Raw genomic sequence first — 72,089 nt, forward strand, 5'->3', positions numbered from 1 at the left:
TAATTTTTATTAAATTCTCCATGATTAAGTCAACTCTCTGAAATTTTCTCGGATTTTTCAGCTCTCAATTCCTAAATGATACAAAGAACAGTTCAGTAATTATTTGATCAATAATGATCTAATTATAATTGTTAAGAGCTTTTCTTGTTTAAAATCCTTAAATTATAAATTGTTGTTTAAAAGGAATTATTAGAAATGATTTTAAAAGCCTAAAAGAGAAGATCTAATTTTAATTTGTTAAATCTCAATATAAAATGGGGCCAGATAAAATTTCATTAAATACTTTGCTTAATTCTATAATTCCTAGATTTTTCTAGGATTTATTTGAGCTAAGGAAGTATTTTTAATCAATGGAATTGCATTTCATGAATAATTTTAATTGAAAAAGGTTTTAAAAGTCTTCTTTTGGCTTTGGGCCGAAAGCCGGCCCAAAACCTCTCTCTTTCCTTTTCTTCCTCCCCGGCCAGTCGGCCCAAGTCGGCCCAGTCCGCGCCGCCGCTCTCTTCTCTCTCTCAGTCGCTGACAGGTGGGGCCCATCTGTCGGAGCCGTCTTCCTCGCGCCGCCGCCGCCGCCCGAAACCCTAGCCGAGCGCCGCCGCCGTCTCCTTCCAAAATTCGGTCGACCCTTTCCTTCTCCGGCCGAATTGATAGAGGGGAAACGATCCTCTCGATCTCCTCTTCCTTTTCTCTTTTGGAAGCATCGGCTAATTCGGTTTGGAAACTCGTGGATTCGAAGTCGAATCGGATCCATCTCTCTCCTCCGAACCCCGTTCTTTCCTTTCCGTCGCCGGCAGCCGTGGGCCTTCGCCGTCACCCTCCAACCCCTTTAAAAGGACCCCCGAGCTCTCCTCTACCCGCCGCCACCTTCGCCTTCGCCTCTCGTCGCCCGTAGCGCTCTAGCGCCGTGTGCCCTAGCGCCGCCGTCGCCGCCGTCGTTCCAGCCGTGCGCCGCCGCCGTTCCAGTCATCGTCGTCGCTCGGGGAGATCGCCGTCGTGGTCGCCAAGTCGCCGCCGTCCTCGTCCGCCTCTTCGTCGCCGCCGAAGACCGCCGGAGCACCGTCGCCGCCGTCGACCCGATCTCCGCCGCCGCTTCTTCCTCGTCGCCAGCGTCGTCCGTTGCTTCTCCGCCGCTTCTTTGGTTACCGGTGAGTTCGCCGCGTCGCCCTCTACCCGTTGGTGCCCTCCGTTCGCGTCGCCGCGCCGTCGTTCGCCGGCGAGCATGCGCGTCCGAGCCGCCGCCGCCGGTGGTGACGTCATCGCCGACGTCATCGTCCCCGTCTCCCGTGAGCCGGTCGTGGACCGTTCGATCTCGGCCGTCCGTTTTGGATAGGATCGATCTCGGCCGTCCGTTCCCGTGAACCGCTGCCGTGCACCCGGTCCACCGCAAACCCTAGCCGCTGACGCAATAATCCTCCTTTTCCTTTTCAAAAATAATTCATTATTGCGTCATAATTCAATTAAAATCCATATAAGTGTTTTAATCCGATTTAATCTTTAAAAATTCATAACTAATTCATCTTAGCTCAGTTTAATGTGGTTCAAGTTGCAAAAATTATATAAAATAAAGATCTACATATTAAAATTGTCCATAAATTGAATTAAATTTATTTAATTCTTTTTAAATGGGCTTTAATTAGATTTAATCTTGTAAAATTCATAATAAATTCATTTGAAGTCAGAATGAGGCCGTTCAAGTCTCATAATTCATCTAAAATTATGATCTACATGTTTGTTTACTTTTTATGTATTGTTTATTTGATTTTTATTAGTCTTTTTCTTCGTTTTGCGTGTTAGCTTGTCGTTTCCGTCGTTGCGAAGGTTCGCGAGTGCGTCGGAAGTATTCAAGAAGATTAATTGAAGACCGATTATTGCAAGGCAAGTCACACAGATCCTAAACACAATCCTTTGAGCATGTTGATCCTATATTTAAATTCTCTATTTATTTCAACTGTGCATTTATTTTCAAATGTCACTGGGTGGTGTGAATCTATTCCTTTGTTATGGCCTGTTTGCATTGATTACTTTAATCCTTGATACCTTGGGTTATTATAATTTGACTAGTTGAGCTTTATATATTGGTTCAGCTAGATATTAGATGTGATTGCTTAGCCATGCTTAGAAACATTAGCACACTATTGGGATAACATATGATTCATTATTATTTAATGATGGTTTAATGATGGTTCACGATGGTTAATCGTGATCGGTTAATTAATTACTTGCCAACTAAAACTTGATAATGGTGGGTTGTGAGCACATGGTTTTGAGAGTCGTGCTCATGACAATTAAGGACCGGTTCGCGAGCTACTATTGTGAAACATTAACCGTGCCAACCACAAGCCAGCGTGGGCAACGGCTTTACCTTTTGTATAACATGATTCATTGCGGAGCACCAGACTGAGAAGTGGCGGAGATAAGCCCACGGGGGTCACTGGGGAGTCCATGCCTTGTTTTATAAGGGGGTGATTATGATCCAGGAATGGTGCACTGTGGTGAGTTGTGTTATGCAGAGGGTATTGTCACAGCCTCTATTCGGGTACTTTCCAGTATCGCGACGCATGGTAGACATGATGTTGAGGCTGTGTCTTGTGGGTACAGTGGTACACCTCTGGCCAGAGTAAAACTATTCGAATAGCCGTGCCCGCGGTTATGGGCGAGTTGAGCAATGTTTTTCGTGATTAGTCCCACACCTCCCACAATAATTATGGATGTTATACCTGGTAATAATTTGCTTAGCTCCTGGTTTGGAGTTAGATCTGTACAGCCGGGTATGGTTGTTCAGGATGGTTGGGCCTGTGCAGCATGGGTGTGCTGTTCAGTGTTGATTAAAATTTCTGATTAACTACTCCACTGTTTTATTTCACTTAAATGTTTTGCTAAATGCTGCTTTTGCAAATGAGGCTATATTATGCCATCCTTTGGTATCCTTGTGCACTTGCATATTTGCTGTGTGGCTTGCTGAGTATGTCATATGCTCACCTTGCAATAATCAATCAACCTCAGTTGAAGAAAAAGGATCCAGAAGGAGAAGACGTTTGGCTTATACCCCAGTTGAGCTGCCTGTGGGAGTGGAGCCGGAGCTTCGCTAGAATTTATTTTCCGCTGCAATTTTCTTCCTGGTGAGGACTAAGTGCCTCATAAGTAAGTATTTATCGTTTTAGTTAATTTGATGAATCTGTATATTAAATTGTCAGTTTGTGCACCTCGGCTGATTCCTGGACGAGGATTTTATGCACAAATAAGTTCGGAAATTACTAGTGAATTTCCGGACGTGACAAGTTGGTATCGGAGCCATCTCGACTGTAGGATAAGTCAAATGGTCAAACTTTAAGGACGAATTTTTCCGACAAAAATGATTTGTGAAAATTTCTCCTTTCTTGCTTATCTAGAATTCTTTACAAATTGTTTCATTGTCTACTCCCGTCTCTCTTTCAACTTGAGTAGTTCTGAGACATTGAAACTTGAAGACGCCAATGTGGTCTACTTGTGGAGGTTAAGTCAAGTGGATCGATGAATAAGAAGGTGATGGTCGATCTGAAGTGCCCAGATGTCAAGATGGAATGAAGTTGGCATCCTACCTTAGAACCTATGCCGCCAAAGTGTCGTTGAAGAATAGTTAGTAGGATAGAACGTTTGTTGTTTGCTTTGTGTGTAGGTATGGTTGCATTCCCATCATTGGAGTAGTTCAGTGATGAGCATGTAATTATACTAGGTTGCTTGCTTAATCAACTTGAACAATATAATGGTCTACACACACCAGATCAGTGGTAACCTGGTTAAGGTCTTAACTTTAGTGTAACCTCTCTCCTTCTATCTTCTCTAATATGCAACAGATGGTGAACACTCGCGCTAGTGGAAGTGGAAACAATAACAATGAAGGGAACCCAACTCTTGCTCAAGTTCTGGCTCAACAGACTCAGTTAATGAACATGATGATACAGCAGATGCAGAACCAGCTCAACCAAGGAAACAACAATGCTCCACCGCCGCAGAATAAGCTAGCTGATTTTCTTCGTGTGAGGCCACCTACCTTTTCTAGCACTACCAACCCAGTGGAAGCAGGTGATTGGCTGCACGCTGTTGAGAAAAAGTTGGAACTGCTCCAGTGCACTGATCAGGAGAAAGTTGTTTTCGCTTCACATCAGTTGCAAGGATCTGCTTCAGAATGGTGGGATCATTTCCGGATGAACAGAGCAGAAGGACAACCAATCACTTGGGCGGAGTTCACGGAAGCATTCAAGAAGACACACATACCTGTAGGAGTTGTTGCTTTGAAGAAGCGTGAGTTCAGGGCATTGAAGCAAAAGGATCATACCGTGGCAGAGTATCTTCATGAGTTCAATCGTCTGGCACGTTATGCTCCGGAAGATGTGCGTACTGACGAGGAAAGGCAGGAGAAGTTCTTGGAAGGCTTAAAGGATGAACTGTCAGTTACGTTGATCTCCCGTGACTATGTTGATTTTCAGCAGCTGGTTGACAAAGCAATTCGACTTGAAGACAAGAAGAACAGGATGGATAACCGTAAAAGGAAAATGACTGTATTCCAGGAGGCACAAGGTAGTAGCCAGAGGCAGCGTATCAAGCCACTCCAAATTGGTGAATCTTCTTCCGTTGGTCAAGGACAATCGCAACAGTTGAATATCGGTGGTGAGATCAAATCAGAGACTAATGAAAGCAATGAAGTTAACATCGAGCAAGCTAATCAGCCGGTGCCAGTTCAGCAGGATCAGTCTCAAGAGAATAACAGTAGTGGAAGGGAGCAGCAGGTATGTTTCAACTGCTACAAGCCGGGCCACTTTGCAAGAGAGTGTCCGAAGCCGAAGCATCAGCAGCCGCAAGGTCAGGTCAACAACATTGTTGTCACAGGAGCCAATGCAGTGCCAGTTGCGTCTTCAAGAGTTGCGTCTTCAAGTGTTACAACTCAGCCACCAGTTTCAAGGCAGCAGTAGTTTTCTTTAAAGCCTTAGAATAATTATCGGAGTTATGGAATAAGATAGACTGCAGTTTACCTATTCCCTTTTTCTTTCTAGCCGTTCCGAATCTCGGGACGAGATTCTTTGTAGGGGGGTAGATCTGTCACATCCTGATTTTCGTTTCAGGATTTATAAATTATTTAATAAATTATTAATAGAATTTATATTAAATGATCTTTAATTTACAAGTGAAGTTAAATGTGGGAAATAAAATTTCCTTAATATAAAGCATGGATGGATTTAATTTTTATTAAATTCTCCATGATTAAGTCAACTCTCTGAAATTTTCTCGGATTTTTCAGCTCTCAATTCCTAAATGATACAAAGAACAGTTCAGTAATTATTTGATCAATAATGATCTAATTATAATTGTTAAGAGCTTTTCTTGTTTAAAATCCTTAAATTATAAATTGTTGTTTAAAAGGAATTATTAGAAATGATTTTAAAAGCCTAAAAGAGAAGATCTAATTTTAATTTGTTAAATCTCAATATAAAATGGGGCCAGATAAAATTTCATTAAATACTTTGCTTAATTCTATAATTCCTAGATTTTTCTGGGATTTATTTGAGCTAAGGAAGTATTTTTAATCAATGGAATTGCATTTCATGAATAATTTTAATTGAAAAAGGTTTTAAAAGTCTTCTTTTGGCTTTGGGCCGAAAGCCGGCCCAAAACCTCTCTCTTTCCTTTTCTTCCTCCCCGGCCAGTCGGCCCAAGTCGGCCCAGTCCGCGCCGCCGCTCTCTTCTCTCTCTCAGTCGCTGACAGGTAGGGCCCATCTGTCGGAGCCGTCTTCCTCGCGCCGCCGCCGCCGCCCGAAACCCTAGCCGAGCGCCGCCGCCGTCTCCTTCCAAAATTCGGTCGACCCTTTCCTTCTCCGGCCGAATTGATAGAGGGGAAACGATCCTCTCGATCTCCTCTTCCTTTTCTCTTTTGGAAGCATCGGCTAATTCGGTTTGGAAACTCGTGGATTCGAAGTCGAATCGGATCCATCTCTCTCCTCCGAACCCCGTTCTTTCCTTTCCGTCGCCGGCAGCCGTGGGCCTTCGCCGTCACCCTCCAACCCCTTTAAAAGGACCCCCGAGCTCTCCTCTACCCGCCGCCACCTTCGCCTTCGCCTCTCGTCGCCCGTAGCGCTCTAGCGCCGTGTGCCCTAGCACCGCCGTCGCCGCCGTCGCTCCAGCCGTGCGCCGCCGCCGTTCCAGTCATCGTCGTCGCTCGGGGAGATCGCCGTCGTGGTCGCCAAGTCGCCGCCGTCCTCGTCCGCCTCTTCGTCGCCGCCGAAGACCGCCGGAGCACCGTCGCCGCCGTCGACCCGATCTCCGCCGCCGCTTCTTCCTCGTCGCCAGCGTCGTCCGTTGCTTCTCCGCCGCTTCTTTGGTTACCGGTGAGTTCGCCGCGTCGCCCTCTACCCGTTGGTGCCCTCCGTTCGCGTCGCCGCGCCGTCGTTCGCCGGCGAGCATGCGCGTCCGAGCCGCCGCCGCCGGTGGTGACGTCATCGCCGACGTCATCGTCCCCATCTCCCGTGAGCCGGTCGTGGACCGTTCGATCTCGGCCGTCCGTTTTGGATAGGATCGATCTCGGCCGTCCGTTCCCGTGAACCGCTGCCGTGCACCCGGTCCACCGCAAACCCTAGCCGCTGACGCAATAATCCTCCTTTTCCTTTTCAAAAATAATTCATTATTGCGTCATAATTCAATTAAAATCCATATAAGTGTTTTAATCCGATTTAATCTTTAAAAATTCATAACTAATTCATCTTAGCTCAGTTTAATGTGGTTCAAGTTGCAAAAATTATATAAAATAAAGATCTACATATTAAAATTGTCCATAAATTGAATTAAATTTATTTAATTCTTTTTAAATGGGCTTTAATTAGATTTAATCTTGTAAAATTCATAATAAATTCATTTGAAGTCAGAATGAGGCCGTTCAAGTCTCATAATTCATCTAAAATTATGATCTACATGTTTGTTTACTTTTTATGTATTGTTTATTTGATTTTTATTAGTCTTTTTCTTCGTTTTGCGTGTTAGCTTGTCGTTTCCGTCGTTGCGAAGGTTCGCGAGTGCGTCGGAAGTATTCAAGAAGATTAATTGAAGACCGATTATTGCAAGGCAAGTCACACAGATCCTAAACACAATCCTTTGAGCATGTTGATCCTATATTTAAATTCTCTATTTATTTCAACTGTGCATTTATTTTCAAATGTCACTGGGTGGTGTGAATCTATTCCTTTGTTATGGCCTGTTTGCATTGATTACTTTAATCCTTGATACCTTGGGTTATTATAATTTGACTAGTTGAGCTTTATATATTGGTTCAGCTAGATATTAGATGTGATTGCTTAGCCATGCTTAGAAACATTAGCACACTATTGGGATAACATATGATTCATTATTATTTAATGATGGTTTAATGATGGTTCACGATGGTTAATCGTGATCGGTTAATTAATTACTTGCCAACTAAAACTTGATAATGGTGGGTTGTGAGCACATGGTTTTGAGAGTCGTGCTCATGACAATTAAGGACCGGTTCGCGAGCTACTATTGTGAAACATTAACCGTGCCAACCACAAGCCAGCGTGGGCAACGGCTTTACCTTTTGTATAACATGATTCATTGCGGAGCACCAGACTGAGAAGTGGCGGAGATAAGCCCACGGGGGTCACTGGGGAGTCCATGCCTTGTTTTATAAGGGGGTGATTATGATCCAGGAATGGTGCACTGTGGTGAGTTGTGTTATGCAGAGGGTATTGTCACAGCCTCTATTCGGGTACTTTCCAGTATCGCGACGCATGGTAGACATGATGTTGAGGCTGTGTCTTGTGGGTACAGTGGTACACCTCTGGCCAGAGTAAAACTATTCGAATAGCCGTGCCCGCGGTTATGGGCGAGTTGAGCAATGTTTTTCGTGATTAGTCCCACACCTCCCACAATAATTATGGATGTTATACCTGGTAATAATTTGCTTAGCTCCTGGTTTGGAGTTAGATCTGTACAGCCGGGTATGGTTGTTCAGGATGGTTGGGCCTGTGCAGCATGGGTGTGCTGTTCAGTGTTGATTAAAATTTCTGATTAACTACTCCACTGTTTTATTTCACTTAAATGTTTTGCTAAATGCTGCTTTTGCAAATGAGGCTATATTATGCCATCCTTTGGTATCCTTGTGCACTTGCATATTTGCTGTGTGGCTTGCTGAGTATGTCATATGCTCACCTTGCAATAATCAATCAACCTCAGTTGAAGAAAAAGGATCCAGAAGGAGAAGACGTTTGGCTTATACCCCAGTTGAGCTGCCTGTGGGAGTGGAGCCGGAGCTTCGCTAGAATTTATTTTCCGCTGCAATTTTCTTCCTGGTGAGGACTAAGTGCCTCATAAGTAAGTATTTATCGTTTTAGTTAATTTGATGAATCTGTATATTAAATTGTCAGTTTGTGTACCTCGGCTGATTCCTGGACGAGGATTTTATGCACAAATAAGTTCGGAAATTACTAGTGAATTTCCGGACGTGACAAGTTTTCTTTGCAACTGCTTGAATGAAAAGACGACGATATCGATGGATATTAGATCCAACGCTTGGCATAAGAATCCATGCGACGCGGTAAGGTCCCAAAGGTAGGGCGATATCGATGAGGAGTTCAGGAGCGGCGCATGGCGCACAAATCCATTTGGCGCAGTAGGGTTTCACGGGTCGAGATAGAATGGAGGATAATTGAACTTGTGTATGACAAATAAATTCGCCGAACAATTTTAGGGTTTTGAGCGAGTGGCCAAACTCGGTAATTTTGAGCAGAAGGGATAGGGAAGAAATGAATTCGGGGAGAGCCGAGTCGAATAGACGAGATGGCTCAGGTTCAACTCTAGTGTTCAATCGGTCTGAGGAAAAGAAGATGTTATGACAAATGAAAGGCTTTCGGAGATTCGATTAGCTTCACCGAAACGCTTAACAAATCAGTCGGAGAGGAAAGACGACAAGGAAGGATGTCGATTGGAGAACATCCTTTAGGTGGATCGGTTTAATCGCGGTATTCCAACGATTCAAGGAAATGATGGGGTATTGCAATTGTACATGAGAGTTGAGAGGACAGAGAAGGGATTTTACCCTGACGGGCGATTCTGGAAGAACTATTGAGTTCGAGTAATTCCAGACGCTAGAACAATCGGTTCGGGAGGATCCGATTGAGAAGGAGGATCGAACTATGGAATTTGATTCCGGAGGAAAGGTACGACAAGGATTTGAATTCACAAGGATGAATTAACCGAGATCCTTGGCATAAACAATTAAATGCACACAAATAACACAAATCCCATTGTGCAGGTCGGCTAGGCCTTTCAAGGAGGAAAACTAGACTTTTCCGTGAATTCTTTTGAAATAAACTCTTTTTAGATTTTAGTTCGTAAATAGAGTTTTGCTAGTAAATTCCTTCTAGTATTTATTTGTAAAATAATTGCCAAACACTTATAGTTTCAAAATAGGGTTTTCAGAAGTTAACTAATATTAGCCCGCATTTGTAAAAATAGTTTTCTCAGAGAAATATCTCTCAAAGTATGTTTTCTAAATATTTAGTATTTGTTTTTATTTATGAAACAAATACCCCAAATAGGTTTTACTTCATAGAATGGGTTTTCAGAAAGACAAATGGCATTTGCAAACATTTTCTAAATTAATATATTTCATAATCATGGTTCTTTTAGCAAATAATATTTGAATCAAAAATAGATTTTGTTTCTAGATTTCCGTCCTCGTGGTCCAAGCGTAACCCAAAAATGGGAGATAGAATCCAATTAAGACCAGCATGATGGATTTTGGAAAAGATTTTTGATTAACACGAAATTTTGATTTCGCAAATCAGGACAGAAATTTTCAGGGTGTTACATAGATCAACTGAATTCCTTATGATTAAGATAACCTTCCCATTTACTTTAGGATATATCGTATTTGCGTACTATATAATATAACCCAGGATATAAGGTACTTCCTCCGTTTCACAATGTAAGTCATTTTAGCATTTCTCACATTTACATTGATGCTAATGAATTTAGATATATCTCTAGATTCATTAGCATCAATATAAATGTGGAAAATGCTAAAATGACTTATATTGTGAAACGGAGGGAGTATGATTCATTCATAACCTGACAATTACTCCGTGTAATCTCCCTCTAAAATTTATTTTTGGGAATAATATAGGACTGTTTGGTGATGCTCTTAGCGATCTCGTGGCAAGTGTCCAAGTGACACCCATTTGCCGGTGGCGCGCCTTTGGGCCCATGGCCATGGCGCACATGCTTGGATGGGCCGGCCCGTCGCTCCACGCCTCGGATCACCACTGTCTTCGCCCGCGGCGGCGCACGCCGCCGCCGGAGCCCCTGCCCCCTCTCGGGCGGCGCGGCGGGGACCGGGGCTCACCGCGGCCATGCGCTGTTCTTGCTATCCCTCTCGTCAGTTTGTGCCCTCACCCTGATGATTTCCGTTTCACTAGCCTTGCACTTCTTGTCTTCTTCCACTCAACAGGTTGGCGCTAGGTTTTGCCGATTGGGGATGAACTCGTGACGAAATTGCAATGTGGGGCTCTCTCTCGGTAATGGATTGGAGGTAATAGTCTGGGGCTTTTTTTTTTCTCCATGGGTTGCTGGTAAATGTAATCTTTAAACTATCGGTGAGAGGCTATCCAACAAAGATAAACTAATGCATCCAAGGGTTCGGTTTGCTTGATCATCAGTTCCATTTTGTAACCATGCACTTTTTAAAATCTGTACTCCAATGCTAGCTCTGAACTTTTTTTTTTCTTTACAAAAATACCACGGAGCATGTTCTTTACTGGTGTACTGCTGCTGTCCATGTTTTGCTCATGGTGAGCTTTTGTAATTCTGCTACATGCTATTGGAAACATGGGAGATGAAATTTGTAGATACACAGGGCATATACGGGTTATCAGTGACTCCTTAACAAGGGCTGTATGGGCTATGAAATGCGCACTGTCTTCTTTTTTTCGGCATGAAGTTTCTAACTTCTTAGCAAATGGGAAAGAAGATGATGAACCAAAGGTAAAGAGGTGGGACAAGAGTCTTCATGGTGAGTGAAACTATATAAGGGAAAATTTACATATGGTGAGTTAAACTATACAAGGGAAAAATTATATGCTAGCGTAGGAATACCTCATCGGCTTGGTCATGCAGAAGAAAACAAATTTACAACAGTTTGGTGAGATTTTAATTGGGAACTACAAGTATTGGAGTGCAGATATCACCTAAGTATACCAAAGCAAAAATCCGTCCCAGTTGACGAGTGTCCGTTCTTGAAAGCCTTTCTCCTTACTCACTTCTGCCTTTGTCACCCTCCTGACCTTTTATTTAGTACACTGACCCCTTCGAAATTGTAAAAAGAACCCCTTTCTTCCTTAAGAACCCCTTTCTTCCTTTCAGAAACTATAATAATTGCAATATGTGTTGTGTAGAGTGTAGACCTATAACTAAAAATATAAGAGTAGTTTACACTACATCCCCCAAAAGCTCTACAACAAAGCTTTATGAGAAAGCGTTATTTCTGGGATATACTGTACCCAGGAAAATGATTTACTTTTGGCTACCATCAATATTTTTATCTTTTTTTATGCTTTCCTTTGTTCTAGTTTTGCATATAATATGCTTGCAAAGATTTCTTATCCCATACAACTATAAATGCCAATATAAAATAATACAATTATCTTTATGTTCTAAACAAGTAGTAACTATGATAAGCAATATGGCATGACAACATTTATGCTTAGCCTATCACCATTCCGTTCCCATTCGATTTTAGAAATTAATTAAAGTTGGCAGTGAAGTGGCATGACAGCTGGCATCTAGCAAGTCACCTCACATTCTCCTGCCTCGTATGCCCGTCCAGATGGATGGACAAGTGCCCGCAAGAATGCAAGCCTAAGGAGCGCATCCTGCCACGTGTTTCCTTCCCCGTATTTCCGCAGAAAAAACAGTTTCTTTTACACCCTATTTAAACTATTCTCTGGAGTCCAGACCTTGCATTCCCTGCTAATGGAGTGGTCTTAGAATTTCAAGAAAAAATAGGAACTAAGGGGATAGAAGCCTTTCCACTTCTCATCTCTGGCCATCTCTGTTGAAGTAAAGAGGTACCTTCTTGTTTCAATCTCTTATTTGGTTTGTGATGATACTTTTAGTTGGTGTTTGGTTCTTAGGAACTGATGGGGATGGGATAGATCTGTTTCAGGGAAAGGGGTTATCCCTGGACGAAAGGTCTATCCGCCACGCTACTCATTTGGGATCTTTTTTTTTTTGTTTCTGTGTGTTTAGCAGATCCATTTATTGTTTGATGTTCAATAATCTAGTTTCATAAATCGATTTGATATGCTCTGTACACAATTGCAAAATCGATTGAAGCGGGTATTTGGGACATAAACATTGCAGTTTCTTATGACAAGGCCTGATATAACGTCATCGATGACTAGGGTCAATACCTTCGTGCTTGAGCTACGCCAGCGCTGTTCCCCCTTAGTTGCTCCATGGATAGCCTTTTGAACCACATAGGAAGGATTTTAAGGATGGGGGTGTATAGATGTAGAACTAAGAACAAGGAAAACTGGTACAAACCTAAAATACTCAAGATCTATGATCTGATGACTAGGGTTTCCCATATGCCTTGTTCAGTTAATCCCTCCCACAAGGTGATTGAAGGGGATTTGTATCCCTCCCATAATGGGATTGAGGGGGATTTGTTCCACACCTATTGTGGTGTGGAATTATTCCCCCTCAATCCCCTCCAATCCCTCCCTCTTGGGGATTAACCGAATAAGATCTTAGTAAGTGGGGGAAGAGAGGTCACCATACCCTGGCAACAACCCCAGTTACTGTGGATAACCGCGGTAAACGTGAAAAACAGGAAAAAAAATACCAAAAAAAAATAATTTTTGTTTAAATATTTTTGAACTTGGTGGGGTTATTGGGCCCTTACCGTTACCGGACCCTGGCGGTCAGGGAAACCATGGGATCCGCTCTGTTATTGGTTGTTGCCCCTTGCTGGCTACGGTGCTCTGCGTTAGTTCCCTGTGAGACCTTTGATCTCGACACCAAGTCCTCATGGTCTCGTGCAGCAGAGTCATGCTGAATCGGTCGATAGATGCAGTCATGAAGAGAGTAGATAGAAAGAGAGCATGGGGGGAGGGGATTAGCTAGGCCATATACTGTTGAACACTAGGGGAATTGGAGTTCGCCCTAGGAGATTGATAAATTGGTCCATCCTTCCCGACTGCACAAGTGCATTACCTGATGGGAATTGGAGAATACGATTTGAGATGGATATATACTATACCTAGTCTTCTGTCGAAAATATTGGGGGTGCAGTACTACATAGCTCTGCCCCTGCTACCAAATATATTGACACTGACTTTTTGTGAAACCAATGATGATGGTGGAAATACTGCCGATGACTCCTAAACAGCATCAAACACTAAATCTCTCTTGTAGAACAAGGTGATGCGATTGTGTCTTGCAGGTAGGTAGGAGGAATATAGAATAATTGGCGAAGGATTGTAGTGGGTCTACCTAAGGATTTAATTCTGGAAAACCATCTGGTAGGATCCGAAAGAGGAACACCTAGACCTTCTTCTGAGCAAAGTTTTCCATGACCAACCCATTCTGTGGATTATGTGGCAATCGGTACCATCGTTGAAGTTGATGATGTTGCTAGCCATCACACATGCCAGTCTGAGATGCCCAGAGGGTTTGACCTAGACTTTGTCGAGAAATTGAATCTTCTCTCATACCATGCGAGTGAGCCTCAGTGGACAAAAGTTTGCTCTTTATCCTGTTGTTCAGGATCTCGCAAATAGCCCCAGTGATAAGGTCAGCTAGGCAGATTTCAGGGGGCCTATCTCCTGTTATGAAACCTGACTTTGAGGTGTAGAGAACCATAAAGAGCTATGTTATATATGATTTCTTAATAAATAAGTCAGTAGTGTAGTATCATCAATGTGATATCTAAGACAGCATTATATGTGCTTATGAATAAGTTACAGCATACTAAACTCTGAAAATTTCTGCTTGCACACTGCATTTACTTAGCTGGTCATGGTGCAATGGTGTTAAGTGATCATATCCATTACATTCAGTCATTGGCTTAATTGTATGAAATAGATCATTGATGAAAAGATCGCTAGTGTTTGTTTTTTAATTGTGCAAAAGTTTACATACAACTATCTGATGCAAATGTTTTTTTTTCTCACAAAAAGAAGAATTTCCACCGTTATGCATCCTAAATTCTCTAATATTTTTATCTTGCAATTAATTAGACATACTTCTCTAACATCCGTTTTTGATTTTCAGAAGTGATGAACGGCGAGCTTAAACTTATGGCTTCCTATGTGAGCAAGCTTAAGTTCATCTTGCAAAAAGATCAGCAGCAGGAGCCCCATACTGCGAACCTTCTAGTCCTACTTGGGAGTAGCAATCAGGACAAAAGAAATGGCCTCTCACAGGGAGAAAACAGAATGGACACTTGTACCAGAAAGAAGCCAAGAAGATACCAACTCCTCACCATGCAACAAAAAGAAACGCTTAATCGGTACGCAGTGCAGTTAGCAAAATCAGCCTGTTATGTACTGTCTCAAAATATAAGAGACGTGATTTAATATAATTAGTTTGTTTGCTGTTTCGTCCCAGTGCATTTCAATCATGTCCGAACCCTGATAGAAATGACTTGAAGAAGTTGGCCAAGGAACTAAACATGACTGAGACCCAAATCAAATATTGGTTCCAGAACTGCAGGACAAAGATGAAGGTATATTGTGTATAAACTTCTCTGTTTTCAAAATAAATTGCTCCCTGAGTAAATCATTTATCTTCTTGATGTAGAAATTCAAGAACAATGAGGAGCGCAAACTACTGCAGAAGGAGAATGAGGAGCTAAAGAAGGAGAATGCAGAGTTGAGAAATAGGATGAAGAACTCAACATGCCGCGCTTGTGACCTCCCTTTGTTCCATATAGATTGCCGTCATTGGGAGAATCCAATGCTCAACAAGGGTAATCATGGCGTTACAAGTAATCTCATTCCTCAGGCAGTGTCATCCTTGCTCCCCAGCTCAAGTGGTTTTGTAGCTTCAGGCTCCAATCTTAGTAGCAATGCTGTGCTCATGCCCGTATCTGCCATGCCATCATCAGTTTTGCAGCCTGCTCCAGCCGTCTCTGGTGCCAATTTTCCCATCTTGCACAATCTATCTGCCAATGCAAATGATGGCTATACGGAAAAAAACGTACTTCTTGATCTGGCGAACCGTGCAATGGAAGAGTTCTTTAGTCTAATGAAGGAGAATGAGTCTCTTCTTGTCAAAAAAAAGGAGAATGGGCCTCTCTGGCTCCCACACATGGATATTCTGGGAGTCGAATCACTTAACTACCAGGAATACCTTGCAAAATCCAGGACGATTGGACAAAAACCTGTTGACTTCAAAGTGGTCGTCACCAGGGACACTGCCATTGTCAATGGTAGCTGTGTTGACCTCGTCAAAAGCCTTTTGGATGCTGTATGTATGCAACTACTATGTGCTGCATATTTAATTAGTATCATGGTTTGCCTGCATATCTTAAACATGTTCTTTATGCAGAACCGCTGGAGAGAGTTGTTTCCAGGCATCGTGGCAAGTGCAAACACCACCAAGATCATCTCTACTGGGCCCTCTAACTTGCACGACGGGTTGCTTCAATTGGTGGGTTACATATCATAATCTCTTCTGATGTGGTTATCCATATACTCGACTGCTTGCATGTGGTGGATTGATGTGCAGAAAAATTTGCAGATGCGTGCAGAGCTCCAGGTAATGTCACCTGAAGTCCCAGTTTGCGATGTGACATTCTTGAGGCAGAGTGTGCAGTTTGGAAGTGGACTGTGGTGTGTGGTTGATGTGTCTATTGATACCATCCTTCCTGGAGAGAGTAAAACAGCTCAGTCCAGTGTGCAGACCAGCAGTACAGCTGCCAGACGCATGGAAGTCAGGCTGTTGCCATCAGGCTGTGTTATTGAAGAAATGGAGAATGGCTATTCCAAGGTGCTTTGCTTCCTCATTGACTCAATCACTGGTACAAGGTGTTAATTATTGTTGGTTTCCTCAGTCACTGATGTGATGTATAGAAATTTGTGTTTGACAACTATTGAGGATGTTTAATTCTCAGGAACATATGAAATGAGAATCAGTCACATAACATGACAAAATGTAGCAGTAGTTTTGAACACTAGTATAGATACTAACGTTTGTCAGAGAACCCACTCTATTATCCCAGCATGTAAAGCATGTAATAAAATGACTAATATACCCACCTGCATTTGTGCTAGCCATACCATTGCATTGCAAAAGGAAGAGGAAACAGGCACACTAACCAACAAGTTTTCAGTAGAAAACAGAACAAAACTACATTCAAGCATCACTTAAAAACAACACTGTAGATATACTGACAAAGATGGCTGTAGTTTCCTGTTTTAGGGGTGCCTTACTAGATATGGTCTTGTTCTTGTAGAATGAAGTCACTACTATCGGTCTCTGGCCCTTGTTGAACATTGTACGAACACACTATCATGTCAAAAAATCTCTAAACTAAAGTACATTCATTTTTTTATTTTATTATTATTCTTGACGGGAAGTGCATTGAACTCATATTTCAAACAACAGAATCAGCTAACCTTTTTAGCATCATTTTTCGTGGGCAGGTGACCTGGATGGTGCATGCAGCTTATGATGAGAGAGCAGTGCCAGTGCTTTATCATTCACTTCTCCGCTCTGCAAAAGCCCTTGGTGCGTGCCGCTGGGTAGCATCACTCCAGAGACACAGCCAGTTCCTTTCCGGCCTGCACAAATACATCTTTTGTCCTGACAGCACAAGTGAGTGACCGACTGGTGCTATTATATATGCAAAAGAATTAACTAATCTGCACATATTGATATTAACAGTCAGTTAACACTATGCCACATCATGTTTTTTATATAAAATTTTCGATAGTGACAGAAGTGGTGATGCGAAGAAAAGTCCTGTACCTGGTGAAGCAGATGACGAGCAGCTTCACAGGCCTATTTGCGTCGATGTCTAAGGCCACGCTGCAAGATGGTGATGATACTCACTTCGCGCATCAGATAGTTGGTGGTGCAACAGGTGAACCTGCCGGACTGCTGCTGAGCGCCACCACAACCATATGGCTCCCCGGCGTGAACCCGAGGCACGTGTATGACCACCTGCGTGATGAGCAGTGCCATGGTGAATGGCGCTGCCTCCTCGGTGAGCAGCTGCATCAGGGCAATGCCTTGCCGTATGGTGCCCCCCTGAATGGTGAGACCGTGCCAGAGTTCTATCGCATGGTGAACGGGCTGCATGAAGGGCATGCTATCTCCCTGATCAGCCCCAGAGTAAGCTCCTTACTAGTTATTGTTTCCCTGTAACTATTAAGTTGCATACTTCCAGTACAGTGCAGTTTTAGCTAGAAAGAAACTTCCATTGATTGTTACTCCCTATATCCTACAGTAATACAGTCTCGAGTGCCTTTCACCAAGGAATATGTTGCTGCCAAAACTTTTTTCATCTTTGATAATTCTTGTTCAGTGAATCATTGATCACATTAAAAGTCATTAAAGTATGCTTATATAAGGATATTATAGTTTGCTCAGACACACTTTGATGAGGACTAATATTCAACTTTAATCTAGAAGATAATATCAAGTTCCTGTGACCAAAGGATTAATAATTTATGTCACGCGTAGGTGCTGCATTCATCCAAAATCCAGTTGAGGTGCCAGCGCCCATAAAAATGTATTGTTGATATATCAGTAGGACAGCAATGTGATAATCTAGACCTCCTCTGGTTTTTTCTTGAAAAGTCACTTTTGAGTCTTGACCAGTAGGATGTTTTTCGGGAAGTTGGTTTAATATTTAGCGAATTCCTTTATAAGTTCTCATAAAGAATTAACTCTTATCTGCAAAACAATTACTTTATTAATACTCTGCATCGCATGTGGTCTTTAGTTTACTAAACCCCTATTTTACACATGCAGGAAATGGGTGGTAACATAAGCAACACTCTGCTCCTGCAAGAGGCAAGAACTGATCTTTCTGGCTCCCTCATAGTTTACGCCAGGACAGATGTGAACACCGTGCATTCCATCATGAACAGTGGCCTCAACCCTGCCACCGTCTTCCTCGTATCCTCTGGATGTGCCATTCTTCCTGATTGCCTGGAATCATTCCCTCTACACCCAGCTGCAACTGCAGATCAGGCCGGCACCTCCAGTGCCGCTATCGCTAGCAGGAGCGAAACCGGTGGGTCATTCGTCACCGTCACTTACCAGATGTTTTTCAGCAGCCAAGGTGGCGCAGCACCTGCCAGCTCATCAATTCATCAAGGCCGTGATGCGCTCAAGAAAGCCACCGACATTTTCAAGGTGGTCCTCGACACTCTCACCGTGGCATAGCGCAATACCCCAGGGGTAGCATTTGCATGCGAAAGTGAAATCCAGATCGAGTTAAATTTCAGTGTTTAAGACTATGTTGTTTCTGTTGTTCAGGGGATGGCTTTATCTCTGATAGACCCGTGGATCATGCTGTTTACCTTGTTTACCATTTTCAGACTATCGATTTGAAATGTTGATCAGACATTTATAATAATTGGAACTTTGAGACATCAATGTTTCTCTGGTTTCTGCTTTTTATTTTTATTTTTTTACTTTTTTGCAAAGGGAAGCCTTCAGTTTCTGCAATGGTACAATGAAAATGGTAAGTTTACGTCCAGGTTGTTTGATGATGATTGATTGATCTATTGGTGTTTCTTGTTATGTTCAGTAGTCAGACTGAGACGAGCGGCAACGCAATTTGAAAATATGAGAATTGTATCTATATGGAAGCAATCGTCATCCCACCACAATTGCTGGGGCTATCTAGTTGACAAATGAACGAAAATAATTTTTCAATCGATCAATTTTTTGTAGTCAGATCCCATATTGTTTCTGCAGAGTTTTCGGTTAGGCTGTGGTATGTATGTGGTTAATGTCTGTTTAGAAACTTATTTATGGCACATATATCTTCCAGATAGAGAGTTGCTATCTTGTTCTATTATTATTGTATACGTGAAGTTTCTTTGGACTTTTGGCCTCCCAATTCTTGCTGTTCCTTTGAGGCATAGAAAAAAAAAAGATAAAGTCCATCTTACTCCTCAAATTTAAAGCCTATTTTTCACTCCTAACTTTTGGAACCGGAATATAGCCTAAATCATAGTGATTTTCGCTATCATTAACTTCAATTATATAAGTGTTGTTGTTGTAGACCTTTGAGTAACTTTTGCATCGACAAAAACATGTATAGCGGACGGTCCATAACCACCTTCGATTAAATAGCAGACAATTAATATGAACTAATAGAGCAATTAAATTAGTAGTCTTGTTTTCAATTAAACTATGATTTTTTAATTTACAGTTATTCAACCTATAATCTTTACAATTATTGATTATAACTTCATGAAACAAATGTTAATAAAATTTATTATCTAAAAAACTAATTGTGCAATCGTATAAGCCCAATTTCATGTCCTCTTAGAACAAGTTTAATAGTAGAGCTAACTAATAGCTATAAGTTAATCTAAAAGTTAACATATATAATAGATTAGCTATAAAAGCAAGTTTAATAGTAGATATGTTACTCAATGTTAAAATCAATATTGATTCAAAGGAACCATAGGAATTTTGAAGGATTTTATTCTTGTAGGATTTTTTTTCCTATATACCCCTTTAAATTAAAGGAATGAATCATATTGAATACTATGAAATTTCTACAGAATAACTCATTACATACAAGTTTTCGAGGAAATTAAACATGAGGTAGAACCTCATGGAAAGTTATCTTTGAGTCTTTATTTCTTCTCAAATTCCTGTGTTTTTTCCTACGGTCTAATCAACCGGTCATTCCTTTAAGTTTTTATTTTTTTCCATTCCTACGATTTAAAGGAATAATGTATTGGTCTTGGAACATATGTAAAGCTAGCTTTTGCATGAGAGCTAACAGTCTAACACCTTTTTTTTTGTTTTCTCTTTTATCCACATAAGTTTTTATAGTTGGTTTATAGTTCACTATTATCTTTGTTCTGTGGTTATCTCTATTTTCTCTCTATATATAAATAATGCATTTGCTTAGAAGAACGTACTCCCTCCGTTTCACAATGTAAGACTTTCTAGCATTACCCACATACATATAGATGTTAATGAATCTAAACATATACACATGTCTAGATTCATTAACATCTAAATGAATGTGAGCAACGCTAGAAAGTCTTACATTGTGAAACGGAGGAAGTATATAGCTAGCTAGCTCCTGTATGAAAGGTAGCACTCACTATTTTTTTTCTCAACTCCAGGTAAGCATGCTATTGAACTTGCTCTTAGGTAAAAATCGACAACCATAAAAACCGCCTGGCTTTTCTCTGGTTTTTCGGGTCTTTTTTTTTTTTTTGCTAGAGCTACTAGGCTCTCCGTCCTCCGATCCTCCATCCATTTCTCCTCTCTCTCTCTCTCTATCCATTTCCTATCTACCGCCTCCGGGCGAGATTGCCTTCCCACGGGCACAACCTCCTCTCCAGTGCGGCGGGGGCCTCCACGGGGCGCGTAGGTCTGTGGGAGGAGGCGACATGGAGGCTGACTTCTCCTGCAAGTAGTGCCACCTACCTCCATCTCTGCTGCAATCGAGCTCAAGGTACTCAAGGTACTCCTCATTCTCCCCTCGTTTCCGCGGCAGTTCATCAGCCGCACTTGAGCATATTGGAAATGTATCCCAAATTGAATCCCCTTGGGATAGAAAAAGAAGAAACAAAAGGGAAAAGAGAGAGAAGTTTTTAATCGGTTTACCTGGTGTCAATTCATATTTGTTGTGTGTTGTTAATTGTTATGAATTAAAGTATCTGCGAGAATTGGAGTATTTTTTTTAGTTTGAATAAGTGGTGGACGTAGGATTTTATAAATGGGGGTACGATAAACTAATTTATTTATAAAACTGTTTGATGAAAACAAAACAACAAACACATGGAAAATAGGGAAACCTTATATTTTATTAATCATGATTCATTAACATGAATGTTTATAGATACATGGGGGCTCCCGTAGGAATTCGCCTTTTGCCTTCGTGAGGAATGCTTAATAAAAAGGTATGCTGACTGGAGATTGCTTGTAGTCCGTTGATTCCCAGCGCCTAGTAATGAGGCTACCGGTTAATTTCATCCATAGAACGAGCCTATGGAACACCTCCGATTAAGCTGTGCTTGTGATCGTCGTCTTCAGAATTATTTGCTCACCGAGGGTTGAGGTTGGTGCAAATTTAATGGTGAATATAGTGAATGTGGAACGGGTGGCTTTGTTTCGCCAAAACCTGGTCACGGTACACTACCATCACGTCGGCGTGAAGAGGGAATTTGGTGAAGCGGGGTGACCTTTGCCTCATCGGTGCCCAGTCATGAACCCTGCCTTCATCAAACATAGATTTTGTGGGTGCTTTTGCCTCGTTGGTGCTTAGCAACGGTGTCTCCGATTCCCATCCATTTTAGACGTGTTAATAGTATAGTGACCTAGCCTTGTTGGCTCTATAGTTTCGTCTAGCCTCGTCGGTCATAGACAGATGGAATGAGTGAATGGCTAGAGCGTTGTTAGCTTTTAGCCAACATGTCGTCCAGCCTTGGACGCAACGCCTTCGTAGTTGGTGTATGCATGAGTCAAGAACAGCTCCCGTGCATATGCATGGGTCAAAATATATTTTAATTATGAAAACAACGCTTAGATAGTCCGATCGTATGAGGGCCGGACATATCTAGTACCATTGTTATTGGTATCATAGTAATTGATAGACGATCCGATCTCTAATGAGGGCTAGACGCCTAATTTTAATCATAGAAAATATCAAATGGCACTTAGATGATCCGATCGCCAATGAGGGCCAGACCAGCCTAATACCATTGATTATATAAATGCAGTCTGATCATAGCCGTGTTTCGGCTCTCATCGATCTGACTTTAATCATGGTGACAGATTAAGAACACGTAGATGTCCAATCGCCAATGAGGGCCGAACATCGTGTTTAATCTAAAAGATTAATATTTATTCAATGTACCCACCGTCCAGCGCAAATATCCTGAACGGTGGCATGTTGTGGATAAATAAACCAACTTGACAAAGGACGCCGGCTGTGGTGTTTAATTTTATCCGCAATGGCGCAGGTTCTGCTATCACCGGCAGGCTTCGATCTTTTGATTTTCCTAATCCACCAACAATCAGAGAGATGAGACGAATGAAAATAATAGTTGGGTGCCTCCTGTGGCGTCTTCCACGTCTCCGGCTCGAGATGGGGTCTGCGCCTTTTATATAGAGGCAGAGGCGACGGCGGCCTCGCCTAATCACAGCGAATGTGTTAATCTACCGACCTGCTGCAGATAAAGAAAGTCATGTGCATTGCTGATTAGATGATCATGGGATTAATGATGCTTATGACAGGTGGGTCCCATGCATCACACGCGTTTGCCGATGTTTATCTCCTAGTTACAGATAATAACCATGTGCTTAACTTTAGCGACAAACAAAAACAACATACTGCATGCTAGCTAGTACTAGTTAATCTCTTCTCTTTTCAAGCGCATATCTCTTCAATTGTGCATTAAATTTAAATTCTATTTGAACCATTATTTTCTGTTTGAAATATACAACAAAACAAGTCCAATATTGATTATATTTGGACATCGTGTGATATTTGAATCTTCCGGGTCCACACGTCACAGAGACACGCCTCATATGTATTCAGTAAAATTGGGCTGCAAATAATATTCTCATATAAAATTAAATACCCAATAATTTATTATATTTTCTATGATTTTTAGAAAAAAAATTCATCAAACAAAAATAATAAATTATCTAATTATTATATAATATTATTTCTAAAGAAATGTAAAAGATCCGATACATCATAAAGAACCAGACTAGAAATAAACTAAATCTTATTTTTATATGTAGATGTCATTGTAATGCATAGGCATGTAACTGGTAAATAGTGAATTTCACAACTCACTTGAACAATATATATAGTGCATTATGATCATTGGATTCATTACAAGTGTTGATCACTAGTTCATCCAAAAAAAATTATATGACTATATCGTTTAATATTAATAACCTTTATAGCATTCTAGATTATATTTAGCAAAAATATATTTCTCTTAAAAAACCTAGTCATGTACCTTTTATAAATACAATATCATTAAATTTCCTCATGTAAAAACATAGATAATATATATTACGGAGCACACACACATGAGCTAGCTTGCTTAGTATTCATATGCAAGTAATAGTGTTGGCTGTAGCAATATTATAATAAAAAATAAATAAGAATGAGAAAACAAGAAGAAGATGGAACAACAGAAGAATATAAGGTTAAAGTTTTTAGTTTCACACCATTTACTACAATGAACAATTTTAATACTATTAGTATATTATCGATTAATGTGTGTATATATCATACCATGGATGTGAGCAACCACCCTCATGTGTTTGGGCTAGTGACTAACCTCCTCTTTTTCTTACTTCTTTCGAAGTTCTCTGAACGTATTTAGGTAAAAGATGTTTTGGTTTCAATAAAAAAGAAACAATTTAACTAGATTATTTTTTAGAGAGAATCCATCCTGTGCCGCTGACTTTGTCCTTGTTCTATAATATGCCACTGAGTTTTGTTAAGTTCTACAGTATGTCATTGTATTTTTCTTAAATTCTATAATATACTATCTGTAACGCCCCGATTTTCGTTCAGGATTAAAAATCAATTAATAATGCATTTTCTAGAAATTAAATAAAAGTTAAAGCAATTTAATCAAGTGAAATTATTGAGGGAATTAAAAATTTCCTTTAAAAATCATTGGCCGGAAATATTTTGTAATATTCTCCGTGCCCTAAAATACTCTCCGGATTTTTTCGCGAATTTTTGGAGCTCAAGAAGTAATTTTAAAATCACAAAGTTCATTTAACCAATTAAAATGAAAAGAAAACAAATAAAATCCCCTTCCCACCCTCTTGGGCTCGGCCCAAGCCTCCCCTTCCCCTTCCCGGCCCGGCCGCCCCCTCTCTCTCCCAGGCCGGCCGTCCCTTCCTCTCCCTCAGCCGCTCGGCCCTCTCCTCCCCTTCCCCGAAGTCCACTTTGCCTCCCCAGCCGGCCTCCCTCTCCCCTTTGGCCGATAGGTGGGACCCGTGGGCTCCACCTGTCATCCCCGACCTCAAGCCTGGCCGGCAACCGCCGCCATGGCCGCCCACTCCGCCGCCAAATACGCCTCGTCCCGCCCGCGCCTCTCATCCAAAACGTGTGGACATGGATCCCCTCCACCTCCTCCACCAAATCCCCACTCGTCCCGCAAAAATCGGCGCCGGTTAACCCTACTTCCTCCCCAACGTCGGTGTCCCACTCCGCCGCCGGTTGCCACCTCTCCCGGGCCGCCCCGTCGCCCCGAGCCCTATAAAAACCATCCACGTGCCATCCTTTCTCGTTTCCCCTCCTCACCCAGGCTCATCGCGCCTTCCCCCGCTCTCTCCACGCCGCCCCCATCTCCGCAGCTCTTCGGCGAGCTCCGGCCGCCTCTAGCCGCCACTCTTGCCGTCGCCGCGCTGTGCTGTCGCCACCACCGGCTTCGCCGCTCCATGCCGCACCCCGGCCTCCACCTCTCCTCCTCAAACCGCCGCCGAAACCCCGCCGCCACCTCTAACCCGAGTCGCCACCTCCTCCATCGCCTCCAGCCACGCGCCGCTGTCGCATGGCGCCGGTGCCACCTCTGGGTTCACCACACTGCCCCGCACGTCGTCCGCCGCTCCACTCCCCTAATCTGCCACCGAAACCCCGCCGCCACCACACCACCCGAACCACCACCATAGCAGCCACCTCCAGCCGCCTCTCGCCGCCGTCCTTATCCACCCCGTGCTGCGCTGTCGCCTTCCTCAGCACCGCAGCCATCGTGCGCAGCCCGGCCGCCCCTCTACATTCGCCAAAGGTCGCCGGAACTCCGCTTCCTCCGCCCAAGATCGAGGACGAGCCCGTCCGCCTCTTCCTGAGCGCCACCCGCCGCCGGTGACGTCGTTCCACCGTCTCCCGTGCCGCCGCCGGTTGCTTCCCTGGTGCCGTCTCACCGTCGCCGCCCTCGCGTGTAGAATCCGTCGTTTCGGAAGCCCGCGGTCGCGAGGAAAAGAGTTCAGAAGATTGTTTGAAGAAGCAAAGCAAGTCACACATTCCCCTTGAGCATGTTGATCCCAATTTACAAATGTTTTACCGTTTGCAAATAAATATGCATATTTTGTTAATTACATGGGATCAGGGTTTTCCTATCTGCTCGCTTGTACCATGTTTACTATATCTGTCCTTTGTCAACCTTGGGTGATAAATCGACTAGATCGTGTTACTTATGTGACCTAGCTAGAATTATTTGCTTAGCCATGCTTAATCATCACTAGCTCAGTTGATGGGATAATTGCAGTATTAGACCTTCTAGTATCTTGACGAGCTGCGTGCTCGAGACACCCGACCATGTTTCATTGGTCGTAACTATCCAACTAAAATACGACTGAATGGTGGGCTGTGGGTGCGTGGTTTTGCGAGTCGCACCCATGGCATTTAAGGACCGGTTCACGGGAAACCCTGGAAGACTTACCGCGCTTGCCACAAGCGGGAGTGGGTAACTACTTGATTTGAAGTATAGCTCGACCCTTTCCTAGGCACCGGTGGCGAGGGTGGGCGTGATGGAGTTGGGTCGGCCGGGGTATCCGGTTGTCCAGCTGACGGATTCACCGTGGCGCACGAGGGGACTGCCCACCTCCGGGGTAGGGGGTGGGGGTGAAACCTTAGCGTGGTGTGGATGGTTAGGGGAGGGTTATGCGGAGGGTCTTGTCACAATCACTCGACATGGTGACGTGTCTGCGCAGGCACGGTGACATGCCGGTGGATTGTGTTTTGTGGGTATAGTTGTGCACCTCTGGCCAGAGTAAAACTATTCGAATAGCCGTGCCCGCGGTTATGGGCGATCGACCGGATTCACCGTGATTAGTCTCACACTTAATAAATTGACCCAATGTACTGTAGTTCAGGAGGGTTGGTTGGGCCTGTTCAACGTGGTGTAGCGTTGATCAGTGGAGATTTAATATTACCTTAATTACTTAACTGTTTTACTGTTTTGCGCAATAAATGTTTTACAACCGCCTTTATGCAAATAGCCACAAACCTCCCTTTGTGTCCCCTTGCATGTCTGCATCGTTGGTGTGGCTTGCTGAGTACGATGGTTGTACTCAGCCTTGCTATTTCCCCCTTTTCATAAGTGTAGTGCTTCTGAGCTGAAGACGAAGTTAGAAGACCAAGGCTCAGACCCCAGTTGAGTTTTGCCTATGGAGTGGAGCTGAAGCCCTGCTAGGATCGCCTTTTTCCGCTGCTGCTATTTTCTTTTCGGTGTAAGGACTAGGTGCCTCTTCTGTAAGTATGTACGCTTTATTTACGTTTGGATTTGTTTATTACTTGTCGTTTTGTGTACCCTGGCTGGTCCTGGACAGGGATTTAATACACAAAATAGTCTAGAAATTTGGGCTAAATTTCTGGGCGTGACACTATCGCTGTCCATTTAGATCCCGTTAGTACTGTATAATTTTGTCCTAATGATTGAAATATCCCTAGGACAAAAATTTTCAAAATTTGGCTAAAAATTCTAAAATATCATATTATAAATTAGGCAGAGAAGTTGTCCATCTCAAACTCTTTAAGTTTTACAATCTGTATTATAAAATTGTACAATGCTAACGGAGGCTAACTAGACGACGATGTTATATTATAGAAGTTAAGCAAAATGCGATGCCATATTAGAACTTGACAAACCCAATGACATATTGCAGAGCAGGGACAAAATCAGTGACACAATGGATTGTCTCTGTTTTTTTATGGTTGTTCGGTTAACTACCTATCTACTGTGATGCGGCATTTTTAGAAAAAATTAAATCTTATACTATAAGTCCATATCTTACACATTAAATTGCATACTGAAAGTTCAAGTGCCATTAATTTGGTTTTGATGATTAATGGCAAATCCAATTACATGAGACTAATATTGTTATAAGCATTTCTTTGTCTACTAGTCTCATATGGATATGAAAGTGGAATATGTGAAAGGTGATTTCTGGACTTCATATGAGTTGAGAGAGAAACGTTCATTGATGGTGTACCTAAATCACAAGGATGAAATGCATGGAGATCAAGCTATATGTATCACTCTTTCTATCCATGCACATATTGATATATTCATATATAATATTTTCATGTGATTACATAAGCATGTGAGACTAATGTTTTGTTTGAGCCATATCTTGTTTAGTCTCTTTACATTGAGAACATGGAGATGATGAAGGTATGTTTTTATTTTATTGTCTATATTTGATAAATGCCTTCTATTCTTGTATAGGATAAGCTCTCAATGTTTAATATCTTATTATGCATACTTTTGCTTCACACAAATATTTTGTATTCATACATTTAGGGGGAGCAAATCCTATACTTTAGTTATGCATGTAATCGATCCAAGTTATTCACCTTCATTTAATTGGGATCTTTACATTTGAACATATATTTGAGTATATGACACTTGTGGTGTTGATTAATACTCATCATTTATTCATATCCTTTTATACATGCGATCGGTTGGTCAACATATGGAGGTTGACAACCGGATCATTGGGACTAATAATTTTATTGAGTTAAATGAAAGAAATAGGTCCCAAGGATTACAAAAGTGTTTATGCTCAAGTGGTATCATTACACCTAACAACACCAAGAATGACAGAGTGAAGATATTGAAGATGTGTGATACGAAGTGGCTATTATGGCAAAGACGGTGAAGGGCAAGCGATGCTCGGTCACGATGGACCATGCGGCGGTGAAGGACAAGCAAGGGGCTTGGCGCTAAAGAACCAAATCTGGTGGTGAAGGGCGAGCGACGGCTTTATCATGATGGACCGTGCGAGACCATTTGAAGCTACAAGTAACCGCATCAATCATTTGAAGAATATATGGTGAAACGGTATCGGCATTGGCGTCCCTCAAGACAATGAAAGAAAGATGAAAAAAAGACATTCCTAATGGTATAATTCTCTTCTTATTTACATTTGAGTTTAGGAATGCCGTATTATTAAGAGGGATGCAACGTCGAGGTGTTTGTGTATGTCTCGGTGCTCAAAGTGACCTATCATAGTGCTACCTTGAGAGAAACCCAAGCTTTAACCTATCCTTTGAGTGGTTTTAGACCTTGTTTTTGGTTGAGTTGGGTAGTCCTCTGGGTGAGCTTTCCATAGAGTCCAAGATCATCAAAAACCGACTCCTGAGCGAAAAGTTATAGTCGTTTTACTCTGTGTTTTTCGGAAAGTCCGAAAAATTATCGGAAAATTCGAAAATTTTCGGACATTCCGAAAATGGCTGCGAATATGATATTTGCTTCTGTAGATTTTCGGACTTGTCCGAAAATGCTTTTCGGAAACTCCGAAAATTACAGTCTTGGTCTCCAACGGCTAGTTTTTGAGGGGCTCGGGTATATAAACTCCTCCACTCCTCCTTTGAGTGGCTAGTGTTCTTAGGCAACATTAGACACATCCAAAGCCAAATAGCCATCCCCATTGCCTTACCTTTGTGGTGCCTCTTTGTGAGGGGGGTTTGAGAAGGGGAGAGAGTTGGATTGAGAGAGTGAGGAGTTGAGAGCTAGTGAGATTCACTCCATCCTTTGTGGTGCCTCTTTGTGAGAGGGATTTGAGAAGGGGAAAGGGTTGGATTGAGTGATTGAGAAGTTGAGAGCTAGTGAGCTTCACTCCATACTTTGAGCACTTGAGTTCATAGCAAGCAAATCTTCGATTGTGTTTGTTACTCTTGGGGACTAAGGTCTCCTAGACGTTTAGGCGTTGCCGGTGAGCACCCAAGGTTGTGGTGTGCTACGGAAAGTTTGTGAAGGCTTCGATTTCGCCTCCGCAAGGGAAGAAATCAAGAGTGAAACCGAGGAGTGCATTTGTGCAACCTCGTGAGGAAAGGGTTGAAATAGGCCCGGCCCTTGTGGCTCCTCAACGGAGACGTAGGATCCGTGGATCCGAACTTCGGGAAACAAATCATGCGTCTCCTCTCTTGGCTTGCCCATTTGTGCATTCTCTCATATTGTGCTTGAGCTTGTTTTTACCCGATCTACTTGCATGCTTAATTGATTTAGTTGGTGACCTTATATCTTGTTTAGATACCTTATTTGTCACCTTTTGATTCGTATACATTTTGTTTATTTGAGCTACAAGTTCATAACTAGTGTTTTATTCCATTATCCGCCGAATTTTTCGGTTGAGACCGGAACTTCCAATCTGATATCGGAAGTTCCTATTTGAACCGAAAGTTCTCATCATTCTAATATGCTATGAAGTTGTGATAATTTTTAGGAACGCCTATTCACCCCCCCTCTAGGCGACGTTAAGGTCTTTTCACATACACTTATAATATAATTTTCAAATTATAAAATGCCCTATTCTCATTTTATAGGAGAAATATGGAAAATGATTTATTATCTATTTAATTACGAAAATAATATTAGTCCAAATTAACATATATGTAGAAAATAAAAAACAATATGAAAGAATTACGGAAATACGTACTAATGTAGTCATCATGTATAATGCAATGAGAAAAGAAGACCATAGTCGAATGCTTTATTATTGAGCAAAAATGATGGTATTATTTTTATCATCTTTTAGCGGAATCTATCTAACCATAATTAATAAGCCCGTGTTAGTAGAAGTCTATGTCGTCATGCATCAACATATCATGAGACTATTAGTTGTAGCTAAGTACACCGGCCCAACCATACTTAGCATATCACAAGACTATCGGGTAATGGACAATTATCTTTAATTGTGCTAGAGAAAAAAAAGTACTCCCTTCGTTCCATAAAAAACCAATCTAGGACTGGATATGACACTTCCTAGTAAAACGAATCTAGACATGCATATGTTCAGATTTGTTGTACTAGAATGTGCCACACCAGTTCTAGATTCGTTTTTTTTTGGGACAAATGGAGTGAATTACAATCCATACTATATATTCTTGAAAATTTTTAAAAGTTTTCATATAATATTATCCTTTAACCATTATTTTCATTTACACAATAGCTAACTTTACATTCAATTTGGACCACCATATTCTATCCATATCCAAATCCGGTGACTCAGTAATCACTCTGCATATTAACTCTCTCTCTCTCTCCATTTTCTTTTTCCCTCCGATAGTTGGATAACCGATAGATCTAGCAAGAAGGAGCCTGGATATATAGCGCCTTCCCTCTTCGTCAGGTCAGCTCCTGCCTCCTAAAGTCCCTGCAAGCCCGACATCCCTGACCTCAACGGCAACCATAACAATAGTGCGCATCATGATAGGGAAGGACAAAAAGACATGTTTGTTACTAGAGGGTAAGTATGCGCATGTAAAGGCAAATGGAAGGAACGATGGTGGCTCATGGAGAAAGAGCGGTGATAGCGGTGCGTAGAGTGGCAGTTAGCGGTTGCTGGTGGTATGAGGAATTTGTTGTCGACACAATCACTTAATTTTTCCCTAAATATTGATTATACGTGGGTTACCAGTTATATAAAGAAATAGCACTAGCTAGTTTTAAAATACTACCTATGTCCCAAAATAAGTGCAACCGTGAAAATTCGTGTCGAACTTTTGAACGCCCATCTTTGAAAAGTTAATGAAAAAGTTAAAATAAATTAGTCAAATGTAAAATATTATTCATGTTTTATCATCTAATAAAAACAAAAATACTAATCATAAAAAAATTTCAAATAAGACAAAAGGTTAAACGTTAGATATGAACCGTGTAAAACTGCATTTATTTTGGGAGGAAGGAGTAGTAAATAAAAATAGGGACTGTCTATGTACAATCCGGTTGAAAAAAAATTTGTATCTCAGCGGCTTTTTTTTGGTACTACCGTACAAAGGGTCTCTGTATCGATGACGCTAGATGGCGTCATGCACAAAAATATTGTCTCTGTTTTTTGTCCTTTTTTTTTGTTGGGCCACAGCCCACATCATCTTATTTGTGATAACCCAGAAACCCTTGTAGCCCACAACCCACTGGTTCGTGTGCTCATATCCCACAACCCACCACATGATTGAAAAAAGCCCAATACTAGAATAAATCAATTATATCAGTGATACAGCCCACGACAGCCCATGGCCCACGGCTTTTATAACTATTAAGTTTAGAAACTTACATACAATACAAATCATTCATACAGACTGTTTTGTATGCATGGCATACATACAAATCATTCACGCATAAGTATAATCATAGGCTATTTGTTTTCTGGGATAAAAACACTGCTACATATGCTACAGTATAATCATAGAGCACACACATTTACAAAATCCATCAGGACACACACATGCAAAGAAAAGGGTGTACAGATAGGCATATGTACATGGTACACACATTCATAAATCCATCAGGGTGCACACATCAGGGCACACAAAAATGTACAATGTAGTGATGCATTGCAGAGAGCCCCATCAAGCATCAGCTAGCAAAAAAAAACTCATAAAAATCGTCCAACATATTCAGAGTGATAAAAATGGGCTTCATCTCTGATTTAGACGCCCTGCCAGCCTGCCTGTTGCATGGCTGCTGCAATGCACTGCTATGCATGCTTACCAAAGCTACCAAATAGAAATCTAAAAACAATGTGTAACTTCTGCACAGAGATGCAGTAGTGAAAAATTTATCACAAAAACAAATAGTGGTGTTTCTGGAGGAGTCAACAGCCTGTGAACCCAAAAAAAAGTTAAGATGACAGAACTATAATTATTGAAACTGAAAATAAATGACCAATAGAACTTTACATACAGAGGTTTACATACAGATAAGCCTATAGGAGCATATAGTATAGGAGCTATACAATAAAAAAAATACAAAGCTATAGTATAGGAGCATCAGAAGTTCAGACCACAAAAATATGCATCTTACAAGGATTATTTGATATATGAATTAGATACCAAGGCTTTTTTCTGTCATAGCATTAGATAAACATGCACCTTATAAGTATTATTTGACATAAGACTGTTTTTGACAAAAGCATGGACGTTAGAATTGAGAGATTTTTATGGCAAGCAAACAACGGAATTTTGAACGATTTCCAGTGGTTAGGCTATGACCTAAATAAGCGATAAACTGATTAATATGTACCAAAATTATAAAAATCTAACAAAGACAAAAAAAAACAAAAATATATACAAAAACAAAAATACATCATTTCTGAAACTATACTGATTTCTTACAAAGTAAAATTTTTGGACAAAAACAAACACAAAATCAAAAATACAAAAAAACAAAACTGAGAGAGTAAACACAACGCTGACACAACATAACTTCTTCAGACAAAACTAACAAAACTAAGTGATATTCACTAAAATTATGAGGTGATGCAGTCTTATTACTGACAAAATACAAATGTTAGCAACAGACAAAACATATGACTCGTCAGTAGTATTTTGCTTCAGTGTTGTAATCTAAAGCTCTAAAACTTTTCAGCTTAAAATACAACTCCTATAAAGAGAGAAAGAATGGAAATTCATGCTATTAAGCAGTAAAGTGAACCAGTTTTAATAGTTTTGTTGTCCAAAGTAAAAATTTTGGACAAAAACAAACACAAAATCACAAATGGGACACAAAACCTTCTTCTTCATCATCTTCTTCTTCTTCTTTTTGCAAAATTTAAAAACTGGCAAAAAAAAAGGAACAAAAACAAAACAGAATGAAGATCCATGGCATGTAGCTCACCAAATCCATGTTTAGTAGAAGACAAAACTACATAATTCAAATAACTAGTTATTTAGCAATCCCTATGGACAAAACTAGGTGCTTTCATCGCTAACAAAACTGCTAACTGTACTTGTAAAAGTACTTGGAATTACTTCTAAACAGTGACCTTTAGGAAACTAATTATTTGAAATTTGTATGCTTCCGTGGATATAGTAAAGCTTTAGTGCAAATATTGCTAGTAAATAGATGCTTGCTGACAAAAAAAAGTTAACATATAACCTCATTAAACAAAAATGAATCTGTTAAGATTGCAGTTAACAGAATAGTGAATGGAGAAAGAACTAACATAATTCAAAAATTGTTTTATATACATGATTCTAACTACTTAGTGTAGGATCAGTCAAAAATAAAATGGTTGCATCCCACCTTAACCATGCAACCATTGTCCAGAACATGCATTTATCCCCCCAAGAGATAAAAAATTAGCAGAGCATAAACTCATTACCAACAGAGGTAATGGGAGGGATGGGGGAGCTTACATATGCATATCTCCTCATCTTTCCCAACAAGATTGATCTTGTGTGCTGCTAACACAGAGATAGAGAAAATCAACTTGCCTTTAATGCGGCACACGGGGATAATACCTACTGCAAAAACAACAGCCAACCAAGCTCTTTTTTTTTAGAGGAAAACTAATTGTTTCCATTAACCCATATTCTCGACAGAATCGTCGACAACCAAATCCTCAACACCAGGTGGAGTGTTATCCCAGCTGAGAACAGTATTTTCTGGGCTATTACAACCAATTGATGCTAAAGCATCGGCCACCTTATTACATTCACGGGGACAAAAGCTAACTCGAAAAGAGAGAAAAGCCAACCAAGCTCTTCAGGAAAAAGGAAAATAATCATCAGCATTGAAAAGGAGGAGCATGAAGGATGTGAGTCAGCACAAATTGCTCACAACACAAGAGCAGAGCAGTAAACAGATGTAAAGTATGGATTTTTCCATCCATGAACACATGCAATGCAAATTGTCCAAAAATTATGCATCTTTAAGAGCACAAATCCTACATAGGTCTGAATCAACTTGTCTTTAATGCTGGTAGAAACACCCAGCAAGCACAATTTAGGGCAGCCTCATGTACTTATTTTCCTATCAGTGAAAAATACACAAAATTAAAGTATCTTAGAATCCTAAAAAATAAGCTGTCTTACAAATATTGGAAGCGCTATATATTATAACAATCTAACACTATCAAGCATGGTGTCCTCCTGAGGCTAAGCAATAGAATTTTTGCATGAGAACTTGTGATTTAAATTACACAAATGAATACATCATTAAAAAAAGTACATAGAATACATATTACTACCAAACAGGGTCAAAGACTGAAGGCACCAGATCATCGGCTGTGTAGCTAGCTGAGCACATCACAAAATTATTGGTGATTTTTTTACCAGAACCTGAAACAATGCCGAATCAAACAGAGCAAAAATTGAACATGGCATTTCAGTATAAGTAGCGCAGTGTTCAATAACATAGTACTTCAATTAAGAATTGACACAACAGTTTAGCGTTAGTTATATTATATCAATGAAAACTACCACTCATTTTTTACCACAAATCTGATTGATCCTGGCCACGAAAAAGCCAGCAAAGAGACATTGAGCTGTTGATGTACATGCCATGCAAATGTTTCATAATGGGATTTGGGTATATGTTGACGCACTTATAGATCTGGACAAACAAACCAGCAAAATGTTTTACACATATCAAGCATTTCATTCCCCCCTAAAAATAGTTTCTAAAACATATGTGAAACAATAATCAGTTCTGAGATATGACATTATACTGACTCACTGTGTGGATCGGTGTGCCTCCCTTGCTTGGTGGTTCAGATGTCACTAGCTTCATTCCTGGAACAGACAGGCAAGGATCGGATTAGCCACCTCGCCACCCGCCGCGAGAACGGCCTCGCGCTGCATCAACATCCCCCGCGAAGGTCTCCGTTGAAACCTCGTCGGCGACCACCACAACCTCCGCGACCGCCCTTTGAACAACCGCTCCCCCTTCACATCCATTGCAGCGGACTCCGCTTCTACCGGAGGAGACACCGAGACCATGGGCTCCGTCGGTTGGAGGAGACGTGCGCCGACGGCGCCTCGACCACGCTTCAGAGTTTCGGATTACAAAATCCGTACATCAGTGTCAATCTCAGTTGGTAAATCTTTCTACTATTCTATGTAATTAAATTGGAAACACTAATTTACAAATCTTGAATGGCAGGCCAGGGAATGTGTAGTGCCTGTGTTCCAGCGCTGCCCCTGCACGGGTGTGGATCAGAAGCTGCACATCCGTCCACTGCTCGTTAGCGCTGGAAGAGCACAGGGTCTTGCCGCCGGTCCGAACCTCCAAGAACAAGAACAGAGGCGTCGGTCCGAACCTGCTGTTGCCGCTGACCTGTAGCGGCTGGCGGCGCATGGCTGGATGGAGTCGTGGAGGCGCACAGGGGGGGCGCGGCCGCGGCGGCGAGCGGCGACGGCGAGAGGCGCAGCTCGGCGGGCCGGTGACGGCGTCGAGCCGGCTGGGAGGGCACGAGGACGCGGCGGCGAGCGGCGACGGCGGGAGGCGCAGCTCGGCGGGCCAGCGACGGCGTCGAGCTGGCTGGGCGGGGACGCGTTCGCGGCCAGGCACGCAGGGAGCGGCGAGGCGGAGGGCGGCGGCCACACGAAGTGACGAGGGGGGATTTGTAAAAAATGAGGTTAGCATCGGATGAGTGCGGGCGGTTAAGTGTAAAAGTAATTCACCTTTGTTCCTAGCCATCGGATGAGCCTGTCGTGTTGATTAAGAGTTTCCAAGGTTGCCAACCATGGTTTGCACCAGATGCGGTGCCTTTCTATAGGGGGACAAAATGGGTTCACACCAGATGGCCTGCATAACCAGCACGAATCTTGAAGGATCTGATAGCCATAAATTCGGCTGATGAAAACGAAAAAAAACAGCCGGCACAATTCCCATGTAAAAGGGATATTGAGATAAGGGCGGAGTAATCGAGTATCGCGTAAAAGAAGAAATCTCCCGTCTCGTTCTCGTTCTCCTCCGCTCCTTGCGCCGCCGCCAAGACGAGCGGAGGGCCGGGCGGCGATCTCCATCTGGCAAGCAGAGCAGCGGAGGGGAGGAGGGGATCCTGGTGCGTCCTCTTTCTGATCCATCTCTCTCTCTCTCTCTCTCTCTCTCTCCCACCCCACCGGGACCTGGAATTTGCTTGCGTTCGTGAATTTGATAGCCTTAAACCTCTCTTATTTCAAGTAATAACAGTTTGTTTGTTTACCTAAAAGTTCGGGGGTTCAACCGAACCCCCATGCCCCAAGTTGGATCCGCCCCTGGTTTGAATTGCTGAAACATAATTTCGAGCTAGTTAAACGAAGAGACAACATGCCTGGAAATGTAAAAAAAAAGTATGCTGATTTGAATTTGATTGTTGGAACTGCCCTATAGGAAACTGGTAAATTTTAGAACAAAAAACCTTGCTTATAGTAAAATCGTGAATGGATGATATGCAAAGACATGGTGAGAAATATTCACTCGCTCATACTACAACTACTTAAGAGGACCATATTTGCTCACTCTGGAATAGCTGCTGACCTGCTGTGACCATCATACACCCCCTCACCGCAATGCAGGTTCCATTTGAAGTAATCGGAGAATGGTATGTTGAGAATTAGATTAAAGCTTCCATTTTAAAATTGTAATTGTTTGGGCTGTCAGCTATTTGCCATTATTCACAAGTGATAATTGTGACCCTACAACGAAGAGGCTAACAGTAGGTTTTAGAATTTCAGTAATGTTATATCTCAAAAGCCAACTATTACATTTGCAGGGAAGGATATTAGTGATTTTCTACTGCTGTTTCGTCAGAAGGACAAGAACTGAAGAATTCAGTTAGCAACAGTATGGTGTTGCCTTCATCAAATACCAGGGCCACTTCTTCCATGGCTTACCCTGTTTCCCTGAGCAGCCTCCACCACCACCCCAACAACCACCATGCTTTTTTTCTTCCCTCGAAAACAAACCATGATAATACTCATAAACCTATTGAATCCTCTAGAATTTCTAGACGGTCTCTCATCTTCCTCCCTGTCCTCCCTTCTCTTCTATACGCTTCATCATCCCCTGCCTTAGATGACGCAAACATTCCATCCACCTCTGCCATTGATACCACCATCACAGATCGGATCTTCATGGACTTCAGTGTCTGCCCTAGCTACTTTCGCTCTGACCGCACTTTAGGAGCTGAGCTTGCTACATGTCCTGATTCTGAACCTCTTGGTCGTGTAATTTTTGGTTTGTATGGTCGACTCCTCCCCCTCACTACTGCCAACTTCAAAGCTGCTTGCACTTCTGCTGCATACCGGGGAACACTTGTCCACAAGCTCCTTCAGGGCCAGTTCTTCGTTGCTGGCCGCCAAGGTCCTCGGCGTGACAGGGGCGAGGTCCAACCTCCCACCGGACTTGTGAGGAATGCTGAGACTATTGACCCTAAAGCATTTGAACTAAAGCATGCAAGGCCTGGCACCCTCTCATTGTGCCTTGGACAGAACGATGACGATGATGACATCAAGCTCAATCCTAATTATCACAATGTTGAATTCTTGGTTACCACTGGACCAGGGCCCTGCCCAGAGCTTGATGGACAGAACATTGTCTTTGGAACTGTATTGGAAGGTTAGTTGCTTTCATTTTCTGAACTTTTACTAAATGGTTCTTGCACACTTTGTGTTAAATTCTGTCTTGCAAGAATTTCAATGTCTTTCCCTCGAACAAGTTGGGATTTGACCTGTGCGTAATCTACTAATGCAAGGTTGGCATGATTAAATTCATGCATAAATCTATTTTCTTTGGTTCAAACAGAGAAAAATAAAATGTATTTCAAACCGTTTCATTTTTTGTCAAGTATAATTATATGACATCTTCCATTCTCCTTTTGGTATAGTTATATACACTTGCTAAGGTAAACATGTTTTCATTGAAGTAATCAACATTAGTACATAACAGAGAAGAAAAAAAATGCAAATTTTGCAGCTTTGCATGAGTATTAACAAAATAACAAACAGTTGTGTCCGTATTCTGGCTAGGACTTCATCCATGCAGAACATAAAGTTAGATGTTTTATTATTACCAATTTCTGCAAGTAATATAAGCTTGTAAAGAAATTGTCATTTTATTTCTTCCTTTTTGTTGTCTCAACACCAAGGATGGTTATCACACTAAGATTAATTCTTTTTTTTTTCTTCTCTGCACTTCACCACAGTATAACTCATCATCAATTCCTGCCATGGTTTGTTCTAACAATGTGCCACATTGTCAATAAACAACACCAGAGAGTGTATCATCCTCATATAGTCAAATTTGGTGCATACTTCATTGTTTTTCCCTGTTCTGATTTATTAGATCTCTGGTGGTTATCAGAAGTAGATTGAACTAAACCAAGCAACTCATCAATGAGATTTATACTGCCACTGAACATGTCACCCCAAAAGAGAATCTACTTCTAGCTAATTTAAGACTGACATGTCTGCTTTGACAGTTTGATTTGTAATTTAATAAACTTTACAACAACAACCAGGGCAGTAGTTAACTACAAAGCAGTTCATATTTAAGTTTTATGCATCAAGAACTTAAAAGCACGGCCCTTCTATCCCCAAAAAAGCACATGCCCACGTTCTGCATCTGCATGCCCATGCGGCATGCTCTCATGCACATGCATGGGCAGACGCAACAAATGCATGCGCACATACAACTATATAACTTATATTCACATGACACTTGAGGCACACTAATGCTTGTCATTAGGACCCATTGCCACTTGAAGTGTAATAGTGTTACTCATTTGAACTGAACTAGCTACTTAGTCTCAGTTTCAGTATTTGATTATTACCAACAGTTTTTTCTTAAGCATCCATTTTTCTTCTTCTATAAGCAACTTTGATTGTCAAGTTCTGCATTCACATGCACACATAGGCGACTAAAACAGACTTTCAAGCACTGAGTTAAACAAGTGTATTAATTGGATATATTCCAGTGGAATTGACATGAAGCTTCAATTTTGTACGAGTTGCTTTCTGTTGTCTTAATGGAAACTAGTATTGCCACTGTATGATTAATGATGATATTGTTGATTCAGATTAACAGAAAGCGGCTAATTCGAAAGATTTTACATGATAATTTGTACATATGTAATTTGTAACTATTATATAGTTTTAATATATCGCAGTAGCAGTCTCTCCTGCTGTTTTCATCGTCAAAAAAAAAAAAAACTGTTTTCTCCGCAATTCCTTTTTTTAACTATTTGGTCTTGCAACTTGTGTTTTTATCAGATTATTTCTGCACGATTGGCAGTCCATTCAATTCAAGGTTGAAATTTTTTACAGAAGAGCTAATGTGTTAATAGTATAAATCAAGTGGATACTTCTAGCATAATAGAGAACTGTCTTGATTTCCTTGCCCAAAAAAAAAGAGGACCGAGTGGTTTTTAATCTATTTCTGATTAAGTCAGTGTATGAAAAAAAAAATCAGCTACCACTTATCTTTCTTTCATGAAGAACCCCCTTTTTCTTAACAAAGCATACTCTCCGTATAGCCATGGAAGTATATATTAATTACATAAAACAGAAAGACTGTATGACATTTTTTTTGTGAATATGTAAAGGTAGCCATTACTATCTTTTTATTAGCCTCATTTTTCTTGAGCAAATGAGAAAAAAGTATAAAATACAAAAAGTCAAATCATGTGGTGAACGATTATGTTCTCAATAGTGCTTTCATTAAAGTGTTTGGGACCATGTATTGTTGGGTAGCATTGCCATACTCCACTGATATGTGGTTGAGAATGGTGATGTGGATGCACATTTAAGGCCGATAGTTTGATGCTGCTTCTTTTTTTCTCCAAGTGGCAGATTTATCACATGTGGATAATAGATATTAGGTTCATCTGTTTGGAATGCATATGTACAGTGAAAGATGTACTATGGCACCGACATCTTATGAAATAATTTAGAGATCACATTGTCTTATGAACATATTGAATATGGTTAAAACTTGTGAATATCAGATTATCAGTTCAGTATAAATTAATTTACTTCTGGAGTTTATCTGTATTGAAATTTATTCCGTAAATTGTATCTGTTAACTGTAGTAGTGCTGCAGAAACTCTGCCTGAGGCAGTCCATATCTTTTCTCCTTTTACTACATTGTAGACTACCGTAGACCATATGATCCTGCCATTCTTAACATGCATGCAATTGAAGCAATTTGGCTATGATACTTACTAGATTGCCCAGTAAATATATGCTAATTTTAGGAAAATAGTTGTTATGCATTAACAGTCCCCCGACTAAATTAGTCTAATCTTTTCGTAATGTTTATTTAATTTATTGTGCAGGAATGAATGTTATAACCAGCATTGCAACTATTCCTACCTATAAACCAGCTGAAAGGATCCGCTTCTTCAATGATTTTGCCCAGTTGATTGGTGATGAAAGAGCTCAAACTGCTCGAGCGTTGTGGGATCGCCCGCTAAAAACTGTTTATATCAGTGATTGCGGAGAGCTAAAAGTGACCAAACCATCACTTTCCCCTCCAAGTCTGCCATAAAAAACCACAGAGGCAATTTTGTGTACCTACACTTATTCTTCTCCCTCCAATGTCAACTGTATATATGCCATCTAGTATTAACTGACATCTGCTGTGTTTCTGGCCCAAAATGTGTACGACGGGTCTCTGATTCATCGAAGTAAATATATTACAGTGCTGTGCAAAATTCTTGACCTGTCAGCTTTCATCTTGGATAACCGTTGAGACTATGATGCTAATGATTAGCTTCTCACAGAATTGACCTACCTGGGCAACATCTTTTGATGTTTTTTCATGTCAGACTGTTCACTGTTTTAGCATTGATGGACGAGAAACTTCTTTTCTCTATCCAAGAACTGTTGTTGTGTCGGGGGCATGTTCTGTCGGTACAGAGGATTAGCAACTATTTGGCCCAGCTTGGACATGGTTATTTGATCGCTAACCTAGCTTGTTTGGTTTATATATAGCATGTGGCTTCCATCAAGGCTGAAACTATCTAGCAGGACACTTGTCGGGTTCAATTTCTGTGCAGACACAAGAGGTTCAAAAGTCAAACTGAAATGCAATCGACTGTAAACATCTCGTGTTAGAGTTTAGAAGACTCGAGACTCTGTAGGGCCTCCCTCACCACGTTTTCAAAGCGATGATACCGTCTACCCGTTTGGCAAAGATGGACTATTCGGATCACGCTTTCCAAGCTTTTTAACGGGACAATGTCTCATAATATTTTTTATCAGCAATTTTAGAAAAGTTTTTGAAACAATTTTTAAACTTTTTGATGTTATTAAATTAACTTGTGTGTGACCTCGAATATCATAAACTTTGAATCATTCCTTATCCAGAAAAAGGGACAACGTGATACACTATAGATGCATAAAACGTTGGATGCATATGAGATTCACACATCGTGGTGTATGACTGCATAAAACATGGATACATATGAGATTCACACGTCGTGGTGTATCTCCTATATATCTACTACCTCCGTTTCGAAATGTTTGACGCCGTTGACTTTTTAGCACATGTTTAACCGTTCGTCTTATTCAAAAAATTTAAGTAGTTATTAATTCTTTTCCTATCATTTGATTCATTGTTAAATATATTTTTATGTAGGCATATAATTTTACATATTTCACAAAAAATTTTAAATAAGACGAACGGTCAAACATGTGCTAAAAAATCAACGGTGTCAAACATTTTAAAACGAAGGGAGTATATCTCTATGCTTACTTGAGAACTAAGTGTTGTACTCCTATATGCACAGGCTCCCAAGGATCAATATAATGTGTTCAATATCTAATCCTCTATTATTCAACAATATTGTTGGTTTGGCATGGCATCAACCCTTGAACACACCATCGAGCCCATACGTACCCATCGTGCGATCTTTATATCAAGCAGACACGTGGCCTTTCTTTTTAATTACATGGAAAACCCAAACACCCGCACCATAAGAATGTCCACTTTGTATGTGCTCAGCTGGGATAATTGATCGCTAAGGTTGAGGGGATCTGAAGGTGATTTTTTTCGAGGGTTAAGGTAATTTATTTCGCACTTATTAAGATGTAGAATTAATTCCCTCAATTCCCTCTCTCTTGGAGAGACTAACTGAACAAGGCTTGAAAAAAAATCCAAATATCCTACCAAGATGTATACACATAAAGTATATAAGGACACACTAGATTTTCAACCCTCCAAGTGTTATAGGTAACTATTGTTATCCCTAAAAGGCTGGACCCGTGTAATGATCACAGCGAAAAAGGCAGAAACACAATTGTTGCAATATTATTATTAGTCCTACATTACATATATCCCCCGTGAAGTTTGTGATCTTGCCATGATGATGGCATGGCATAGACGGCTCGTCCTTTGTGGGCTCGGAGCCCTTTTTCCCCTCGCTTGCCCCGTGGCTGGGGAGATCCATCCAATGCCTTCCACACGGCGAAAGAAATTAGGACCGTGTGACATGACTCCGTCTCGGTCGGTCGACGTGAATCAAGGGAGGAAAATTAATGGATGGATAGTGCATTACAGTGATTGATGATTGATGAGTGATCAATGGAGTGGAGTACATTCGTGTGGTATTTGGAATTGGATTAGTGAGTCAGCTGATCGGTTTGGGCTGCGCTAGGAGAGCCAGGCTGGGCCAGACCAGGCATGGTTAGGGCTAAGCTGGGCTCTGGATTTTTTATATTTTAATTTAGATCTTTTTGAAAACTTAATTTACAAATAGACACTTAAAAACTTATTCTAGCAATGGTCTCTTTTCGTGGCGCCAACATCATTGATTTTGTGGTCCAACATGATGGCGCAAATGATATTGGCGTTTGTCGGAGTACGGAACTCCTCTAGTGAGAAAGCTAAGTACTCCCTCTTTGTGAGTTCGGCCGGGCTGCCAATTCTAAGTTCGGGTTTTAATTACGCGAATAGAGTGAACACAATCGGATATACAAATTCGGCCCACACGGATGCGTAGCACTTTACTCCTGTGTGATGGACTATGCATGGATGGTGAGGTGAACTACAAAGTGATGTAGAAAGTTCTAAGTGAGAAGGAGAGGTTGCTTGCTCACTGAATGTTCAGCTAACCTAGCTTAGATGAAAGTGTGAACCTTTTCTCGGTGGCATGAATTCTCCTTATACGTGAAGGGGAGTCCACAATGCCATTGCATGCATGTAGGAGTGAGGTCTACTCTTCTGAATTTGATATGTTTAGTATTATTGTTGTACCTCCAAGCTAGTCGGCCAGATGTGATAGCCACATATACCGAATGACAAGTAGAGATGGGAGGTAAAAGTCTTCATTAAAACTGTCCCCGAGCCTACCTATTAGCCACTGTATCCAATAGAGGTGACCCCTAGGGAATGTTGCTGAAGATGAGCCACATCGCACGTCTCGTGTTCTCCAACGTGATGTGGGCATGCAAGGGGCTGCATGTGCGGCCACGTACAAGTTGTGGATGAGTTGTACATTAAGTTTGAACCACCCTATAATAAACGTAAAGTGGTGGTTAAAAGTAATCACCGGATCCGATCTGCTCTCCTTAAACCTTTAGGGCACTAATTAATCAGTGCTCAGGTCCCCAAGGGATTGAAAACTTGTGTTCGACTAGCCACCGTGCTTGGGTCACCTCGAATCCTCAGGGCACCCCCGCCATAGTTATTAAGACCGAACCATACCGACGGTTGGACCTGTAAAAACCAAAACCAGAGCCTATACCAGTCCGGTCTAGTTAAAAGACTGGATATGCAATCGAACCGATTGGAGCGTCCTGTTTTGAGGAAAAACTGCTATAAAACCAGGGAAAACTGTAGTTGAACCAGCCTTGTGGCAGCTATGCGCGAGAAGACATGCATGCAGGGGAGCAGGTAGGGGAAAACGAGACTAGGATGGGATTCGAACACAAGATCACATGTGAGAGAGGAAGCTGATCACGAACCACCAGGCTATCATGCACCTCGTGATGTCAAGGAATGAGTAATATATTTAATACCTATTGAACTAGGTTGGACCAATGGTTCAACCGGTTGAACCAGTGAACCATCGAACCAAGAGCCTTGTCGGCTCAATTACTAGTCCGGTCTCAATAACTATAACCCCTGCCCACTCGAGCGCGCTCATATTGCCAAAGATAGATTTTATTGTTGTTTTGGATGAGCTTCTCGAAGATGTTGATGAAGAAGGAGTTCATGGTGGGCATAGCTTTAGACAAGACACCGGTATCCGTCAGTGTCTGCTTTAGCACCTTGAAGATGATCTTGTAAGTCTCGACACTCTTCCTAACACCTTGAAGATATAGATCTTGTTGATCTTGATACTCTTATTGACACCTGGAAGATGTAGATTCAGTAGATCTCGACACTCCTTTTGAAACCTTGAAGAGGCAGACGTTGTAGGTCTCGGTGGGGTCCACCATGCCCCGACCATCCACGGGAAGGGGAACTTAGCTTTTCTAAATTCTTAGAAGCTGACTACCAACCCACAGCTTCTCAAAATCTTAAGCTTCGGAAACATACCCATAGGTTTTGCAAGGAAGCTAGGGGATGGCATCACTGTCATTGCGCCGTTATATTGGACCATGACGCTAATGATGTTGATGCCATAAAAATGATCCATTCTCATAATAAGTTATGATGGATCTATTTGTAAAATAAAATTTTAAAAAGATCAAAAGTGAAAAATCTAGAAGCTGGACTTTGGTTCAGAATGTTTTGAAGTAGGAGACAGTGGTTCGTGCTAGTTTAGGAGGGTTGTGGTAGGGCCGTAGGGTACTGAAATTAGGCGAGACTAGCAAAGCCATAACTGTTGTGTCCACTACAATGATATCAGACAACACTATTTAATTATTTTACTCTTTCTTTTCTTTTTTACGCTCTTGGAACTATTTAGCATATCCAGAAAACATGACAAGAAGAAACATGAAACTTCTGTTGTGGCCTAAATGATCTGACTAGTGACGTCTCATGCCTACCACTAGGTTGGGAAGTTCAGTAATTAAACTACCTATATACTCTCCCCGTTCTATAAAAACAAAAATAATATATACGTGATATGGCATATACTAGTACTATATGAATCTGAATAGCTTATTTAAATTTATAGTACTAGAATATATCATATCTTGTACAATATTTATTTTTATAGGATCGAGAAAGTAGACTCATATTACAAGTGGTACGGAGAAGAGAGCTTGGGCCACCAGGACGACGATATGATGCGGCTATTGCCACAAAAAGCCAACGCGGACAAGAAGCTTGAGCCAGAATGGCAAGCTAATCCGAGGAAAATGATGCTAAGCTGGTAATGATGAGGCGCAAGTAAGGATTCCAAAGATTTTTTTTTTGGCTGTCTATATATCATGTGACAGAAAATCCCACCTCCTATCATTCGAATTTTGGACCATTAGATATGCTTTAAGATTCGTGTAGCCCCTTAACCCTAACTCCTTCTCCTCCTCCCCCGGTTCCAGATCACGCCGCCACCCTCCTCCTCCTGTCCCACGTGCGATCCGCCGCCACCACCACCGCCACTGCCCCACCGCGCCGCCGCCCGCCTCGCCGGCTGGCCGGAAAAGGTCAACAGCGCCGGCGAGGCCCCCTCCCGGCGAGCCCCCTCCCCCTCCCCCTTCCCCCCTCACTTTCTCCTCATGGCGGCGACGACGAGGTGCCCCCGCCCCGCCGTCTTCCCCGTCTCCGGCGGCTCCCCGCCGCCGGATCCGCCACCACCGGCCGCCGCCTCCTAATCCCACGCTTGCTTTGCCCCTGCCGCCGACACAGGCCCACCGCCCTCCTTCATCCCTGCGGCTTCGGCGGCGCCGCCACCGCCTCACTGCCCGCCGGAGTCCACCACCCACCGCTGGTCCTCCGCCGCCCACGGCCATCCCTCTAAGCCCTGAGGAAACCCCCTCTTCCTCCTCCCCCAACCACCCTCCTACCCTCACCCCAACCCCAAACCCTAACCCGCCGGAGTTGAGGTGTCGCCAGCGCTGGAGAAGAAGGGGAGCCCACTGGAGTTGGAGGAGATAAGCCAATGCACGAATCTTGGCATGGATCCAATGGTCCAAAATCTGTAAGATTTCATCCCCAAATTTCATTCGAATGCCATATAGCAATCCCTTTTTTTTTTCCTACGTTACCGCAATATCGGATTTAATGGCTAAAATCTTGTAAATTCAAGTAAAATGTTGGAGCAAAATCTTGAAAATTCCAGACTCTCGTCTGTTGCATCACTCATGCTCCAACGAGCTAGCTTCCCGCTCCATTTTCAGTGAGCCCAATGACAATTTTTTGAGCAGGATTAGGGTGGGAAAGCAGAAAGGAGGGGGGCGGTGATGGTGGTTGATAATCGTGATAGATAGCAGGTAAGGACATATGCAATATGGAAATAAGGAGATGTCATAAGCTTCTTATGACTGACATATATACATTAATTGTGGAAAAAATCTTAGGCGATCCTATGCTATCAATCGGCTATAAGCTTACAACATGCCCTTAATGAATAAATAAGTCGCATCAATTCTCGTCTCGATGCGAGAAAGTACGCCTGGCCATCTCTCTGAGGGCGAGATATATATATGGACGATGATGAGGTTAGATGTAAAGGTAGCTAGGAATTGCATATTTTATTTAGCATGTGAGGTCCATACTTATACATCTCTCATCAACAAAACATTGTAGCTCTCGTAGAAAATTTCCATGGGCCCCAAGTTAAGGGAACCTATAAGCAACTTGGGTTGTATACACTGAGAATGCCCTAAGGAGTCGGTGAGGTGATGGTGGCTACCAACCACTACTGGAAAACTGATCTTTGCTCGGTCACCCCCAAAACACAATAGTCCCGGTTATAAAAATAACTGGGACTAAAGATCAGTTTAAAACCCCATAGCCATTCTACAATCTTTAGTCCCAGTTCATCCCCTGTCAGTCTCTTGTCAGAGGGGCGGGGATCTTTAGTCTCAGTTGATGTCACAAACCCAGACTAAAGCTCACCACTTTAGTCCCGGTTGGTATTACCAACCGGGACTAAAATCACACGTAGTATATAATCCCTATTCCCTATCCTCTCCCCCACAACCGGCCTCAATCTCCTCAACAACCGGCCTCTCATCTCCTCAGATCCATCTCCCTCTCCTCCTCCCCTTCCTCCTCCCATCCCGGCCCTCTCCTCCCCCCTCCTCCCTTCCCATCCCTCCCATCCCAGCCCTCTCCTTCCCCTCCTCCCTTCCCATCCGATGCCCAGCGAGGGCCGCCTCCTCCCCTCCTCCTTCCCGCACGTGTCAGGCGGGGCCGCACGCGGTAGGCGGCCGGCGGGGCCGCACGCAGGCCGCGCACGGGCCGAGTAGCGAGCGGCGGCAGGCGGCGCTACGGCATCCATTCTTTTTTTCTTTTTTTTTTACAATTGTGATTCACTGAGATGTATAATTTTGTTATTTGTTGTATAGATCTGAGATGTATAATATGTGATGTATTTGGTTTGTATGTAATTTTTTTAAGATTTGTGATGTATTTGATTTGTGTATACAAGTAACTTAAGATTTGTGATGCGAATGTTTTGGGATGTTACTTTGATTTGGGAATATGCATCTCACTCGATTTGGGAGAAAATACAGGGATTAAACTCTGGCTAAAAAATAATGAAAAAAAAGAGACATAATGGGACTGCCGCTACCCTCTCTTTAGTATCTTTAGTCCCGGTTGGTGTCACTAACCGGGACTAAAGATCGATCTTTAGTCCCGGTTATTTTACCCGGGACTAAAGATAGCGATCTTTAGTCCTGGATTCGTAGTCCCGGTTATCCGGTTGGATAACCGGGACTAAAGTGGGATTACGAACTGGGAGTACAAAGGGTTTCTCCATAAGTGAACACTAGGTTGATCGCGAGAGAGAGAGAGAGTAGTGACATAAGAAATAGGGTAGAGCAAAACGAGATGTGAGGAGGAGGAGGAGGAGGAGGGGAGGGGGGATTTAAGGGTTGTTCAGTTTGCTACTATTTTCTTCCACACCAAACTTTGGTATTACCAATTTTTAGCAAGATAGCAATCTAAACACATCCCAAATACTCTACCGCACCTTACCATACCAAATTTTGGTGATCTTTTAGAAACTTCTCCACACAACACTATACAATAGTAGTTGGCATGGTAACAAACCAAACAACACCCGCACACTTCTACCCTATCAAATTTTAGCATTATCAAACTTTGCCGAATTTTGATCTTACCAAAATTTGGAAGTGTTAATTTCGGCAACAAAGTGAACAAACCTTAGTGCCTACAACTGTCGAAAATGAGGGGAAGGCGTTGCATGTGAAATACTTCTTTCTTTTTTCTTTGCGATTACACGGCGGGTACGCACGCACACCACTATACACGTTACACCACACTCACACACTCACGAATACGTCCCCTAACACATGCTTGAAGAGACGAAAACTAGCGATATATATTTGATCTCACTAAATTCTTGTTGAAAACCCACTTGCGTATGCATAATATTTATGAGCGCTATGATTCGAACTCTGGTGGTTGTCCCACCACACCACTGATGCTTCTCTTGTATGTGTGAATACTTTGACACACTAGTAGACGCTTGTATAGTGTACGTAGTATTGGTAGGTTAGCCTAATATGAGAAGTTGTGTTGATGAGATTAGAGAACATATAAAGACACGTATTAGAAACTAGAAAGTAACATATCCAAACTAAGGTTCGCCTCGTTGTTTTATTGAGCTAGTTTGGCTTAGCTTGTTAAGCTTACACTGGTGGAGAAACCATCTTTGGTCGGTCGGCCGAAATCCACAATAGTCCCAATTCCACAAAAAACCGGGACTAAAAATGATCTTTAGTCCCGGTTGGTGGCTACAGTGGGCATATTTGATCTTTAGTCCTGGTTGGTAACACCAACCGGGACTAAAGATCATCTTTAGTCCCGGTTCTAGACCTGTCAGACCTTGTCAGGCCCCCTGGGATCTTTACTCCCGGTTGGTGTTATCAACCGGGACTAAAGATCTAGAAGATATTTAGTCCCGGTTGGTATTACCAACCGGGACTAAAATTCAACGCTTAATATATAATCCTTCTTCCCTATCCTCTCCTCCACAACCACCTCGCACTTATCCTCTCAGATCTCGATCTCCCTCTCCTCCCTCTCAGATCGATCTCCCTCTCCTCCTCCCCCTCCGCTTCCTCCCCTTCCTCCTCCCATCCCCGGCCCTCTCCTCCCCGTCCTCCCTTCCCATCCGCTCAGATCGATCTCCCTCTCCTCCTCCCCTCCTCCTCTCAGATCGATCTCTCTCCTCCTCCTCCTCCGCCTCCTCCCCTTCCCAACCCATCCCCGGCCCTCTCCTCCCCCTCCTCCCTTCCCACCCAGCAGGCGTCCGGCTGGGCCGCGCACGGGCCCAGTGGCGAGCGGCGGCAGGCGGCAGCCACTGCTGGCATCTTTTTTTTTTTACAATTTGTGATTCACTAAGATGTATAATTTTATGATTTGTGGCATGACCTGAGATGTATAATCTGTGATGTATTTGGTTTGTGTGTAATTTTTTTAAGATTTGTGATGTATTTGATTTGTGTGTATAAGTAACTTAAGATTTGTAATGTGAATGTTTTGGGATGTTACTTTGATTTGAGGTTTGATTTGGGATATGTATCCCACTTGATTTGGGAGAAAATACAGGGATTAAACTCTAGCTAAAAAACAATGAAAAAAAAAGAGACCTAATGGGACTGCCGCTACCCTCTCTTTAGTCCCGGTTGGTGTTACCAACCGGGACTAAAAATGGATCTTTAGCCCCGGTTATTTCAATCGGGACTAAAGATGGGCATCTTTAGTTCCAGATTCATAGACCCGGTTGAAAAACCGGGACTAAAGGGGGATTACCAACCGAGAGTATAAATGGTTTCTCTACCAGTGTTATTAGCGAGAAGTCTAGCTAGGCTTGACTCGCGAGCTGGCTCGTTAAGCTCATTAACATTTATTCCACCAGTGTAATTTTAAGTTTATCATTTTATCATATATGTGTGGAAACGAAGAATCCACTAAATAGTAAATACATATATATAGTTGGATATAATTAAATAATTAATTAAACACCAGTTGTGAAGCGCTGGGTATATGAAGATACGGTGATGTCTAGTACTCAGAGATTAAAGGGGTACTAGATAAGAGAGATGGGATAAAATCGCTCCCATACATCGTGGTGTTCTTTTCCGGATGGTTTTAGCCAAAGACCAGGTTGAGGCTTGACTCTTGTGAAGAGAGAAATGTTTGGGCCCATATGTTAGCTCCTATTGTGGCAAAGCAGAGAGATATTTTTTTTATTTTATTTTAATATACATGTAACTGAACATGGTACCAATGCTAATCTATACACCCTTCGTAAAAAAACTTAAATCTTGGCTATGAACATAAACACGTCATTTGATTACTTTTTTATGATGGGATACATTATAACTTCTTTCATCTGGTACTGACATAGATCCATATTTAATACGTGTGTATGTGATCTGCACACTATTGATGCTCTAACATGCTAAACAAGCAACTCGAAAGCTAGCTCGTTAAGCTTACAAACTATAAGACTAATTTGACTTGGCTTATTAAAACTAGAGTCTATTCGAGCCGAGCTCGCTACACAAGCCAATTTAAACTACTACTCCCTCCGTCCCAAAATATAAAAAGTTTTGAATGGATGAGACGTATTTTAATACTACGAATTTAGATAGACTATGTATTTAATTAAAACTCCTTATATTTTTTGGATTATAGGACGAAGGGGGTACGAGCTTAGAGCTCTTCTTCTCGCCCCTGGTGGTAAACCGACCACCACGGGATCGACGTCTCGCTACGCTGTGGCGCTGCGTGCGCCAGCGCCGGTGCAAAGCGTGCCATACCGTACCTGATCGCAACCAGTGAGGCCTGCAGGCTGGCAGCAACTGCAAAGCCTGGGGCGTTGCGGACGGAGCGCAGGGTTTCGTGGAAAACCGAGGCACCCATCCCTGTCAGTGTCTGTCGGGCAGCCAGCTCCAGGGAATAATGGTCGCAGCTTTGGTACTCTATGGCTATGCACCATCCACTGCACCGCATCCGCCAAATGCCGCCCGGGACCAGCTGCAGCTAGACAGCTAGTGCTGATGTATATACGCCTGTTGCAATGTACGATTACTACGAGAGGAATTAGGGAGTATTAGTGTACTACTGTGTGATCCTCTTGTTTTATTGTAGGTTGCACTTCTGCTTAGATATGGCACGGTTGGGTTGGGCGTTTTTCATTCCTGGCTAGCTTGGTCCCGTTGTGGGGAACCAATATAACTTGTCTTCTTTCCCTCGACTCGATCGGATGGCTTTTAAGCTATGGCAAGCTAGATGTGTCGTAGATTAGTTCGAAATTTTGATAAATTAACCATTTTCAAAAACTTATTTTGAAACTAGATCTTGTAAAAAAAACTTTAATAAAAACTGAACCATGACCTCAGCACGAATCTTAGTTCCTATACTTCAGCGCCAGTGGCGCAGCTAGAGGGGTTGCCATAGGGTGCCAACACCCCCCTATCCAAACACTACCACCACTACACCCCCATGTTTTTACTCTATATTAAGGTTAGCTAAGATAAGTATTTATCTAGTTTATTTTGTGTAGCTTGAAAGTATTATCAGTTTAGTTAGTTAGCAAGTCTAAAAATATTAGCAAGAAACATGATCTACAAAGTTAATTTGTGATTTCTCATCTTTTTCAAGTAAAATAGATGATACTTATTTGTGAGATTATTCAATAGTTTACATTAAAAGAATTTAGCAATAAAGACTAGTTTTAAACTTCTAATGATATTATTAAAGAGCTAAAATTCAAGTTTTTCTTAAAGGACTAGTTTACACATTGCTTGTTATTGACGGTGACTATTTGACCTCCTTTGCTATCAATATTAGTTATTCGGTATCATGGTTTATCTTCACCCCCACACCTCCCCCGCCCCGCCCCATGTGCTCACATGACACCTGAGCTGATCCCCTCGTAAACATGGTAGGTGCTTAGCACCAACCGCTTTGACGTTCACAAGGCTTGTTGGTGCTGAAACTGGGGACTTAGCATTGCGTGCGACCAACCTTCTTCTTCCTCTCCTCTCCTTCTGTGTCTATGTGCGACAACGCCCCCCCCCCCCTCTCCTTTTCCCCAGATCTCCTCAAATCCACCCCAAATTGAAGGGATTTCAGGGATTTGTTGGGAGATTGATTTGCAAAGTAAACTCCTTCCAAGACCCATCTTTCTCCATGTATTTTGGTTGTTTTGGTTGAAATCTAAATTGGGGAATCAATGTGGGTTGGGATGAAGTGTGGTAGTTCCGTATTGATGTTGCTCAGGATGATTCATGTTGATTTTTGTGTGGGAATGGGTAGGGTTACAACTTATAATTATGAAATTTGATTTTGTGTGTGTGTGTGTATGTGCGATGTAATTTATAGTAGTTTGAATGTGTTAAGTTGTATTTCAATGTTGGAATTATCAGTAGTTGATTCATGTATATTTTTTTTACTTTTGAAAACATTAGGACTACTAGTCATCCACCCATGCGTTGCACGGGCTATTGTTATTGGTACAATAAATACTAAAATTGTAATCATATGTTAAAGTCATTGGTTATTTATGAAATTATTAAGCTTAATGTTTCTAATTTAGTTTTCTGAAAGCAAATTGATAAAACAGTAAACTTATAGTTCGAGATCGATGGTACATTTTTTATTAATTAATTTTGAATTTTAAAATTATTAAATTTTATAAAAACTAAAACTAAATAACCCTTGGTAATCCAATTCAATGTTTTATATAACTATGGTCATTAGATATGTACGGGTTGCATATAGATATTTTTATATGCCAAGAGAGCAGGTCTTTTACAATTATATATTATTTGTTACAAATATAATCGTTGTAGACAATAAGACTAAATTATTAATTTGTAGGAACTGTTGTTCTAAATAATATAATTTGAACACATGCAAAATTTGTATCAGTAACTACCGAAATGTAGACCTACCTCAATGATAAAAAGATGAATCTTTGTAAATATGATTTCATACAGTCTGTAGATATGAATCTCTTCATCTATAAATTAATGCCAAAAAAAAGATTATGGTGAAAACTATTCAAATTTTTAAATACTTTATTTAGTAGTTCAATAGTAAACTAAAAAGGTACAATTCTGAACTAACGATCAAATTTTTCGTGTTCTGAAAACCAACTTTTGCAACAATCAATATAGAACGTTCAAAAAATGCTATACATCATTCCAACTTCATGCACCTATCTTTATTTAGATGCATTATTAGAGGTTGTGTAATTCACCTTAATTCAATGTCTAATTTAAGTGTTGAAGGATAAAGACTAATACAAACGATAGTTATTCTAAACGGATGGCTAAAATATAGTTTGTTTGAACCCATAGTAGAAAATTAAATAAATAAAGAAAAAGTTATTGCTACATTTCAATTGCCTGAAATTAGAGGAGAGAGTCAATGCCACAGGACAAAATGAGAGTGTGCCCCAAGTGCAAGAACAAAGAGGAGAAGATATACACACACACATATATTACGATGGGGTAATATAGGTAGCTATAAAAACTATCCTAACCTAATCAAAATTTAAAAACAAAAAACACTCAGTGCACTATAAAAAGATTCGGTATAGTAAATTGGCCTCCACGTTCCAATTTAATTTTGATTTGCATGGATCGATCTATCTTTGTGATGTTAGCGTATTTGTGCATAATATTAGTTTGTAAACATAGCATGGATTTTCCCCCAAAAAAGCACAGACTAAGCTAATATTGGGTTGGATCAAACCTTGGTTAAGTTGATCCTAGCTTTATACATATCAAGAGCGAGGCAATATAATCAGCACGGCTCATGGATACAGATAGAATTAGTAATACTTAATACATGAACATACATGACTTACTACCAAGGTTTGGATCTGATTGATGGCATGAACTATGACGATCGAGCCTCTACAACTGCTGGCGCGCGGCTACATGGACGTCAACTGCCCGGATGAATCGATCATGCGTCTTTCCATGTAGGCCGCTTCTTCCTTGCATTTAGGCTTTAGCTCCCTATTGATGCCCATCTGTTGCATATACCCATGCTGATGGATGCCCAACTGTCGCATGCATGCCTGACTGATCGATTTCCATCGATAAATTCCTGCATCGTGAAACAGATCTAATCGTGTTCCCCAGTGCTATAACTGCCAATATCATCTTTTCTCTCGCACAATCTCTCTCTTATCTCCTCCTCCGTGAAGGGGTGGAAAATAGATTGATTTGAAGGTAGCCCACAAAGTTACACACACGGATTGGTTTTTGCAATCTACTGTGACTATAATATCAATTACTTAATCAACGGTTAGATTTTTTTGGTTAACATGGGAGCTCGTAGAAAGTGTCCAATTAGTATAGGTATAGATATATGTGAGATAGGGTTTGTTGCAAGTAAATTAGGCATCCAATTCAGAGTTGTAATAGGCACGATGTCTAAAATGTTTTGAACTACTACGCTCTTACGTTTGTTAGTTTTCCGATTGATGTGACATTTATTAGTTTACCTCCTATATGTATTATTTTGAAATGCTCTATTTTTATTTATTGGTTACATATTGTAGATGGATAGATTGGTACACCTTCATTTTGGTGGTTGTGTGGTAGAGAAAAGAACCGATGGAAGCCATTTTGAGATGATGATTGTTAGGCAGCTAGTGCTCGGTGCCAAACCCACATATATGAGGTAATTTTTCGTATGAAGGACGAATTGGGTAGGATTTATAAGTCAGTTGGTATACAAGAAATATATGATGTTGGAGCCGATCCCATGTCGTATAAGTATGTGTTGGACTTGAACAGAGAGATGGAATGAAAAACCTATGTGGATATAGTGTTGGGTCACAATTCAACTCGTTTGAGGTGTTTTCTTGGAAGAAGGAGTGCAGGGAATCCACAAATGAATTCTTAGACCTTAATCGAAGTATGTGTGTACAATCCCCCAGTATTGTCATGAACCGAAGAACGATGTGTTTGTGGCGGATCAGAAGGAAGAGGAGTTTAAGGAGAAGCCAAGGTATGCTCGAAAGGAAGAAGTGATTGAGGAAGACGTCATGGTAGGGGAGGAAGTACCAGTTGAGGAGGATGTGGAGGTATAGGAGAATTTGTCAGATGGTGGATGATAATCATGTAGAGAATGAGATGGGAGGTGAACTTGATGATAGGCAGATGGCTTCTAACTCGAATGGTGATCGTCCTGTGGGCAAGCTGTTGGAGGAAGAGAGGAAGGTGTTTGAGGAAATTGTAGGTTGCAATTCTGAAATCTCTCAATTCGAGGATCTTGGCAATGCGGGATGGGTAGTTACTGACAAGGATCTAGAATACTGATAAACCCTAAGCACCACTCAAGACAATCACTGTTGTTGGCCTGATCTTTCGATGAGTTGATGATAACTACGATTTGGGAGAAATGTTGACGACCCGACTACAACCGTACAAGACATTGCGTTGCGCCTTAGTGATCGATACACCTCTCCATGGGTTGTTGATCTTGCCTGTGCAAATCAACCCTATTCCTACAAGCAAATCAAAGAAATAAGCAAGAACAAGATAAAAGCAATCTGATATTGCAAATAGGAATTGAATACAAATGATAAGTTGGGATTCCGAAGAACAAGTAGACGGGCGGTCTAGCCGACATGCGCGCTGCAAGCAAATAACAATGGCTAAACTTTAATCTAATAAAACCCGAGAAAACCCTGAAGGGGTACCTAGCTATTTATAGAGGTGAGAGGACGACCAAGGGTGCCCTAGGGTCGTGCTCCACCAGATTGGGGCGGCATCCAAGACAACCCACTTGGGCTAGGGTCCAAGACAAAGTTACATGCCCATAGGCCCACTATTGGTGATGCAGCACCTTGTTTCTTTGATTGCGGATAACTGAGATGGAGTTTGGTAATGAGGCTCGATCTGTTGGAAACAGGACTCCGAGATCTTTCCATCAAGTACTCACAGGCTGAAAACGGAGGTCGTACGCATATTTTGCGGCCGTTTGAAGTCAGCAATGCAATAGGTGGCCGAATCGAATTCTAGCACTTGGAGGACTTGACCTTGATGACTTCTTATTGATCCATGATGTGAGCAATGGTCGTATCAATGGTAGCCATAGTCACATCAACAATGGACCCATTAATGAAATTTGGGAGGAATCGAGGAAAGGTTTGGAATTTCGATCTCTAGAAGACTTGAAACTATGGCTGCAGAGCTACTCTATCCGTGTGCACCGCCATTCCTTGTGAAGAACTCCAATGCATCTATTAAGTACATGGTGGCTTGCCTCGATCCAGGCTGCAAATGGGAGGTTTCTTCAAGAAAGAGTAGAGCTGATAGGTAGAGGATAACTGGTGTATGTGAAGATCACAAGTGTTGTAGTTCTGAGGCATTGGGCAACACTTGTAGCTAACATTAAGGGTAACAGCTTACTGTTGACGGTCCTTAAATAACAAATCTGACCGATAATTCCTGCATAAAATGAAATGAAATACCAAACTTAGTAGCAGTGTTTATTACTCATTTCCACAAGCATTGGTGAATATTTGTATGCAGGTGATTATTGACTATTCGTAGCTGTAAGACTACGCAAAGAGCCATCTGCATGGGAGCCAACCTCAACTCCATAGTGAATGGTGTTGAGCTAGTACACCTCAGCACCAAATGAGCTGGCGCTGAGGTTACCAGCTCAACTCCATTCCCCTTAGTGTCGAGATGTTGAATCTCGGCACTAGCTAATTTTGCGCTGAGATGTGGGCACCGAGCGCGCCACCCAACACAATACCAATGTTTTGGTGGCTGGTTGCTACCCAGTCCTCAACACCAAATAGAATGGTGTTGAGCCCTGGATAGTAGCCCCCTACTTTTTTTCCTTAAATCCTCAGGAGGGTAGCACATTACGGGTTTTACAATGCAAGTGTTGACGGTTCTTAAATGCCAAATATGCCTATCAATTTCTGCATAAAAGAAATAAAAGAAAACACCAAACCTAGTGGTAGGGTTTATTACTGACCATTTTCCACAAGTATTGGTGAAATATTTGTATGCAGGTAATTTTGAATGAAAAACACACCTGCCATGTGAAGAAATACAGCTCCAGCCACTCAGACATGAGCATAAGGATTGGAGAGCCCACAAATAGAGAAAACCGACTTAATCGAGCTAATCCACCATGCAACCACACAAGGGCCCACCAAGCAGCCACTCAAGCGAAGGAGCAGCTGAGAGGTGGGACCAGGAGTTCGGCTGACCAAGGGGGTCGGCCGAACCGACCTTGGCCCCCTCTCATCCTGGCCCTCCACGTGGTAGCTTTTCATTGGATGCTAATGATGGTTGTGGGTGAAACTGACCTACATAACCATCATAACTGCCTATAAAAGAGTGTTTCATCATCACTCTCAAGACACACATCTCAGGTGGAGATCTCTAAAGTTCATTCAAAGCTACTTTCTAGTAGAGTATTGGAAAATAGGGAGAGGGTGAGGGGAAGTTCTGGAGGAGTGCCAGAGTTGTCGGCACTCTCTCCTCTCTTGTACCTCGGCATACGCTTATTTTATACAAGTGAGTATTTAAGATTTCTCTTGGTTATTTAATTTTCTTGTTTAAGTAAGAAATATTCTCATCATTGCATATTCATCGCTTAGTATTTAAATTAAGTGCTCTAGTACTAAGACTCTAGATGAAGAAGGATGTTCTTGCGCGAGGCTAGAGTAGTAATTGATAACGTGGACATGGTATCTAGGTTAGAGGTTTCCTTTGTGTTGTTGCGTGCTCCACGTGTTGTAGAGGTAGGCGGCAGGTGGTGACAAACATGTCCGTCCTTTATAATCTTCCATGTTTGTGTATGTCATAGAGCTGTAGGCCACATCACTTGGCAGACTAGTGGAAAGCCGATACCCGAAGCAATTGATAGATTTTTATCCTAACATATTTCGAGAATCTTAACCCACATGAATCATCTCTGTCCTAAGCATTCCATTGGTTGTCCTTGGACGAACCCATTTCTTAGATTCTACACACATGTTCCTTGTGATTTGATACCCTTCGAATACTCTAAGGAGAAATGCTACAACGGTATACGTGCGCTTGCGGATTTATCTGTGATCGTAACAAATATCAATAGAAAGCAAGACATGTACTAATGTCTTATATATAGATAGAATATTTCGAGTTGGAAGCACATAAATTAGTTTTGATAAATCAAAAAAACAAAAGGATTGAATAGTTTTGACATATCCTCAATTTTGTTCAACTACAAATGTTTCAACGATCACATGCAGCTTAGGGGAATTAAATACATCCTACTAGGTGCAACGGGGGTACTTGCCCTTCCTAGCGGCCTCTGGTCCGGCTTCCTTGCATGCTTCTCCCTAGCAACCTTTCTCTCCCTTTCAGCCGCAAGGTCCTCCTTCTCCTTCTGTTCTTTCTCCTTGACCCACTTCTTTTTTCTATTTTGAATCTATGCATTCCTAAACCAGTAGTGAAAGTCTTCTTCCCACCAAAGCTCCCCCCTGCGAAGATCCTCGACATCTTTCAGGTGGGTCTCCTTATCGATCCACACCACAAAGTCACATAGAGGAGGTGGTGGCTTCGGTACCTGCATAGCAGACAACACACTATGAATTCATTCTACAAATTGCATGCATAACAAGAGAAATCATCAGGAAGAAAAGAATTTACCTCTATCGGCTTTTTCGACTTTTCTTTCTTTCCCTTTGGCTTTGGCTTCTCTAGGGTGTATGTGTAGTTGCAGCTCAAATACCTTTGGTGAAATGTCATCTGACTGTCACTTATTGCAAATTGCCATTCATCGCTACACCAACACATTAGACGAGGAATACTTGATGAAGGTTATCAACGAGGGCTATACCCCACCAAATCCATCCTAGCAAACAAAGCATAGACAAATTAAAAAAATATCAAACACCTACAAAATACTACAGCATCACTACGATGTAACTCACAAGTATTATAACCACCCCCAACAAATCATTCCTAAAAAACAATCAGGTCAAGTAGGTCAAAACAATTGTCTCCTAATATCCACTATCCTAACCGTACTAATATCCACAAATGAATCAAACAAACCAAGCCAACTAGGTATTAAACAAATCCCACTAAAAAATCACAAACAATGGACGATAAAACTCAAACCCTAACCATGAACTCGAATTTATTAAGGCATGAGAGGGTAACACAAGCTCACAAGATCCAACAACAGATTTGAGATAGTGAGAGGGGAAGAAGTAAACTTACCTTCGAAATTGCCTGGGCTCCTCGAAAACCCTAGTTTAGTTAGGCAAAACTAGACTGAGATGTGGATGGCACGGGGAGGAGGATACAAAGTCCCCTAGCTCAGCACCAACGGGACTAGCACTGAGGTTGGGAGCTTAGCACCAAGACAATTGGTGATGAGGTCTTGCCACGTCAGCGAGGGGATCTGCTTTGGCATCACATGGGCAGAGGAGGTCAACACCGACATGGACTAGCGCTGACCCGTATGACCTCAACGCCAAGACGTTTGGTGCTAATGCCACGGTCCATTTTTTGTTAAAGTTTTTTTTTTTTGTACGGTCTAGTTTTGGAATAGTTTTAATAAAGGGTCAATTTGTCAAAATTTTCGGTAGATTAGAACTACTTGGGTTAAGAAAAGTTAATATTGAAAACACAAATTCCCTTCAGAAGGAAAAAAGAACATCAAACGATAATTGGGGATCGATATAGGTAATAGGGGTAAGTTTCACGAGATCCAACAACTGTTAGTGCATATATATTTGCAATTTCCTACATTTGTTCTACAAAATTTTCAAATTAAAACTCCAATTTCTCGCTATTTCCTTCGCTATCCCACTTTTCTCCCATCTGCATGTTTATCTTGTGCCTAAAAAAACCTCATCCGCGCCAATGGACTCTCCTACCATTAGGGAGTAGCTGACCATCTCTCCCTCTCTCTTGCCGGCTTCTTTTTTTTTTATTTTATTTTCAAAACTCATGCATTTTGTTTATAAAGCAGTCTAAAAATATATGCTGTATATCCTTAGGTACAACAACATTACATCTGATTAAATGAAGCAACACCATGGCTATGGCTGATCTAATCACCATCCAAAAAAGAGTACTTTGGAAGCAATCTAGAAGGTGAAGCTCTCAATTGGAAGCAGACCGCAGGGACTAATGCAATTGATTGGGGCCAACAGCAATGCCACAAAGCCAAGGTGATTGCGACCAAGGTCCTCTTCTTGGAACATGCAACTCGTTGAGGGTTCAATCGGCGACCCCTACTGCCTCAAACTTGGCACTTGTTAAGGATGATTACTGTGGGCTGTAGATTTTTGTGCTACATTTTTGGCTATTCTAAAATATTTTTTTACAATAATTGTTTGTAAAATATTTTTTAAAAGGGACATTATGTAAATATCTTTTCTTATAAATATGTTGCCAAGAGCCTATTTGTAGAAAAAAAATATTTATATTTTAAGACTTTTAAAAAAAACTTTTACAAATGGATCCTCAAAGGCGGTCTTTTTGGTAGCGACCCCCTTCACATCAGCGACTTAGGCTTAATTCGGCAGCATGGGTTCCAACCCATGTAACTCGTATTTCGCGCGCACGCTTTTCAAACTATTAAACGGTGTGTTTTTTTTAAAAAAGTTTATATACGAAAGTTGCTTTAAAAAATCATATTGATCCATTTTTGAAAAAAAAAATAGTAAATACTTAATTAATCACGCGCTAATAGACTGCTCCGTTTTCCGTGCGCTGGACAAATGTTCAACGAACACAGCCTTATTACTCCCTCCATCCTAATATAAGGGCACTAGAACCGGATGTGATATTTTATAGTAAAACGAATCTGAATAAGTGACATCACATCTAATATTAGTGGAAGGGGTAAGGGTGTCGGGCCAGTATCATTGCTACTGAGATATTGAACTTTGGCTCCAATGACCTTTGACCTATGCAAGACGTTTATTACAAGGTTCATTTCTAAAACATTTTTTTAGATGTTTATTATAAAATACTCCCTATGTCCTAAAATAAGTGCAGTTTTGTACTATTCACGTTCAACGTTTGATCGTTCGTCTTATTTGAAAATTTTGTATGATTAGTATTTTCATTGCTATTAAATGATAAAACATGAATAGTACTTTATGTGTGACTAAATATTTTTAAATTTTTCATAAATTTTTTAAATAAGACGGACGGTCAAACGTTGGGCACGGATATCCACTGCTGCACTTATTTTGAGACGGAGGTTGTAATCGTTTAAAAAAAATAAAATGTAAAAAATCCAGCTCGTACAACTCCTATCCAAGAGATCAGAAGAAGGGTACGGGTACATGATGACTCAGGTCTGAGGAGCACCTGCCACTTGGGGACAGGCCTTAACGGTAGTAGCCATCTGCCCACTAGCTTACCGCTCAGAAACTTGGGTCCCTCTGAATTCTGACACGCCTGTCACTTGGGCCCATTCTGACAGAAGCCTCATCAGCCAGCAGTCATAGAAACACTAGCCCCAACCCAACGGTCCATCGCCACCGCATAATACGTACGCTTCTCACAATGACAGATGGACCCCACCAGTCAGTGATAAGTACGCTCCTAACCTTTTGCCTCCACGAAACTCTCGTCCTTTCTCACCGTTTTTTCCAAGCGCGTGCTGCCGTTCCGTTCCCACCATACCCCTGTAGGAGTACATGCCGACCAAACCCCGCACACCACGCGTCGCCGACGCGCTGGTCCCACGCGTGTGGGACCCACCAGCCCGTGACGCGACAGTATTTTCTCACGGTATCAGTGGGGAGCGTCCGCCTGCTTATCCTGCCGCCGCGGGGACCATGGCGGCACAGTAAAGTAGCATGAGGGCCCACATCACCTGGAGCAAGTACGCGACCTCGTCTAGCCCACGCGTGGCATCCCCACCAAACAGCCACTGACATGTGGGCCATGGCTCGGTGTGCCCCCACCGGATAGTAAATGCCGGTCTAGATTTTTCGGGGGAGTACCTATACATCTTTCGAAAGATTTTTATAATCGTATCACATAGATTTTTAATCTTTAGATTAAAATCCGATAGATATAATAAAAGGCAAAAGGCAATTAAGAAACACCATAATGGACACTAAATTACCATATCCTCAAGAAAAAGATCAAATCCAATACAAAATTTAAAATTTATATACGAAGATTCAAAAATTACAGTGTAACTAACAAAAGTTATAGTGTAAGTTTCATAAATTACACTGTAACTTATAAAAAAATGCACTGTAAATTTGAGTGAGAAAATCGAGTGAGACATAAGAAAAAATCTTTCGAGCGAGATATAGCAAAATCGATTTTTCGGTCTCCGTTGCCGTGCGAGGTCTTCTTCCTTTTTCCGACGTGGGGCACGCGGAAGTGGGGCCGGGCCCACCTGAAAGCCACGCCGTACTTTGTTTAATCACTGACGCGTGGGCCCGGGTCACTGTGGGTCCCAGATATCAGTGAGTGGCCTTGAGGAGAGTTGGTGCCGCCCGCGTCCACTTGTCCGTCGGCTGCAGGCCGCGACTGGCCTACGCATCCGGCTCCCATTGGCTGCTGCTGCCCACGGCCCACGGCCTCGTTCTCCACACCGTGGGGCCCACGGAGATGTGGTCCAGGTGCAGAGCGGGCGACACGTGTCGCGTCGGGACCGGACGCCGGGATCACGCCTCCTCTTCGCGCCATTGTCACTCGCGCCTAATTCTACCCGCCCTTTAATCTCTCTCTCTCTCTCTCTCTCTGTGTCTGGCTTGAACGGAGGCCTCTTTTCTTTTCAAAAAATTACAAACAAGTCCTTGTTATCTTAACCTTTTTTGTTCAATGAAAAGAGTGTCAATAACTAAATATGCAACAGTTTCACAATGTACGTATGCATATATTACCCTTTCAAGGAGGGGGTTTTGGTCTTTTTACATATGATACTATAACAGCTACTACTACTAAATAATATCGTTGATTTGTCGGTATATGTTTGCAAATGTATCAAAAACATATGTAAATACATCACACAATTGCTCTTTTTTTATCCGTTCTTATATTATCTAACCAAGAGCTCAACGTCACGGATTAGCTAGACTAGTAGTTTAGTTTGGACATTTCTTGGTAGTTACATATAATAATCCTATAATGACCACATTCGACCAAATTCTTGTATGCAGAATCTGTTGCCTTGCAATCCACGACCAATGCTTTATTATTCGTTGATAATGAGTGTATAATAGCTTGTCAATGGTATAGATCAATAACTTGATCTTGCTTCTGCGGTAAGCTAGCTATTGTGATTTGATTTGAAATGTGTCAAATCTTTTTTAAAAAGAACAAATAATATGTGTTATCTGGCCAATAGTCAAATGAAATTTAAAGAGCTTGTTTTATGTTTATTGAACCATGGATGTGGTTATTAATTTAGTTTTAAATATGGAGTTCTTATCCACAAACTTGTGGTTATTAATTTAGTTTTAAATATGGAGTTCAAAGATTGGGATTGATCAAGATCCAAGGATCTGTTTAGTGTACTACTAGTCTCCAGAATCAAAGTTTGAACATCATTTTTTTAAAATACATTATATGAACAACTACAAGAGTTACATAATACGGGAGTACTTTCCAATATGAATCCAATGTAACCAATTTATGCCTCTAAGCATACATTTTGTTAGGCCAATTATTAGTCAAAAGTTTAAAAATTAAATATTTTGAATTTATGAGCATTTATTAATCAGTACAGAGATTATATATCGGCCTTTCTACCAAGTATGGATATCTGTATATCCTGTATAGTTTTTATTTGACAAGTATATAGACATTGCATGGTAAAAGAATTGCAAATCTAAAATACAAGGGGTAATTATAAAGGGAAATTATTTTAGAGCTTTACATGGAAAACAGAAAGAAAAGTATTCATTATATGATTAAATAAAATCCATGTGAGATTTTGTCAATTAACTATTAGATGTGACAATTATTAGTTGTTTGTCAACTGCACAATTAAATAAAGAAGACACTTTTTCAAATGGAAAGCTTTAGCTATATAGATGTACTTTAAAAGTTATAAATACAACCTTGCCATAATTTAGTTGTTACATTTTTCATTCACTGCGTTTAAATCTTCACTTTAGCCTTCTTACAGCCAAGTAGGTTTGCAAAAAATGACATTGTGCATAATACATACATCAAATAGTTAATGGGATTTAATTTATCTTTGTATAATTTCTTTGTTGCAACTATATTCTTGTTTGCATTACCACATTATTTTAAAGTAAATTTCAATAAGTAATTCAGCAACAAAACTATCAAAAGGACAACACAATTCCCTTTGAATTCTTGATATGTACAAAAATGAAGACAGAAAAATCCTTAAAACAGACAAGCTGAAATGATTGAGTTGGATATATATTTTGTTAAACAGTACCTTTTGATTTCCACAATCATTTCACTTGACATATTTTCAGGCTTATGTGAGTTGTGACACATATTTTTTTTGCAAAAAAAACATGAAAATTTTGTGAGAAATTTTATACGATGTAAGACTACCGACATCGCAATCGGTTTTTGTTGTTTGTTGATTCCAAGGGAACCAAACACCATGGTGATTGTTTCATCTCTTATTTGTTGTCTCTAGGCTCTCTCTGATGAACAGAATTATAGGTATATTTATCCTTGGAAAAACAAAATATAGGTTTATGCTTTTATCCTGAATTTTTATACATTCTTATATCATTGTGTTGTTACGTTCTTTCTAATTCTGTTAAATATATTTGTAGTTTTACATAATTTACTCCATATTTTTTAGAAGCACGTCGTACACAAGTTTGAACGATATATATGATTGAACGTACATATAGACTTTTAAAATGACAAATATTTGGTGAATATTAACGGTAAAAATCCAAGAAAGGTTGTAGAGCTAGCAACTTTGTCCAAATTATTGCATTGCTTTGTACTGTCTTACATGTACATTAATATACTGAAGAACTAAGATGCAATATTGAGGGGCCTAATCATGGAATTATGTGCAAATTGTACCCTCTCATTTCCTAGCAGGCATATATACTACTACTTCCTCCATCCTGTCACATCCACCCAATATCCTTTAGTATATTATGGGATGGAGGAAGTACTGTATAAAATTACCGTTGCAAACACTAAAACCCCATGGAGCACACAATGCAAAGTTTGGCACGGAGAACGTTAACATAATCACTTAACCCAGAAAGAACACATAATTAATCATGGCGATCAAGTTAATTAGTGAAAAAACAACACTAGTAGGTATTGTCATGACAGCTACCTTTTCTTTCTAAAATGTTGAGGGCTTGAGGCAGAGACAAAAAAACGGGCTCTGAGAAAGATTCTTGTGGAAGCTCTGACCATTCTAATTGCACCAGTCCCCGCCAATAATCAACGCATTTAGCAAATCCCCAAGCCTGCAGCAGCACAGCAGCAATCACAACAGCACGGGTGCCTATATCACTAATCCCAGCCCCCACCTAACTAACCCCACCCCCTTTATTAAACATGGAACGCCCTCTCTTTGCTGGTTTCCTCACAACCACTCTTCCAAAATTATGCAATTTAAATACCTAACTCTAGATTTTTCGTTCTCAACGTGGCGCCGTTAAACTGTACTAAAGACGGACGAAAAAACCGTCTACGTGTGAAACAAAACTATGGATACATAAATTTTCATGTTATTCGCGGATGACAAGCCCCGGATGAATCGACGCTTTCTAACCGATGGATATGTATTATTGCATGGTTTTCGCGGCCGAAATCAATCGTTTTCTTAGGAGGGCACTTTTAATTTGATGTTGGTGGCACTGCTACTACCTTGTTTTGGTTTGGACATAGAAAATTACATGAGGTAAGGTCCTTTTCTCCCCCCATTGCAACATCATTATTAGCACAAGATGGAGCTCCCCAAGCTTACCATTTCCTAGTAGGCATATAGTAGTAGTACTATGTAACCGGTACAGTCACCAAAACAGGGTTATTTTATCAGGGAATGCAGCCATGCTCACCCTAGATGGACAGTGAGAGGTTATTACTATATACTCCTCATTAGAGCATGTAGAGAGAGAAAGTGAAATATAGAGATATAGAGGGAGAGCTGTAGCTAGCTATAGCATTCTCTCTCTAGGATATAGAGAGAGAATACAAGGGAATGAGAAGGAGAAGGAGAAGAGAGGGAGTGTAGAAGAAGGGGGAAGGAGGCAGGAGTCCCTTTCCCCGCTCCGCTTGGCTTTTTGCCTACCCTCCTCTTCCTCTACACCTCATACTCCTAGCTCTCTACCTCTCTAGCTAGCTAGCTATAGGTAGCTAGCTAGTCCTCCTGCTACCTAGGGGGGCGACGCCGCCGGACGGGGAGGAGGCCATGGCGTTCCACGGTCACCTCCCGCACGAGATGACCATGCAGGCGCTCGGCGCGGACGACGCGGCGGTGGCGGCGGCGGCGGCGGCGGGTGGGGTCGGGGCAGGCGGGGCGCCGGCGTGGATGAGGTACAACGACGGGAGCTTCCTGCACCTGCAGACCACGTCGGACTCGTCGGCGTCGCCGTCTGGCGCTGCGGCTGCGGCGGCGGCTGCGGCGGCGGCGGCGGCGGCCGGGGTGCAGCAGTGGATGGGTGGAGGCGGCGGCGGCGAGGACGCGGTGGCGGCCGCGATGGGCGGCGGCGGCGAGGCGGACGCGGCGCGGTGCAAGGCGGAGATACTGGCGCACCCGCTGTACGAGCAGCTGCTGTCGGCGCACGTGGCGTGCCTCCGCATCGCCACCCCGGTCGACCAGCTCCCCCGCATCGACGCGCAGCTCGCGCAGTCGCAGGGCGTCGTCGCCAAGTACTCCGCCCTCGCCGCCGCCGCCGCCGGGGACGACGGCCGCGAGCTCGACCAGTTCATGGTGAGCACATCACAAACCTACCCTACCTCTCTCTCTCTCTCTCTCTCTCTCTCTCTCTCTCTCTCTCTCTCTCTCTCTCTCTCTCTCTTCTCTCGGCCTTCGTCATCCTCACGCCCTCCGCTGGTTGTTCGGATTGCCTTGGGATTGGTGGTTCCGCGGGATTAATTAGGGGGATTTGGATGATTAGTTTATCTTAATTTAATCGCGGGAAAAGGTCAAGCGATCTGTTCTTTATTACTCAGGGGTGAAAGGCTAAAAGCTATTCGTCCTTTGATGCGTTTTTTGATTTTGCAAGCTTGTTTATTTCTTCTTCTTCTCTCCCAAGTTTGCTTCCGTAGGGTTTGTGTCAGGATTCGCGGTTGCTATTCAGACGCGATTTCAGTTTTCAAATCACGAAGCCTCATGTTTCTGTTGCTTTTTGGCCTACTGGTTTATCGATTTTGAAGCAGAAATTAACCGTATCCTTGTACTGCCATTGCCTTTCTTCTTCTTTTTTTTTCTTACCCTTTTGCTCTGTTCTTGCAGCAATGTCATCTGATAACTTTGCTTATTCCTTTCACAGAGAAAAAAATTAACATAACCTTTGTTTTTTTAAGAAATAATCTGGTTTCTGCTGGTTGGCTTCTAGCTCTGAGATCCCGTGTGCTCGCAATCAAGTAGGGTTTTTGACTGTTTCTACTGGGGTCTACAATTTTCATGGAAACAATCTTTCAAATGAGTTTGGTGCGACAAGTGACGTAGGACGCTGTAACCTGAGTCCTGAATTCACGCTAAACATATCACGTTTCGGTTTCGCCTGGAATTTCACACCGATTTCGACCAGTTTCTTTCCTGCATTCAAAAATGTGGAGGTCACGGGGCAAGTCGTGGGGGATCATGGGGAGGGAAACAATCAGCCATGGCTCCCACTTATCTCCTCTGCTGCAATATTGACCACCTTTGCTGCCATTTTCTGTTCCTTTCCCAAAGCTGGGCTGGTCTCTCTCTCTCCTCTGGTTCTCTCCCTCTCCAGTTTTGACATGGGAGAGGGTGTATGTAGAATACTATGTGTGTGCATCTTGACCACGCCATAAATGGTGTAGGGACTTGCCGTTACCAGTTGTGGGTGGTGGTGGTCATTGGGGTGCAAAAGAAAAGATTGTGGGTGGGCTTGGTTGTGATGTTTCTCACCATTGTACCCTAGGGCCTTTGCATTTTAGATCCACCTGTGTGTTCTTTGCTCCCTCCTTTTTCACAAAATGTATATCAGCGGTGGAGCCAGGAATTTATAAAGATCAGGGCTCAACCAATGCGATTCGTCGAATCTTCAAACTTTCCATGGATTTTTGAATGGATTTACAAGGGATGGAGACAAGCCTAGGATGCTCAAGCAGTCAAGCTAGCCGTCTCCGTCCCTGTGTATATGTCTATTGTTCTGAAGAATTCGTTTCCACATACATATTTGTTTGTTAAGAATGCTAACAGTATGTAGTTATTACGATTTTTCATTCCTTGTTTCTAATTGAATGCTCCAAAAGAGGTAAGATGTTGTATCATGCATTTATATGTAGAGGTATCTATGGTCCTTTCTCATTGATTTTTTTCTTAATTTGAGCTTTATTGATCTGTTCTTAGTTCGTACAGTGAGCCATGGACAAATATTATGAAGAGGACTGGGTATGGTTTCTTTTAGGACATTTTTCGTTTACTATATCTCCTTGTGCCAGTGCAGTGATAGCTGCAAATGCATGTTATTCTGTTGTCTTGGCAATCAGTCAAGGCATGGTCCAGTTCTCAGCGAGTTTCAAAATGTGAATTATAAATGAGCGTTGATTTCAGCAGCGCTGATAATAATAATGCGTAAAGCCCCAGCATTCATTTGATTTTGATATCGTTTTCCCTCTGTTGCGTCTACTCAGACGAATACAACGTAGTAGAGTTTGATTGAGTAGGCCGGAGTATATTATTGTAGGAATGGATACTATGGAACTTTTTTTTTGCATGTACTAAACACGTTTCCCATATTTTAAGGAGTGAAGAAGCAAATACATTTTTTTTTCTTTTGAAACAGAAGAAGCAAATAATAGTACTAGAATGGCAAGACACTGAGAATGGCCAATGCACGTGACATTATATTATGTTTCTTGTGTCTAATGTGCCTTGCAATGTGAAAAAAGTAGTGGTTGATCTTGAATAAATGATGCATACCCATACAAGCATGGGCAGGACCGTCCTTACAGTACCTACTTGCACTAAAGGCTTGTGATATGGTGTACTTTTTGGTCCCTATGCAAGAAATGCGGGTACATGTCTTCTAGGACTTAAAATACTGTCTCATTTACCCCGTGTGGCCGATGTGTCTAAACTTAGAAGTGATTTGAATTATTGATTATTAGTTATCCCTTAACAGTAGAAAAGATATTCTACCACTGATAATTGAGGTGGTAGTATAACTAGACACAGTCCATTGGATTAGAAAAGATGGACAATCTACATTGATTTCTAGGACCATCGCAAAACATCTTCTGTAAGTATCTTGTATTTGCACACTTGAACAGGACCACCAGAACACAAATATGCCAACAGTGGTCCAAGATACTGGTTGTTTCATCTTCTTTTTGTCCACTTATAGTGCAGGCCTTTGATCGTATCAAGGGTCATACGACCAGAACTACGATGCAATATAGTCTCGGTCCCATCTATTTTTAAGCAACTAAGGATTCACCCTTTTTTAATTTGCCTTGGATAGAAAACACAAGAAAGATATCATTATTGATTTGGTGGTCCTGGTCAGTTTCTTGATTCTTTGGTCATGTCCTGGCTGGTATGCTGGACCTTGTAATAATAGGTAGCAGCCATAAAGCATCATTATGCTTCAGATAGCTTCTCCTAAGCTAGCAACAGCACCAACGCACTACTGATGTTGGGACCATATATTTTTCCAATTTAGCCCTTCGTTTGCCTTACAGCTAATGAACTTGGTATGACACTGACAACCTCAATGTCACAACATGGATTTTTTCAGAGCAGAGGAATTGTACTTGTGTGCTCGGTCTGCCATACAGATTGTGTAATGCTATTAATGTTTGGTGTTTGATCTCCTTTTTTTTAATCAAAGATTGATCCTTCTGCACGTCCCTTTTCGGACGTCCTACGTACCATGTGACATCTTCTCTTTGCATCTCCTGCCTTTCATTGCCTTTGGGTATTGCATCTATTTTATGATATTGTTTTATATATATAGTGATTCTTTCAACATACTTGATCACTACATTTGTTTTAGAGTTTATCACTTCATGTTAGTAACCTGTAGTTGTTTCTTTTCTTAGACGCACTACGTCTTGCTATTATGTTCGTTTAAAGAGCAGCTACAGCAGCATGTCCGTGTTCATGCTATGGAAGCAGTAATGGCATGCTGGGAACTTGAACAAAACCTTCAGAGTTTGACAGGTACAACCTTTTTGTTATCTCTTTCAATTTTCATAATTTACAAAAGTAAAACTTTTATTAGGAAAAAAAATCCAAACTTTTCTTGGTAATGCAATGATAGTAAAGAATTGACTAATGGTTTGGAAATGGCATATTGTTGGAGCAGCGAATTGTTTGTTCCTTGCTCTTGCTTAGTCTGGCACGATATGCTCTTGCTCTTGCTTAGTCTTGCTCTTGCTCTTGTTTGTTCAAGATTTTTGCTTCAGATAGAAACTCCAAGTCCGGTTTAATCCATTTTCTAAAAAAGGAAAAAAAAAGAAAGAAACTCCAAGTTTGTGAGCATTCTCTATTTCTAAAGCTTTGAGTGTTACAGACACGATCAGAGCGTAAATTGAGAGGGTTTTAGTATTTTGCTAAGTTAGTTTTTGGTAGACTGGTATCAATCAAATTGATTAAAGAAAATGACAAACTGGAAATTCATGGACAGGTGCCTCGCCCGGTGAAGGCACGGGAGCAACCATGTCAGACGGTGAAGATGATCAGGCAGATAGCGAGGCAAACATGTATGATCCAAGCTTGGATGGAGCGGATAACATGGGTTTCGGCCTTCCCACAGAAAGCGAGCGATCCCTAATGGAGCGTGTCCGTCAAGAGCTAAAGCATGAACTAAAGCAGGTTTGAAATGGATTCCAATAATTGCTTTTCAGGGGGAAAAATGGACATGTTGATGAATCTCAGTACTAATCACTTGGCAAATTCAGGGTTACAAAGAGAAGCTGATTGACATAAGAGAAGAAATTCTTCGCAAGCGAAGAGCGGGAAAGCTACCGGGAGACACGACTTCTACGTTAAAAGCTTGGTGGCAGTCTCATGCAAAGTGGCCATATCCAACAGTAAGTGATGATGAGAGTGAGACAATTCACATGCTTAGCTTCCTTATGACTAATATACTCCCTCCGTTTCACAATATAAGACTTTCTATCATTGACTATATTTGTTTAGATGTTAATGAATCTACACATATGTATGTGTCTAGATTCATTAACATTTATATGTATGTGGGCAATGCTAGAAAGTCTCACATTATGAAACAGAGGGATTATTTGCATTCACAGGTTAGTCTAGAAGGAGTAAAATGCACCAACGGTCCTTAAACTTATCGGGAGGTTTCACTTAGGTCCACGAACTTGCAAAGCGCACATCGAGGGCCCTAAACTTGATTTATTGTATCATTCCGGTCCAAAGCCATGTTTGACCGTGGTCTTGACTACGTGGCACGCCACGTGAACGATGACATGGATTTTTTTATTTTTTCTCCCTTCTTCCTTCTTTTTTTCACCACTGCGACAACCCCTCCCCTCGTGTCGCCTCTCACCACCGAGAAAAAAGAAGGAAGAAAGAGAAAAAAGAAGGAAGAAGGGAGAAAAAAATAAAAAAAAATTCCATGTCATTGTCCACGTGGCGTGCCACGTAGGCAAGACCACAGTCAAACGAGGCTTTGGACCGGTATGATACAATAAACCAAGTTTAGTGATCTCGATGTGCGCTTTACAAGTTCATGCACCTAAGTGAAAACTCCTGACAAGTTTAAGGATCGTTGGTGTATTTTACTCGTCTAGAAGTCTATTATTTCCATGTGTCCTGCCTTCTCTGAATCTTGCGAGTTTTCTGAACTTGTTATGGTCTCCTATACTGTTCAAGCACCTTATTTTATTGTCACGC

At 41.6% G+C, this 72,089-nt stretch overlaps 3 protein-coding genes, 1 long non-coding RNA gene and 1 other non-coding gene across 11 annotated transcripts in view; 4 read left to right on the forward strand and 1 right to left on the reverse strand.

Moving 5' to 3' along the window:
- Positions 1 to 10,273: 10,273 nt before the first annotated feature.
- Positions 10,274 to 18,654, forward strand: LOC4345188 (homeobox-leucine zipper protein ROC6-like). Of its 3 annotated transcripts, none has more exons than XM_015795429.3 (9): positions 10,274 to 10,573; positions 14,317 to 14,554; positions 14,653 to 14,770; positions 14,845 to 15,513; positions 15,595 to 15,696; positions 15,787 to 16,035; positions 16,692 to 16,863; positions 16,982 to 17,382; positions 18,025 to 18,654. In XM_015795429.3, the coding sequence occupies exons 2-9, from the start codon at positions 14,322 to 14,324 to the stop codon at positions 18,439 to 18,441; spliced, it is 2,361 nt and encodes a 786-aa protein (XP_015650915.1). In that variant the 5' UTR covers positions 10,274 to 10,573; positions 14,317 to 14,321; the 3' UTR covers positions 18,442 to 18,654. The 3 variants fall into 3 exon arrangements, with proteins under 3 accessions (XP_015650915.1, XP_015650917.1, XP_015650916.1); XM_015795431.3 differs by having other exon boundaries at positions 16,988 to 17,382; XM_015795430.3 differs by lacking the exon at positions 10,274 to 10,573 and adding an exon at positions 11,996 to 12,107.
- Positions 18,655 to 34,552: 15,898 nt separating this feature from the next.
- Positions 34,553 to 35,601, reverse strand: LOC107282074 (uncharacterized). The gene is made up of 3 exons (XR_010734465.1): positions 35,278 to 35,601; positions 35,140 to 35,180; positions 34,553 to 35,005 (listed from the first exon to the last, which is right to left on the reverse strand). It is a non-coding gene; the product is annotated as an uncharacterized protein (transcript).
- On the forward strand, positions 34,911 to 35,294 carry LOC136351397 (uncharacterized). The gene is made up of 2 exons (XR_010734466.1): positions 34,911 to 35,055; positions 35,121 to 35,294. It is a non-coding gene; the product is annotated as an uncharacterized lncRNA (long non-coding RNA).
- A 281-nt stretch (positions 35,602 to 35,882) lies between the features above and the next one.
- Positions 35,883 to 40,653, forward strand: LOC4345190 (peptidyl-prolyl cis-trans isomerase CYP28, chloroplastic). Its single transcript, XM_015795282.3, has 3 exons — positions 35,883 to 36,024; positions 36,715 to 37,559; positions 40,276 to 40,653. The coding sequence occupies exons 2-3, from the start codon at positions 36,788 to 36,790 to the stop codon at positions 40,485 to 40,487; spliced, it is 984 nt and encodes a 327-aa protein (XP_015650768.1). The 5' UTR covers positions 35,883 to 36,024; positions 36,715 to 36,787; the 3' UTR covers positions 40,488 to 40,653.
- Positions 40,654 to 66,248: 25,595 nt separating this feature from the next.
- LOC4345191 (homeobox protein knotted-1-like 13) overlaps positions 66,249 to 72,089 on the forward strand; it is a 6,609-nt gene continuing 768 nt past the window's right edge. For 3 of the 5 annotated variants that reach the window (XM_066312870.1, XM_066312871.1, XM_066312872.1), the window contains exons 1-4: positions 66,249 to 66,959; positions 70,268 to 70,388; positions 70,855 to 71,042; positions 71,129 to 71,260. In XM_066312870.1, the coding sequence (XP_066168967.1) occupies positions 66,438 to 66,959; positions 70,268 to 70,388; positions 70,855 to 71,042; positions 71,129 to 71,260 (963 nt within the window). In that variant the 5' untranslated portion in view covers positions 66,249 to 66,437. The remainder of the gene's footprint in view (positions 66,960 to 70,267; positions 70,389 to 70,854; positions 71,043 to 71,128; positions 71,261 to 72,089) is intronic. The other 2 variants (NM_001422528.1, NM_001422529.1) reach the window with 1 other exon arrangement.

This window comes from Oryza sativa, chromosome 8 (genome assembly GCF_034140825.1).
Source record: "Oryza sativa Japonica Group chromosome 8, ASM3414082v1".
In the NCBI taxonomy this organism is placed as follows: domain Eukaryota; kingdom Viridiplantae; phylum Streptophyta; class Magnoliopsida; order Poales; family Poaceae; genus Oryza; species Oryza sativa.

Coding starts and splice junctions, on each gene's coding strand:
- LOC4345188 (XM_015795429.3), top strand. CDS start 14,322: ATGAACGGCGAGCTTAAACTTATGGCTTCCTATGTGAGCAAGCTTAAG. Junction 15,697..15,786: donor ACGACGGGTTGCTTCAATTG/GTGGGTTACATA, acceptor AAAAATTTGCAG/ATGCGTGCAGAGCTCCAGGT. Junction 17,383..18,024: donor TCTCCCTGATCAGCCCCAGA/GTAAGCTCCTTA, acceptor TTACACATGCAG/GAAATGGGTGGTAACATAAG.
- LOC4345190 (XM_015795282.3), top strand. CDS start 36,788: ATGGTGTTGCCTTCATCAAATACCAGGGCCACTTCTTCCATGGCTTAC. Junction 37,560..40,275: donor CTTTGGAACTGTATTGGAAG/GTTAGTTGCTTT, acceptor TTTATTGTGCAG/GAATGAATGTTATAACCAGC.